The sequence below is a fragment of the Sceloporus occidentalis genome, unplaced genomic scaffold (genome assembly GCF_023333645.1).
Source record: "Sceloporus occidentalis isolate IW3139 unplaced genomic scaffold, rSceOcc1.0.p SCAF_5, whole genome shotgun sequence".
Classification (NCBI taxonomy): domain Eukaryota; kingdom Metazoa; phylum Chordata; class Lepidosauria; order Squamata; family Phrynosomatidae; genus Sceloporus; species Sceloporus occidentalis.
The window spans coordinates 186031592-186103409 of NW_028316985.1; the positions used below are offsets into that span (position 1 = coordinate 186031592).

At 43.5% G+C, this 71818-nt stretch overlaps 2 protein-coding genes and 1 long non-coding RNA gene across 3 annotated transcripts; all 3 read left to right on the forward strand.

Moving 5' to 3' along the window:
- Positions 1–351: 351 nt before the first annotated feature.
- LOC149313297 (uncharacterized) lies at positions 352–2933 on the forward strand. The gene is made up of 3 exons (XR_016281459.1): positions 352–428; positions 1638–1787; positions 2883–2933. It is a non-coding gene; the product is annotated as an uncharacterized LOC149313297 (long non-coding RNA).
- A 4087-nt stretch (positions 2934–7020) lies between these two features.
- On the forward strand, positions 7021–28356 carry LOC149313298 (oxidized low-density lipoprotein receptor 1-like). Its single transcript, XM_089527268.1, has 5 exons — positions 7021–7113; positions 10628–10714; positions 16964–17115; positions 24652–24761; positions 27987–28356. Exons 1-5 carry the CDS (start codon positions 7056–7058, stop codon positions 28147–28149), a joined length of 570 nt encoding a protein of 189 aa, XP_089383394.1. The 5' UTR covers positions 7021–7055; the 3' UTR covers positions 28150–28356.
- A 6544-nt stretch (positions 28357–34900) lies between these two features.
- Positions 34901–56799, forward strand: LOC149313299 (CD209 antigen-like protein 2). Its single transcript, XM_089527153.1, has 9 exons — positions 34901–35008; positions 39063–39101; positions 39826–39840; positions 40887–40982; positions 43580–43678; positions 44290–44376; positions 48640–48788; positions 52920–53035; positions 56580–56799. The coding sequence occupies exons 1-9, from the start codon at positions 34942–34944 to the stop codon at positions 56737–56739; spliced, it is 828 nt and encodes a 275-aa protein (XP_089383279.1). The 5' UTR covers positions 34901–34941; the 3' UTR covers positions 56740–56799.
- Positions 56800–71818: the final 15019 nt, after the last annotated feature.

Below are 71818 nucleotides of genomic sequence, written 5' to 3' on the forward strand. Positions count from 1 at the left end.
CAAAGGGAATGCTGTAGATATAGCATCTCTTGATTTCAGTTAGGCCCTGGAAAGAGCTGCTGCGAACACGAGCCCCATTGGCTTTAATGGGGCTCAAGCATGTGCGGAATGTCCCTTACGTGGGGGGGGGGGGTGCGGAACGGATCCCCCGCATAAGGGAAAGGGCCACTGTAATTTATTATCAAATACTGTAGTACCTGCCTTACATTTAGAGTTTAATGTGCCAGCTTTGGACTTACACATCACTCATCCTAATACCTGGTAGCTAGGTGATGAATCCTGATTGGCTGCCTGCTGTGGCCAATCACAGAGGAGCATGAGGCCAAATCACAAAGAAGCATAATGGGAAGGGTTCCACAATATTCTGCATCATAGCAAAAGCAGTTGGAAGCTGCTGGAGGAAGGAACAACTCTACTAGGAAACCCAGGTAAGTTGTAGATAAGTTGGTTGACTTGCGATGATTTCCAAAGCTGGGCAGCCCTGAATGGGGAATGTTATCCAGATGTAGCTGCCTTATGCCCAGTCATGGTGTCAGTTAGGTAGCCAACTCCTCTGGCTGGCCACAGGTCCTCAAGAGGCTGGGAGAGAAAGGGCTCCATGAGGCTTAGTGTTGGGGGTCCTTCAGATAGGAGAAGACAGGGAGTGAACCTGGCCAAATGCTTCAGGTGGCCAACACTGGGAAGAGGCAGCAAGATGTGGAGCAGTAGAGTGGAGCTGTGTGCTTTGGATCTTGCTTTGTGCCCTTTGGATTAACCTTCTGCCTTTAGAGGATGCTGTTCCATCACCAAAGTTGGTCCAAGACCCAACTCTTCATAGACTGGGAGGAGGCACCACTTGGTTCTTCACCACAGCCTATGAAATATCTTCAGTCAGCCGTTGTCCTTCTGCTCCAGCTTCATCCTGCCCGCAACACATCCCCATAGAGTGAAACTACATTATGACATGTTTCTAGGGGGATTGGGTATGCAGGAGAAAGTTGCACCACCAAGAAGGCTGGAATCTCTCCCTAAACTTTGCTTGCTCTTGAACTCACCACCCAGGCTAACCGGCTGAACACCTCGGGTGCATCTACACTGTAGAAACAATGCTGTTTAGCACCACTTTAAGTGCTCAAGCGCCATCCTATGGAATCCTGTGATTTATAGTTTTACAATGCCTCCTTTAGTTCTTCTTTAGTTCTGAGCAACCTCTCATCTATGAAGGACCTCTCATCTTTTAAGGAAAGGTGCTCTTCAATTTGGCACAATGCAAAGCAAACGGACTTAAAGCTTTCAAGGCTTTGATCTGACAAAATTTTGTTTTTCTGGCCCTAAATTTTTGTTTGACAAAGAAAAGGACAAAGTCTAAGAGATCAAAAGACTATCAGACTTAATATGCTAAAAAGCAAATAATTCTAAATGGAAAAACCTGAACCAAAAGAAGTAAAGGCTTTTTTAAAAATAAAATTAATGAATATTTATTATACAGTGTATGCACACACTTTCATTATTTGCTACTAATAACACATTTCATGGCCTTAAAATGGAAAAATATGAATGGAAAATAATACCCAGATTATCACACCTCCACTTCCCTTATCAAATATTTGCTGTAGGAAATGCTTTAATTCCATTTAACAATCTTCTCTGTTCTTTAGCTTCATGAACAGAGTACAATATGAAACAATACTAAAAGTAAGGAGATAAAATGGCGCCGAAGAAACCTCCACCAGCACCAGGCAAAGAAGGCAAACCTCCACCAGCACCAGGCAAAGAAGGCAAACCTCCACCAGGACCAGGCAAGGAAGGTAAGTGACTTGTGCTATGACTTTCTCTTTTCAGGAATGCAAGCACATAATGGCACTTTGCCTGCTCTTTAGATTGGAACATTTCTGACTGCTATCAGACATAATTTGGCAATGCGCAAGAAAGGTCTTTCCATGTCCTGTTTGTAGGACAGACAGCACAGGTCACAGAAAGAAGGTCCTTTCCCCCCTCATTCTAATGAAAAACCTTACCAAAAGACAAGGGACCAGACACATAGACCGCCTCCTCCCAGTCTATGTGTTGTGCAAATTGCAGTGGATTTTTGCGCCTTCGTATCAGGGGTTAATTGTCTTCACTTTCCTGTGCAAATTCACCTCAGTTCATCCTTCCTCTGTCAAAAATGTGCAGCAGATGGATGGCCATGTGTGTGATAATGCACATTTCTGGAGATTTCTGTGGATACTCCATTAAACTGCAAAGCCTTTTTCTGTGGAGGTGAAGGAGTGATCTGCCACCTCTCCCTCACAAAAAATCCAAATCATGGGAGGCCAGGTTGGGCCCCTCTTTTTCCCCCTTTTTGAAGATGGGGACAACGTTTGCCCTCCTCCATTCTGCTGGGATTTCTCCTCTTCTCCAAGAGTTCTCAAAGATTATTGCCAATGGCTCCAATATTACATTTGCCAGTTCTTTTAGTACCCTTGGATGTAGTTCATCTGGTCCCGGGGACTTAAATTCATTTAGATTAACAAGGTATTCCTGTACTATCTCTTTACTTATTCTGTGCTGAAATTCCCCTATTCTGTCCTCTGCTCCATTATCCTCAGGTTGAGCTCCCTTTTCCTTTTCTGAGAAGACGGAGGCAAAGAAGGTCTTGAGTAATTCTGCCTTTTCTCTGTTAGCATTTTGCCATCTTCTCCACGCAGTGGCCCTACCGTTTCCTTCTTCTTCCTTTTGCTGCGGACATATCCAAAAAAGCACTTTTTGTTGTTCTTAACCTCTCTAGTAAGCCTGAGTTCATTCTGGGCTTTGGCTTTTCTGACTTGACCCCTACATGTGTTCATGTATGTATTAATGTTTACTGTTTTTTTAAAATTTACTTTAGTACTGATGGGAAACATATTCTATTGTTTTATCAGATCCAAAGAAGCCGCCCGAAGACGAAAAGGACAAAACACGATGTACGGAAGCAGTATGCACACACGCAAGTGGCCCATTGAAGTTATTGTAAAGGGAAGTTGACAAAGGGACTGAAAAGGAACATGATCAATGGAGGAGATGGGAGTGAGGGAGAAGCCGCAATACTTTTAGCTGAGGAGATTCAGTTTTGTAGCTTTGCAAGTCCTTTGCAAAGCCCAGCAGAGGAGCCAAGTCCTAGGGCTAAAACCTTCAAACCGCTGGTGTCTCTGATATCAAGTGGTGTGTTATTGTTATTTGAGCGTCACTGATCTCAAACTGGGATGACTTCAGTTTTTGCTGTGCCTTCAAGTCATTTCTGACTTTTGGCTCCACTGTCATGGAGTTTTCTTGGCAATATTTGTTCAGGTGGGGTTTGCTATTGCCTTCCTCTGAGGCTGAGAGAGGACAACTTGCCCAAAGTAATCCCATTGGGTTTCCAGGCCTCAGTAGGGATTTGAACCCTCGTCTCCTGGAGTCCAAGTCCATTACTCAAAGCACTAAACCACAGTGTAGAATAGACCCACGACTCTGCAGTGTAGATACAGGACTCTTGAAGAGGATGCAAAGGGAAGTAACATTTCCTGCCCACTTGCAGGGGTGAGATGATAAAATAAAAGGTTTTACAGCACTACTAGTAAGGTCAGCAAGCTCACTGGAAACACATTCATTCATTTTTTTTCATTATGAAAAATATATGAATGTACTATGTAGAAAAATAGAAGTGCTGGACCAGGCTGAGAGGTCTCAGTCAGCATTCTGAGCAAATAGCCAATCACAAACTTATAGGCATAGCCATTCTTTCATAGAATCGTAGAATCATAGAGTTGGAGGAAACCTGAAGGGCCATGCAGTCCAGCCCCATTCCAACATGCAGGAACACACAACCCAAGCACTCCCAACAAATGGCCCTCCAGCCTCTGTTTAATCTCTCTCCCTGTAGCTTTCATCGGTTGTTCCATGTCCTAGTCTCTGAAGCAGCAGATATGACATCCCTTCAAATATTTAAACAGGGCTATCATGTCCCCTCTTAACTTTCTCTGCTCCAGGCTGAACACCCCCAGCTCCCAAATGCCCTTTACAGACCGGCCTGAAAGGCTGGCATGGGGGCAGAGTCAGGGCATAGCATCCTCACAACACAGGCCTGACTCTGCCCCCCAGGGTGCCCTGATGCCATGCGCCACTCCACATGGTGTGTAGCATCATGGCGCAACTCCAGCGCTGTGTCCAGATGATGAAGCACCAAAGTAGTGCCATATAGCCACAACATCGTGGCTATGGTGCCGTTTCGAGGGTGGAAAATGGAGCCGCTTTTTTCGGCTCCTTTTGAACTGGGGGCATGGTGTGAAGTTGCCGGCCCCGATCTGACCAGGAAAGGGGTGGCATCCCGCTGCCCCTTAGCAGTTGTCTGTCAAGCCCCTAAATCTCTCCTCATAGGGGTTTGTGGTTTCCACACCTTTCACCATTTTGGTTGCCCTCCTCTGAACACGCCCCAGCTTCTCAACCTCCTTCTTAAATTGAGGTGCCTAGAACTGGATGCAGTATTCCAGATGAGGCCTGAACAAAACAGAATAGAGTGGTACTATTACTTCCCTTGGCACTATACATCTCTTGATGCTGCCTAGAATTGCATTGCCTTTTAAAGCTGCTGCATCACACTGTTGACTCATATTCAACTTGCTGTGTACTTCTGTTGTTCAAACAACAACAAACTTCCCATCCAACAAGTGATGGTGGGAGAACCAGCATGATGTAGTGGCTTGGACATGCTCCAGCTTGCCCACATGAGAATCAGCATGACGTAGTGGCTTGGACATGCTCCAGCTTGTCCACATGAGAACCAGCATGACGTAGTGGCTTGGACATGCTCCAGCTTGCCCACATGAGAACCAGCATGATGTAGTGTTTTAAAGGTAGGACTGCGACTCTGGAGATCAGGGGTCGATTCCCCACTCAGCCATGGAAACTCGCTGGGTGACTCAGGCAAGCCACATGCTCTTGGCCTTAGAAATCCCTGTGATAGGTTTGCCTTAGGGTCACCATAAGTCAGAAAGGATTTGAAGGTACACAACAACAACCACCAATTGGTGGTGGAGGCAAGAGAGTTTTCCAGGATCCACAAGACCAGGTTAGGGATTGCATGTAACTCAAGATCTGTATAGAGTTCTTCTTACAGTACTGTATAGACATGATTTTTTCCTATGATAATCATGAGATTTTATTTCCTGATCATTCATACAATTTTCTTTCTTTTTGTCCCAAAGTCCAAAAACTGGTTGACAGAGTAAAAGCATTCCTTAATAGCCCCAACGCATTATATATGGCTGTCATGTTTGATGTTATCATTTTTGCCATTGCAATCACGTTCATTGTTTTTGGTAAGTTTCTTTTTTTATTAGTTTCCATATATATATATATATATATATATGTATATATATATATATATATATATATATATATATATAATCTTATGTATATATCTTTTAAAACAAGCTTTTAAAAAAGGAATAACAACAAAAATGGTTTCCACAGCCTTGCTAAAAGTAAACAAAGATGAAAACAGTCTTGATGGTCCAAAACAAATATAATATAATCCCGATTGACACCACTTTAATTGCCCTGGTAGAGTGCTAGGGAATTCTGGGAATTGTCTTTTATTGCAGCACCAGAGCTCTCTGACAGAGAAGGCTCAATGTCTCACAAAACTACAGTTCCCAGAATTCCTGAGCATTGAGCCACGGCAGTTAAAGCAGCCTCAAACAGGATTATTTCTGCTGTGTATTTTGGACCAATGTCCCTAGATAGGAAGAATCATCGCCAGTCAAGGTGTAGCCACACTGTAGAATTAAAGCAGTTTGACCCCACTTTAACAGCCATGACTCTATCCTGTGGATTCCTGGGATTTGCAGTTTGGTTAGGTATTCAGCCAGGTCTCTCTGAGAGTTCTGGTGCCTCACCAACTATAAATTCCAGGATCCCACAGGACAGAGTCATAGCAGTTAAGGTGGGGACAAACTGCTTTAATTCTGCAATGAGGCTGCATCCCAAATTGCTGTTACAGAACTTTTCAGCAATGAAAACTCCAGAATTACCTTGGCTGACTTGAGTTCAGTGTGAAAAATATTGTTGTTGTTGTTGCTGCTGCTGCTGCTGCTGCTGTTGTTTAAAAGAGAAGGAATGATTCCAGCCCCACTCTCCCCTTCTGCATCCCATTGATTTCAAGGGCAAGATCGAAGCTGTGATTAAATTTCTCCCACTGACATCCATGTAGTGTTGCACTGAAATATCTGATCAGATGTACATAGGATGGCATGGGGCAAGGAGAGGGGGCTGGGCACGATCCCTACCTTCTGCATGCTGTTCTACTCATGTGTAGAGTGGCATGTAGCAGGGAGGGAGCGTGCCCGGCTCCCCTCCCCACATCGCATGCCCTTCTACTTATGTGTAAAGCAGTATGCAATAGACAGGGAGCGTACCCAACACACACCCTCCACTGCATGCCATTCTACTCACATGTAGAGCAGCGAGTGGCAAGGAGAGAGCATGCATTGCACCCCTGCTGTGCAGCGTTCTACTCACATGTAGAGCAGCACATGTCAGGGGGTGATGGGCACATTCCCATGCTGCCATATACCACGCCAAGGTTGGTGGGCGACAGGTGTCACCTCTCTTCTGGGCTTGTCACTCAGTACGGTCTGCACCCCCCACACCACACTACAGATACCACTCCTCTTTCCATCCTCTATAGATCAAATAATTTGTTATTCTTCCTAAATGCTGTTCATGGATTTACTTCTTCTAATTTTATAATCAACCAGGTATCAGTACAGTGGGCCCTCCACATTCATTGAGGCTGGGGTCTGGGGTGCAGCCAGGTTGCTCTCGCCCGGCTGCCAGCGTGTGTGATGACATCCAATTGTGGCTTTTAAATCCCGAATCTCTTTTGGGTCTTTTTGTCCATGTGACAATCTCCTAAAACACCCTCCTGCCTGAGCAGGCTTGACACATTCATATCACTCTTAATGGCTCTTAATGGCTGTTCTGAACTTTTCAATCTGCTTGCATAAGATAACAAATCTTACCTTTTGCAATTAGCTATGAATGAATGGCAGAAAACAGCCACTTTACGTCGTGCGATGAGGATTCTTAAAGCTTACATGATCTCAAGAGATAAAAGCTACGAGACTAGAGAAGGTGAGTAATAAGGTACCATCTTTTCAGCCATCCCTGCCTCTTGCTCCAGCTAGGGTCTGTCCTGCCAGGCTGAATGTATTTCCAGACTCATAGCTCAGCTTAGAAAAACACTCCTGGAAATAGCTGCGATAAAGTGGAGCAGAGTGGAGAAAGGATTAAACCTTCATCTGTCGTTCATTCAGTCCCCTGTAAACAGTCCCTGTTACTTTTCTTGGGCTGCATTTGCTAACAGACTGAAGGGGCAGAAAAGTGCAGAAAATAATAAGAGTTTTTATAAAACCTTCCAAATGAGGACAGTCTGAAAAACAGAGTAGCCATGTGTCCCCTTCTGAGGACAGTCTTCTGTTTGAAAAGCCATCATAGGTGTGTTCTCTGTTTGAATGTGTTTTCTATTTGAAGAGTTTTCCAAATCCAGTTTAAAGATGAAAAGCCATGAGAAAGAGAGAGCACTGCTGAAGGTGTTCATAAACATATTTTAGTGCATGGATAGCAGACAGAAGAAGTGCACAGGTCCCCTGGTTATTCTTCTCCGCTAGGCATGGAAAGACTGTTTGTAATTAATCATTCTCAGGTTGCACTTTCTTTTCTGACAGTCAGAAAATGCTATCAGAAAACATAATAGCCAGTGAGAATTTTGCACAATTTGCTCCTGGTTTTCAAACTTTTGGAACCATTGCAGAAGAATTATTCTGCAGAGCAAAAGATTCCTCCCCACACACACACAAAACTGTTTTCAGTGCAGAAAATGGATATCTGCACCAAAATCACTGCTTCTTGCACAAGATGCTTGTACAGAATCCAGATTTGCATGTGTGTGTGCAAAAACAACAAACAAACACACACACAATCGAGCATGTTTTTCGCCACAACATAATTCCTCTGCAACACTTTGGGATCACTGAATTGCGGGACAGTGCTGCAAAGGGATACTTATTTTCTACTACTTTGAGGAGAATGCTACCATGATTATTTTGGCTCTCATGCAAGGACAAATAGTTGAGGAGGCCTATCCCCCATTATTGTGTGACGCCTGCTTTTAAAATGGAAATTATAGTAATTACTTTTGCCTCTGCCGCTACATTATATATAACTATGTATTAACTAGCACAGGATGTTTATTCCAAGCCCGTGTCCTCTTTGCTTAGCTTTGTATGTGAGATATACCTTCACTTTTAGTGCTAGGTTTTATCCATGGCAGAATTCCTGCCATTGCACCCCACCCCGCCCCTTCTTCTCTTTTGTTAGGGTCACACTGTCTCAGCCTCAGAGGCAGGGCAGGGCCAACTCTCTCTCTGCACCTCTCTCATGGTGATGCTAAGGTAAACCTATCATTCATCATCATCATCATTGGAAAGGAGAGTGCAGAATATCCATGAATGAGAGAGAGTGATGTATCCAAGAAGATGACCCTTGGGAATCCCTTCCAATGCTACCCCCTTCGTCTCTCCTGTGAGAATTTGAATGGCAGAGCATGATGAGAAAGGGGAGAAGGTCTGAAAGTATCCACCACCACCTACACACAAAATGCTCCCTCCTTTTGTTCTGTTTTGTTTTTCAAAGCAAAGCTGTGGGCAAAAATGGGGGGGGGGGGGCATCACCCTAACAAAGGCAATAGCCTCTGGTAAAACCCAGTATGAATGGTAGCTTTGCTTACGCAAAATACGCAAATTCTGGCCATTGAATTGTCAGCGGAAAGGTCCTGTCCCTTCACTTCATTTGGAAATGATTAAAAATCAAAATTCTTACTCATTCATTGGGAAGTGCTCAGAATTTCTTCTCTTCAAAATGCTTTTGAAATCTTTAAATAACAGATATTTCTACTGTTTTTCGAATTTTGATGAATATTCTTTACATCACTAGTTCTAACTCATGTTGTCAGCCCCGACTGACCTCCTCCCATCCCACACCATACAGAATCCTCAGTCATATTTCTTGTACTAATGCTACTCACAAACAGCGATTCCTGCACTTCACAGAACGTAATGGCAATAATTGTGACATAAACGACTTGTTGCTGTTTGCCTTCAAGTCGTTTCCAACTTATGACAACCCTAAGCTGAACTCGTCATGGTGTTTTCTTGGCAAGTTTCTTCAGAGGGGCTTTGCCAATTGCCATTGCTTTCCTCTGAGGCTGAGAGATTGTGACATGCCCAAGGTCACCTAGTAGGTTTCCATGGCTGAGCCAGGATTTGAACCCTGTCTTCCAGATTCCTAGTCCAATGCTCAAACCACGACATACACCGCACTGGCACACTGACATCAACAACTAGCAAAAAGAACATTATACTTTAAATTAGAATATCGCATGCACAGCCTCAATGTATTTACATGTACAGTGGGCCCTTGGTATCCACTAGAGTTTGGTTCCTGGGCTCTTCATGGATAGCAAAATCCAAGTCCCAACATATACAGTGGCATAGTAAAATGGTGTTCCTTATATAAAGTGGCAAAATCAAGGTTTGCTTTGGGGGAATTATATTATTTTTGGACTATTTTCAAGCCAGGGATGCTTAAATCTGTGCATAAAGAATCCAAGGGACGCATAGTTTCATGTGGTTAAAGTAAAAAATTGATAAGGTGTTAAATTGAATTTTAAAAACCCCTGGGGCCTTCCTCTCCTCCTACTGAGCTTCAGCCCACTCACACCATTTCTTCCACTGAGCACCAGCATTTTCAAGGGACAAAGGTGAATGCCACAGCCTGTTTCTGCCCAAAGGTTTGGGGAGCAGTGCTGTTGCCCCTCCTTAGTGTGACACCTGGTATGGTCCATACCTCCCACACCCTCCTAGTGATGCCTCTGCTCCAAGATCTCTTAAACACTATTAAAGTTAAGGAGCCCTAGGCCAGATGCAATCTGGCAACCTTACAGAATCAGGTGGAGAGTGGAGAAGGGCAAAATGCAAGGCAAGGGCTGGATCATGTTTCCCTGCCCTGCTGAACATGAGGAAGGCGGACGGCACGACCCTTGGACTGAATCAGGCAGAATAGGAAATATGGGGTTTATGGGGCTGTGACAGAACTAGGCTACTCATTTGAAAACATTTGGTAAAAATTGTGTATCAGGGCTGAGCTGGTGTGCGGAGGAGAAGGTATGAGTTGCCAATCATCCATTGTGTAACAGATGATTTGTTTGAACTCTAAAGATGAACACAAGCATTCAGTCGATTCAGAAAAGCTTGATACAACCCTTTATTTTTCCCAGCCTCACCAATAGAATAGCATAACCCATCATCCCGCATGTTCACACATAGGTACAAACACAGCGATAAACATGGCAAAAATTAAGAGCATAGCAGGAGCATGTCTGGATTATGATCCTGTTGCTTCATCTTTGTCTCTTCTTCTTTCCTGAGTGTGCAGGGACAGGGAGACATTTGGGCATAAATGGAGGTTTGTACAGGCGCTGTATTCGGGACCCCACTTCTAAAATAATAGAGATGGTTGGGATATGTTTATTGTTAATGCAATGAGCAGCTCTACATCCCATTAACTTAAATTATGGCAAATCTTTTAGATGTTGAAACCATTTTGGAAGCTGACATGCTTGCAAAAGAACTGGCAATGTGGGCCGCAAAGCTCAATGAACTCGAAGCTGAACTGGGTAAGTTAGGGAGACTGGGATGCCCAGGAATGTAAATGGAGAGGGAGTCTTTGCCGTAACACAACACTCGCTGAAAGTCCCCACAAATCTTCCTCTTTCCTTCCTGATACCAATAGCAAGTATATTTCTATGCACTTAAGGACTCCCTAAGTGGTTTACAATGTGTAAGCTAATGGCTCCCAACAAGTTGGGTACTCATGTTAGAGACCTACGGGAGGATGCAATGCTGAGTCGACCCTGGAGCCCTGGGATCGAACTCACAACCTTGAGGCTGTGAATGGCTGCAATATAGGCATTTAACCACCTTACCACCAAGGCTCCGTGATAGACCAGGAACAGACAGCTGTGAGACTTCAAAACATTTTTAGGTAATAGGTGTATCTCTGAACGGACACACAGTCCTAACATTTGGTCACTATGTGGAGAGAAGTGAACACAGACAATTTTATCAAAGAATTGTATGATTCCCACCCATTTCAATGCTTTCTGCAAGTAACTGAAAATCAAAAACAAATATAATCATAGAATCAAAGAATCGTGGAGTTGGAAAAAACCACAAGGGGCATCCAGTCCAAGCCCAGTCTTCTGCCATGCAGGAACTCTCAATCAAAGCACCCCCAACAGATGGCCATCCAGCCTCTGTTTAAAGGCCTCCAATCAGGGAGACGCCACCACTCTCTAAGGAAGTGTGCTCCTCTGTTGAACAACCCTTACTGTCAGGACGTTCCTTCTAATGTTTAGGTGGAATCTCTTTCTCTGTAGTTTGTATCCATTATTCCAGGTCCTATTCTCTGGAGCAGCACAAAACAAGCTTGCTCCATCCTCAATATGACATACCTCTGGCTGAATGAGACTATGTGTGAAAGAGATCTGGGAGTCCAAGTACACCACAAACTGAACATGAGTCAAGAGTGCGATGTGGCAGCTATCAAGGACAATGCGATTTTAGGCTGCATCAATAGAAGTATAGTGTCTAGATCAAGGGAAGTCATAGTGCCACTCTATTTTGCTCTGGTCAGGCCCCACCTGGAATATTGTGTCCAGTTCTGGGCAAAACAATTCAAAAAGGATGTGGAGAAACTGGAGCCATGTGTCCAAAGGAGGGTGACTAAAATGGTGAAGGGCCTGGAAACCATGTCCTATGAAGAACGACTTAGGGAGCTGGAGATGTTTAGTCAGAAGAAGAGAAGGTTAAGAGGTGATGGAGCAACCAGCCCTGTGCGTGGCTCTTACTCCCAGGGCGTCCCCTTCACACTTTCCCCTCTAGGATCTCCTAGGTCTCCATTCCCACTCCCTGCCGAGCTGAATGAGACCCCTTGAGGTCCTGTAGCCTCGCTGCCACCACCCAGTGAATCTCAATGAACTACGTTTTCCCTAAGCACACACTGGGACTTGCTAGGGATCTCTCTCGTTTAAGCAATCAGTAATCAGCAACCGAGCTAAAAGGCACGTGTCCAGGAGCAGAGAGAGCCAGCAGATACTTTTAAAGAAAGATATTGATTTTAAAGAAGTAGAACAGAATAGGAGGCTATCATTCATGCAAGGCCTCCTTGCCTTGCAGGTCAGAAAACACAGTTACAAAGATGTTCATTTCAGGCAAGCTATTAGATAAACATAACAAAAACCTAGACGCACTAACTAACACAGTTCCTAGCTACTCACACAGGGATGGGATTTGCAGTCCTTGTTGAGTTCTCGGATGCAAGGAGCTGGCCCTCATGGCCTAGCTCTACTTGCATCACTTTTGCCTGCCTCCGTTCAAGCACACAGCTGGTTTCCCCAAACAGACACAAAGATGGAGAACAAAGGAAGCATGGTCCTACAGGGTATTTAAAGTCCTCTCCTGGAACCTTCTTGAAAAGGTCGCTCTGGCACTGCTGATTGCCCAGGTGAGCCTTACATCAGCTATGATGTAGCTGCTCATTAGCATGTGATGTCAGCTCTCATTAGCATGTACCTCCCCCCCCCCCAGATTAACCCTTTGTGGTTCAGGGGAAGTCCCCAAATGACTGGAGGGCCCAATCATTACAATAGCCTTCTTTAAATATTTGAAGGGGTGTCACACTGAGGAGGGAGCAAGCTTGTTTTCTGCTGCTCCAAAGACCAGGACACAGAGCAATGGATGCAAGCTCCAGGAAAAGAAATCCCACCTCAACATTAGGAGGAACTTCCTGAGAGTAAGTGGAACACACTCCTTCCTCGGACATTTTGGTGGAGTCTCCCTCCTTGGAGGTCTTCAAACGGAGGCTGGATGGCCATCTGTCAATGGGGATGCTTTGATTTAGATTTCCTGCATGGCAGAGGGTTAATAATAATAATAATAATAATAATAATAATAATAATAATTTATTTCTATTTTGCTTTTTTCTTGCAAAATCAAAATCATTTTAATTGTAGCAATCCTGCCCAGAAGTGATAAGTTAAGTTTGTTTCATCTAATTAACTTATTCTGAATTTCTTTCCATGTACTCTGATAATTATTAGTAAAGGAGTCAGGATTTTTGTTGGAAAGCCAAATAACCAAATATTTTACCTTTTTTTTTTCATTTTACAACCTGTATTTAATTCCAGGTTATTATCGTCCTTCTTACACAGGTTTTGTTTTTTTTTTTGGGGGGGGGGGTAAGGAATCATGTTTTATCTTTGTTTTGTTTTCAAATTTGATCCTGTCCTGTGGGGTATTAGCTGCTACTTTTAATATGGTGTCGTCGACAAATTTGATAACTATGCCCCCAATACTGTCCTCCAAGTGATTAAAAAAGATGTTGAATAGCAGACTGGGCCCAGCACAGAGCCCCACTGGACACCCCACTGGTCACTTCTCTCCAGGATGAAAAGGAGCCACTGTTGGGCACCTTTGGGTTCGGCCGTTCAAGTAACAGTTATCTTGTCTAGCCCATATTTTAGAAGCTTGTTTGCAAGTATTTTCACAGTGTTCAGTCAGTGCTGTTATAACCCCCAAATGCAAGTGTTTTCACAATCCTCAGTCAGTGGTGCTATAAACCAGTTTTTCTAAGCTTTGGTAAGCGTTTGGGTGCTTTTTCTTCTTTTTAATTCAGATGTTTTCTGGTGATGGGCAGAATAATAAAAATTGCTAGAATACTGACGTGTGTAAACAGATTTGCCTGCTAAATTTCCCGGACTTTGAGAAGCTCCCAGTTGCCAGAGGGCCAGAGGGAGGAGGTGCCAGCCTGCAAGATATGTTCCTCCATAACATCTGAACTAAGAACAAAAACAGCAAAATGAAAGCCTATGACAAACATCTTCATTTTTTTCCTCCTGTGGGGTTTTTAACAACTTGTCTGATGAAGAAGCTAGTGGTGCTTCAAAAGCTTGCAACATGTATATTGTGTATTTTGGTTGGCCTAATAAAGGTATAATGGGTTTTTGATGTTAACTGGATGTTTTGGATTAGGTAAGCTGGAGCCCAACAACTTCGAAAGGGCCGCAGTCCAACAATCTCTGTGCCCAATGTTTATGCTGGTTAGGGCTGAAGGGGGAGTTGCTGTCAGAGTTTCCCTCCATTGCATTATGCAAAAGTTTTGTACTGTGGGATATTTCATACATCATCCATCTTTGTCACTTCATTTCACTTCCATTGATAAAGCTGTGCCATCCTGTGTCCCTGACCAACGCAGTTCAGTCCCATTGCAAGTCAGCACTGAAGGGCAAAATATTCAGTGCCGCTTTCTTGTTTGTACATCGCTTAGCCAGTTAACAAAGAAGCCACTAAAATTTAAATGTCAAAACATATACTTCTGTATACATCTAGTATAGCATAAAATAATTGACATTTAATATGGTAAATGCAAAGTTTCTAATAGAAATAAAGATCAATATTACAGGATGATACAAAGGTTTCATCCTCCCCCCCCCCCCCAGGCAGCATACCATTATCTTTATTTAGCTGCTGCTGTTAACTGTCTTTGAATTGGCCCAGCTCATGGCAATGCTGTGGATGAGACATCTCCAAGAGCCCCTGTCTTCCACTGCTCTGCTTGGTACCCTTGACCTCCCTAAATGAGTCCAGCCATCTGGTGTGCAGCCTTCCTCTCTTTCTAAAGCCTTCCACCTTTCCGAGCTTTAATATCTTTTCAAGTGAGTCATGCCTTTTCATGATGTGGCCAAAGTACAACAGCCTGTTTCGCCATGTTGGCTTCCAGAGGGAGCCCTGGTTTGGTCTGTTCAAGGACCCATTTGCGGAGTGAAATTAGATAGGGCAGAGAATCCATGTTACCAAATATACTAGACATTCCTTTATAATTTTATATATGCATGCAAAAAGGAGAAACAAGGAAGGGAACCAATGAATGAGGCTAAGTATATTCATTATTGGAAGAAACATGCAAGAAGATTGGCTGTAGTCTTGAAGTGTTACTCTGTAAACTAGAATAAATTGTACTATAATTATTAGCATGTTGAACTGAGACAGTGCCTACAGACAGATGCAACTTTATTGCTAACTGAAATATGCCAACAAATACGGAATACAAAGTGATAGCCATCAGACTGGAAACTCTTGAGATACCCACCAATCCACAAGAAAGGAGATACAAGAGACTGCAGCAACTATAGGACAATAGTATTAATCTCACATGCAAGCAAAATAATGCTCAAAATTCTGCAGCATAGACTCCAAACGTACATGGAGAGAGAAATCCCAGAGGTGCAAGCAGGATTCAGAAAAAGAATAGCAATAGCCATAGCAGCTTCATAGTTTTTGTGGGTTTTTTGGGCTATGTGGCCATGTTCTGGAAGAGTTTATTCCTGACATTTAACAGCTTCATTTATATACCGCTTCATACCAGTTAAGCAGTCTCTAAGTGGTTTACAATGGCAAGCTAATTGCTCCCAACAAGCTGGGGACTCATTTTAGCATTCCCAGAATGATGCAAGACTGAGTCAAGCTTGAGCCCTGGCTGGTATTGAACTCACAACCTTATGGTTTGTAAGTGATTGGCTGCAGTACAAGCATTTAACCACTGCGCCACCAGGAAAGGGGCACTAGGGACCACATTGCAAACATGTGATGGCTAACGGAGCGCACCAAAGAATTCCAAAAAAGAATCACCATGTGTTTCATGGACTACAGCAAAGCATTTGATTGCATAGATCATGAAAAGCTATGGAATGCAGTCAAAGACATGGGGTTGTCACTACATTTGATAGTCCTGATGAGGAATCTGTGCCAAGGACAAAAGACCACCGTCAGAACAGAATTCAGGGAAACAGAGTAGTTCCCGATAGGCAAAGGGGTCTGGCAATGCTGCATCCTATCACCTCACTTGTTTAACTTATATGCTGAAAACATCACAAGAAAAGGAGAATTGGAATCAGAAAAAGGAGTGAAGATAGGAGGAAGCAACATAAACAGCGGAAGATATGCGAACAACACCATAATATTAGCAGAAGGCATTCAGGAATTGGAACAGTTTATAAGGAAGGTCAAAGATGAAAGTGCAAAGGCAGGTCTGATGCTGAACATCAAGGAAAACAAAAATAATAACCACAGAAGAAATATACAAATTCAATCTAGACAAGAAGGAAATGGAAATAGTTAAAGAATTCCCATATTTAGAAGAGAACATTGACCAGAATGGAGATTGCAGTCAAGAAATAAGGAGAAGGCTAGGAATGGGAAGAACAGCTATGAAAGAAATGGAAAAAGATACTGAAGAACAACTGAGCACTAAAGTCAGAATCTTCCAGGCCATTGCATTCCCCATCATCCCCAGGTACTGATGTGAGAGTTGGACATGTAGGAAGCAGGCAGAAAGAAGACCAACTCCTTTGAAATGTGCTGCTGAGGAAGAGTCCTTAGGATGATCCCATGGACAGCCAAGAAGACAGCAAATGGGTTCTTGAACAGATCGGACCAGGGCTCTCCTTGGAAGCAAAGAGGATCAAGTCGAAACTGTCATACCTTGGCCACATAATGAAAAGAAACGGATCACTAGAAAAAAACAACAATAATGCTAGGAAAGGTAGAAAGAAGAAGAAAGAGAGGAAGACCGCAGTCCAGATGGATAGACTTGATAATGGGCGAGGGCTTATTGCCAGATCTGAGCAGGACTGCAGGGGAGGAGAGGGATTCGCGGAGATGTCTGACCCACAGGGTTGCCATGAGTTGGAACCAGCTTGAGGGCAGCTAACAACAAAGGTATTTTCATTATATATAAAATCTGTAGAGATATAGTAGCAAGCATCTTCTAATCCTAATCTCTCTCCCAATCCCATTTTTGGTTGAAGATAACCTTCGCTACAGATTGAACCATGACTGGTTTGCCTATAATAGTGCCCTCTATGTAATGGAAGATTATGGAGAAACTTGGGAAAAAGTGAAAGGCATGTGTCAGAAGGAAAAAGCTGAACTGGTAAAGATTGAAGATGAAGCCGAACAGGTAAGTAAAACCGCCTTCACAGGGTAATAATCTTATAACTATCCTGTCCCTCCAGTATTTACAAAAGTCTGTCGTAGCCATCATAAGCATTTACACTTGGTTATCTTATTGCTTCCTCTTCCTTTCCTCCTGTTGGAAGATTTTTGCATTCTCTTTCCCCTCCTTGGTTAGATAGGGATTTCCTGCATGCAAATCCCCCCCCCCCCCCAATTTCAAATTAAACATGTGATTTAGGTCACTCTCCTTTTGGGACTAACAGACATTCTTTCTCAAAGTTCAACTGAACTGCCTCTTTTCCATTTTCCTCCTGTCTTGATTTTCTTTGTAAAGATGGTGAGATAAAGATTTCTGTTCACTAGTTAGATTGGGATATAGCCTTTATGTTTATATAGTTTAAAGCCATTAGTAAACTTTTCTTTGAACCACAAGCAACTTGTGTTGTTTTTGGAGTCAGTCTAGTTCTTAGGGAAGCATAGTTAAACAAAGAGTCCGGAGGTCGCGCCAAAGCCACACTCCATTCCTAAGCACTGGAGTGCAGCTTTGGTGCAGCTTCTGGATTCTTAGGATGCATGCATCATTTAAACAGCATACCTCCAAAGAGACCCGAAGCAGCTTTATTTGGGCAGTCTGTAACAGGCCAAAGGCACATTTCTGCTACTCTGCTCATTCAAAGCAAGGCTTGGCTTTGACATTTTTTACATTTAATATTTTTGTTTCCTTATCAAAGGCTGAAGCTTTAGGAAAGGCATATTATCCTACGCCTCCATGGACAGAAAGAAGTCACACAGAGAGCTTGACCAGGACTCCATTCTAATGCTGGGCTGTTAAACAACTAATTCCAATTTAGGGAGGATTTTCGTTCTCTATTCCTGCACTTCAGAGCAAATAGCAACAGCAAGGATGGCTTTCTGTTCTCCTCTCTGTTACCTTTGTGAGGAGAAATAACCTAGGCTGCATCCACAATGCAGAGATAATCCAGTTCAGCACCACTTTAACTACCATGGCTCCATGCTGTGAAATTCCTTGGAACTGACATTTTGTGAGACCTTTAGCTTTCTCTGTCAGAGAGTTCTCATGCCACAACAAACTACAGTTCCCAGAATTCCATAGCATTGGGCCATGGCAGTCAAGAAGCAGGCAGAAATAGTTTGGCTGGTTGGATGGCTATGGATGCTTACTGGCCAACAGCCATCTTTTCTTGCACAAGAATCGTGTGTCATGTAGACACACACACACACACACCTTTGGGCAGACTAAGGCTGTATCTGCACTGCAGAAATAATGCACTTTGACCAAACTTTAACTGCAATGCCTCAATGCTGTGGAATGCTGGGAGTTGTAGTTTTGTGGGACATTTAGCTTTCTGTGTCAGATAACTCTGGTGCCACAACAAACTAGAAAGCCACATGGTGAAATGGCCCTTGTTGTCTATTGCAACTTTATGATTCTATGATCCTCTGGCAATTCAGAAGACTTTTCCAGGTTTTTTTTAATATCCCAGTCTTTTGTTAACGTTTTCTCTCAAGCTGTTTTTCCATATCTCTTTGTTTCTAGTTAAATCGGCTTCAGTCCCAGAACTAGCTTGCAAGCTTGAACTGCTAATATTACACTGTATAACACACACACACACACACACACAACATTACAGTTTTTTACTTTAAACTTAAATTCATAATCCTCAGGCTTCAGGGGCTTAAATTTTGCAAAATGCATAGAAAATTACTACTCAGCCTAATCATAGAATCATAGAATCATAGAATGAGTTGGAAGACACCTAAGGGCCATCCAGTCCAAACCCATTCTGCCATGCAGGAACTCTCAATCAAAGGATCTCTAACAGATGGCCATCCAGCCTCTGCTTAAAGACCTCTAAGGAAGGAGACTCCACAACACTCCAAGGGAGAAGTGTGTTTCACTGTCGAAGAGCCCTTACTGTCAGGAAGTTCCTCCTTGAGCTGGAATCTCTTTTCCTGCAGTTTGCATCCATTGCTCCGGGTCCTATTCTCTGGAGCAGCAGAAAACAAGCTTGTTCCATCCTCAGTATGACACCCCTTCAAATATTTAAACAGGGCTATCATATCACCTCTTAACCTTCTTTTCTCCAGGCTAAACATCCCCAGCTCCGTAAGTCTCTCCTCATAGGGCATGGTTTTCAGACCCTTCACCATATTATTATTATTATTATTATTATTATTATTATTATTATTTATTATTATTATTATCATCATAGCAACTATTGAGAGTTCCAGATGCAAAATATTCTACAACAGCACAGAGGGCCTTTTCCATCTCGGCCCCACAGCTCTGGAACTCGCTTCCCGGCGAGCTCCGCTCAGCCACCTCCCTTGACCTATTCAGGAAGGGGCTGAAAACCTTCCTTTTTCAGCAGGCTATCCCCTAATGTCCCCGAAGTAACTTCTGCTCTCCCTTCACTGTTTTCGCATCTTGAGCTAGCTTGGATGTTGTTATTTGTAGTTTTTAATGTTTTTATTGCGGTATTGTATTGTGTAATTGTATACTCTGCATTTTGTAACCCGCCTTGATCTATGGAAAGGCGGGCTATAAATAAAGATTTTATTTATTTATTATTATTTATTTAGTCGCCCTCCTTTGGACACGCTCCAGTTTCTCAATGTCCTGTTTAAATTGTGGTGCCCAGAACTGGACAGAGTATTCCAGGTGGGGCCTGACCAAAGCAGGATACAGTGGCACTATTACTTCCCTTGATCGAGACAGTATATTCTTATTGATGCAACCTAAAATCGCATTGTCCTTGTTAGTTGCCGCATCACACTGTTCACTCATGTTCAACTTGTGATCTACTTGGACTCCTAGATCCCTTTCACATGTAGTTTCATTCAGCCAAGTGTCCCCCATAATCCTATATCTGTGCATTTCATTTTTCCGCTGTAAGTGCAGCACCTTACATTTCTCCCTGTTGAAATTCATTTTGTTAGCTTTGGCTCAGCTTTTTAATATATTCAGGTCATTTTGAATTTTGATCCTGTCCTCTGGAGTATTAGCTATTCATCCTAATTTGGGGTCATCTGCAAATTTGATAAGTATGCCCCCAATTCTGTCATCGAAGTCATTGGGACCCACTGGTCACTTCTCTCTAGGATGAAAAGGAGCCATTGCTGAGCATTCTTTGAGTTCGGCTGGTCAACCAATGACAAATCCATGTAACAGTTACCTTGTCTAGTCTAGGAGCTATTCCTCCTAATTTGGTGTCATCTGCAAATTTGATAAGTATGCTCCCAATTCTGTCATCCAGGTCGTTGATAAAGATGTTGAATAACACTGGGCCCAGGACAGAGCCCCACTGGACACCCCACTGGTCACTTCTCTCCGGGATGAAAAAGAGCCATTGTTGAGCATCCTTTGGCTTTGGCCGGTCAACCAGTTACAAATCCATGTAACAGTTACCTTGTCTAGCCCACATTTTACAAGCTTGTTTGCAAGAATGTCATGGGAAACCTTGTCAAAGGCCTTACTGAAATCAAGATATACTATATCCACAGCATTCCCTTCATCTACCAAGCTGGTAATTTTATCAAAGAAAGAGATTAGATTTGTCTGGCATGACTTGTTTCTCTGAAACCCATGTTGACTTTTTGTGATTATGGCATTGCCTTCTAGATGTTCACAAACTCTGTTTAATGATCTGCTCCACAATCTTTCCTGGGATTGACGTCAGACTAACTGGAGGATAGTTGTTTGGATCCTCTTTCTTCCCCTTTTTGAAGATGGGGACAATGTTTGCCCTCCTCCAGTCTGCTGGGACTTCTCCTGTTCTCCAGGAGCTAACAAAGACGATTATGGCCAATGGCTCCGATATTACATTTGCCAGCTCTTTTAATAACCTTGGATGTAGTTCGTCTGGTCCTGGAGACTTAAATTCATTTAGATTAACAAGGTATTCCTCTATTATCTCTTTACTTCTTCTGTGCTGAAATTCCCCTGTTCTGTCCTCTGCTCCATTATTCTCAGGTTGAGCAGCCTTTGCCTTTTCTGAGAAGACTGAGGCAAAGAAGGTGTTGAGTAATTCTGCCTTTTCTCTGTCTTCTGTTAGCATTTTGCCATCTTCTCCACACAGTGGCCCTACCGTTTCTTTCTTCTTCCTTTTGCTGCGGACATATCCAAAAAAGCCCTTTTTGTTGTTCTTAACCTCTCTAGCAAGCCTGAGTTCATTCTGCGCTTTAGCTTTTCTGACTTTACCCCTACAAATGCCTGCTATTTCTTTGAATTCCTTTTTCATGATTTCCCCCTTTTTCCATTTCTTATACATGTCCCTTTTTAATCTTAGCACCGTTGAAAGTTCTTTAGTCATCCATCCTGGTTTCTTGAGACACCTCCCGTTTTTCTTTCTCACTGGAACTGTTTGAAATTGTGCCTTCAGTATCTCCCTTTTGAGAAACTCCCATCCATCCTGAACTCCTTTATCTTTTAGTATTTTTGACCATGGAATCGCCCTCAGTACTTCTCTAAGTTTACTGAAATCCGCTCTCCTAAAGTCTAGAATGCGTGTCTGACTATGCCTGGCTTCCCCTTTCCATTGTATAACAAACTCCAGGAGAACGTGGTCACTTCCACCTAAGGATCCCACCACTTGCACCCCATTAACCAAGTCATCCTTGTTGGTTAGGATCAGATCCAAAATAGCTGACCCCCTTGTTGCCTCTTCCACCTTTTGGACCATGAAATTGTCTTCCAGGCAAGTGAGGAATTTGCTGAGTTTGAATTCCAGCAAATATTAGTATAGTTGAAGTCACCCATGACTACTACATCTCTCCTTTCTGAATGTGTAGTCATCTGTTCTAGAAAGATATCATCCAATTCCTCAGTCTGACTTGGGGGTCTGTAGTAGACTCCCACCGTAACACCCTTGTTGTTTCCCTCCCCTTTGATTCTTATCCAGATGCTCTCCACCTGGCTTCCAGGATTGATGTCCTGGATCTCTTCACTGGTGTAAATATCTCTGACATATAATGCTATTCCTCCTCCTTTCTTGTTTGGCCTATTTCTCTTAAAAAGTTTATACCCCTCTATTTCCACATTCCAGTCATGAGACTCATCCCACCAGGTTTCAGGGAGGCCTATTAGATCATATTTGCTTTGTTGTACTAGGAGTTCAAGTTCATCTTGCTTATTTCCCATGCTCTGTGCATTAGTGTAGAGACATTGCAGACCATGGGTCCCTTTTACTTGCTGCCTGTGCAAGTTCTTTTGCCTCCCACTGTTGGGTCCTTGCACTGTTTGCCTTGTTCCCTCTGTGTCAGTTTGACTATTTTCTCCAGCCCTTTGCCTTCCAGAATACTGTCTTCCTCCCCACTATAACTCAGTTTAAAGCCCTCCTGATCTAAACGTTTCTGCCAACTGGCATGAGATGCAAACCATCCCTTGCCAGAAGTCCCTCCTCATGGAACCTCAGACCATGATCCAAAAATCCAAATCGTTCTAGGCGGCACCATCTGTGGAGCCAATTATTCAACTCTGCTATTTTCTTCTCCCTTCCTGGACCGTGTCCTTCGACTGGGAGAAGAGATGAGATGACAACCTGTATATCCATCTCTTTCAACTTCCTACCCAAAGCCTCATAATCCCTTCTGATATGTCAGGGATGATGGGAGTTGTAGCTCTTCACCTCTGGCTCTAACTCACCACCTTGTTATGCAGCGGAGCTGACCAGCTTTGGTCAGTGGTTAATGCTTTTCTTTCAAAGCAGCAGAGTTTCAGAGAATAGGCTGAAGACCCTGACAAACTCTCCAAGCCTTCTCACTCTTCTTCCTCAGATGTCTCCAAACTTCTCCAGGATTCTGCTGGCTCTTGTATCTTCACTCAAGACACCAGACAACTCAGTAGTCTTATATAAAATATCTACTTTATTCTACTATATACAAATACTAATGCCCTCACAAATCACAATCTCTACAATCTCCCATACTCCACTCTACTCCACAACTACCCAACTACCCACAAAATACATTGGCAAACATAGCAATTATTATAGTCATTGTTAAACACCACCCACTAGTCAGCTTCCACCCAGTGGGCGTGTACACTCATTTTGATTGGATCACATAGTTCAACCCATACTCAAGAATTTCATCATCTCACCTTGTACACTTAATGAATCTCAGGTGTTTCCAATTGTACATTCTATAATTCTGTCCTTGGCATTCAAAACTTCTAAATTACATTAGCTTTTTCATCTGTGTGGCTTCTTAATTGCTCTTGCTTAGTCATTGTGACTTTCACATACATGTTTTATTTCTTCTACTGTATGTCCCATGTTGCATTTTCCTTAAAATGATATTCTGAAGGCTGTGCCTTGCAGTATCATTGGTTCCCACATGAACCAAAAGAAAGGGGTAACGGTCAGTAGGCTTGACCAGTCTTGTCAGCCTCTCCGTCACATCACGGATCCTTGTCCCAGGGAGACAGCACACCTCCTGAGCCATCTTGTCAGGCCCACAAACCACTGGTTCAGTGCCTCTCAGCAAGGAGTCCCCCACGACCACCACACGCCTCCTCCAAGGCTTAGGAGCAGCTGTTCCCTTTGGTGGTACTCTCAGGGTCCCCTGCTCTGTCCCTGCTGCTCTTCCTCATCATCCTTGATAATAGAGAGAGAGTCAAATTGATTCTGTAGCTGTAAGCTCACAGAACATTCCCTGGTTTCCCTACTTCTGTGTGTGACCTTCCTCCAACCATCTACATCTGTTGTATGTGAAGAGACCTCCACCCCCCGGGAAATTCCTTTGTGTGTTTCCTGTCCAGGACCATCTGGTCCGTTCTGGTCAGGAAAACCTCTTCCTCCCTATGATGCTGAAGTGTAGCGACCTGGGCCTCCAGCTGCTGTACTTTCTCTTCTAAGAGGGCTACCAACTTGCACTTGGGGCAGGTAAAGTTCCCCATATCCCTAGGCAAGAAGACAAACATCCCACAGGTGTTCCAGGTGACTGCAGCAGGGCCTTCAGGGTCCATATTGGGAAGTCTTAAGGAGGCTCTGAAACAAAACTGTGGGTTTCCCCTGCTAAACACCAGTGTATAGAACCCCTGATGGCTTGGCCTTTGTCCCCAAACTCTATTAACGAGCTCAATCAACTGGAACTCTAATTATGTAGAGAACTCCTGGCTACTAGCTCTTTCCAGAGGCAAGTCTCTGAACCACTTTCTCTGAGCAAGTCCCCATAAGCCCCTTAAAGGAGTAGTGAAAAGTAAAGTGTAAAATTGAAGGAGATGTCCTCCACCAACACTGTACCCAGGCGACCTTCTCCTCTGTACTCCAAACCCTCCATGACTATAAAAATAAAACCCCTCCTTGACTATAAAAATAAAAATGAATGTGAAAAGAAAAGAAAAACGTGCCCGCCGTTAGGCGCATGCCTCTACCAGCAGTTCTGTAGAATGAGGCTTCTAGCTCCTCCTCCTCCCAGTGACCAAAAGAAAATGGAGAAGAGACACTGTCTGGAAAAATGTTGATCTTGGATAATCTCTGTCATTCCCAGGAAAAATTTCTGATTCTGCTTTTAACAGATTTTTCTATACAAACAAATCAAAGGAAGACATACCGCTTACTGGCTTGGCCTCCGAGCAGAAGATGACAAATGGATATGGGATATTGATGGCACCGAACCGCCAACCAAGTGAGTTATTACATGTTAATTTATGGCTTGTAGTGCAGGAACCTTCTCAAGAAATGTTCTTATTGTTCTTCAGTGAGGGTTTTCTAGCAGTGGTGTCACTAGAGTTGGCATCATCCAGAGTGGTAACTTATGGTGTCACCTACCCCCCAAATGACCTCCCCCCATACCATACCATACCATACCATACCATACCATACCATACCATACCATAAGGGCTGTGCAGACCACCCTGAAGGGGAGGCCTGCAGCCGCCTCCATGTTCTTCAGACCAGGGCTGCAGCAACCACACACCGTGGCTCCAATCTGACCTTTGCAGGGTACAAAAAGGAGCCGCAAAAAGCAGCTCCTTTTTTGCGCCCTGCAAAGGGTGCAATAGTCAAGGTGCCTTGCATCATGTGGATGCAACACCAGAGGACTGCCATGACACCGCACACTGTGTGCCGTCACACCATGCACTGTGTCATATGGACGCCACACTCCAACTCTGCCCCCAACCTGGCTTTTCCTCCCGGTCTGCACAGCCTCTTACTCATGTTTTTTGTACTAATGTTACTCATAAATCATAATTAGTGTATATCACTGAGTATAATGGCAAGAGTTGTGATTTAAAGAACTAGCAACATTCAAAACGTTAATCCTCCAAATTACAGTTTCATACACACAGCCTGAATGTGGTTAAAGTGAAAATGTGGTAAAATGTGATGTTTTTAAAGATAAATTTAAAAGAATAGAAAACCTGAACCCACTGCTTTGTCCTCCCACTGAGCCTCACCCCACTCATACCATCTCTTCAGTGTTTCAAAGGGACACAGGTGAACGCCACAGCCTTTTTCTGCCCAGAGGGGAGCAATGGTGTCATCCCCCCTTCAGGGTGTCACCTGGTGTGGTTCACAGCCCCCCACATCCCTTAGTGATGCCACTGCTTTCTAGGATATAGCACAAAACTTGGCCTTCATTTTGAAATAAATATGGATGCTTTTGAGAGAGTAATTCTTCACAAAGAGTATGGCGTAGTGTGAAGTCGAAGGCTTTCATGGCCAGCATCTATGGTTTTTTCATGTGTTTTGGGGGCTATGTGGTCATGTTCTAGAAGAGTTTATTCCTGACATTTAGGAATCATCTGTGGCTGGCATCTTCAGAGAATGCTGGAATGGTATTAAGTGGTGTGTGTATATGTATACACACACACACACACACACACACACACACACACTGTGTGACCTTGGTTGAGAGGAAGTGATTTACATGTCAATCTGTGTTGGTTGAATAGCAAGGAGTTTACTGTAAACCATGTAGCTGCAGACAAGTCTACATAGAGAACACCAAATACAGTGTTCAAACACAAATTAAGGAACACGAGAGACACTGCAGACTGGGTCAGCCAGAAAAATCAGCAGTAGCAGATCATGTTATAAACCATCCTGGGCACAAAATACTGTTTGAAAACACTGAAATTCTGGACCATGCCAACAACTTTCAGGTCCGAATGCCCAGAGAAGCCACTGAAATCCACAAATACTTGGACAACTTCAACAGGAAAGAAGGAACCCTTAAAGTAAACAAAATTTGGCTACTAGTCCTGAAAAACACCAAAATCAGGACCCAGCAAATGCAAATGGAAACCACCCAGGATCAAGGGGTTTCCCAGCAGAGAATGGCTCATGAAGTAAATAGAAACCCTGAGGCCTTGCCATTCAACAACGGAACAATACACAGATTAACATGTAACTCACTTCCTCTCAACCAACAGTATATATACCCCACTCTCTTCCATGCCAGCATTCTCTGAAGATGCCAGACTCAGCTGCTGGCAACATGTCAGGAATAAACTCTTCCAGAACATGGCCTCATAGCTGGAAAACCCCACAAAAATCCAAGTATGGTGTAGTTGTCTGCGTGTTCAACTGGGACTCTGGGAGAAGAGGCCCTTGTTTGCAATTCAGAGATGCCCAATCTCCTTCCATTTCTGTGGCAGGTCACTGTCCGCATGGGTGACCCCCGGAGCCTCCCAGTGGCTTCGCAGTGGCTGCTCCAAGCCATGGGACTCCCTCCACCGGAGCCCTGGCTGGCGCTCTCTCTGCTCTCCTTTCACCAGCAGGGACTGGCCTTTTAATTTCACCAGGCGTTGGGGGCTTCCTTAGTTGGGAGGGAGTTACTGTATTTTTGAGGTTGACTTTTAAAAATGATTTTATGCTTTTTGAAATTAATGGCATGTTAATATGATAGCTTGTTTAATTGTGCTTTAACTTTTTTATCCTCGGGGTATTTTTTTTTTTTTTTAGCTGTTTCTTGTCTTAGTCTTGTTGTAAATAGCTTTAATATAATCATAGAATCATAGAGTTAGAAGAGGTTGTAGTGCTCCAAACTGGAGACAGAATTATTCCAGGTGAGGCCTGACCAAAGCAGAATAGAGTGGCACTATGATGATATAATAAATAATAAAACTTTTATTTGTATCCCGCGTTTCTGCTGCAGGGCAAACTATTACTTCCCTTGATCTAGGCACTATACCTCTATTGATGCAGACTAAGATCGCATTGGCTTTTTTAGCTGCTGCATCACACTGTTGACTCATGTTCAGCTTGTGGTATACTAGGACTCCTAGATCCTTTCCACACATAGTCTTGTTAAGCCAGGTGTCCCCCAACCTATATCTATGCATTTGATGTTTTCTGCCTAAGTGCAGTACCTTGTATTTTTCCATGTTGAAATTCATTTTGGTGATTTTGGCCCAGCTTTCTAATCTATTCAGGTCATTTTGATTTTTGATCCTCTCCTCTGGGGCATTAGCTACTCCTCCTAATTTGGTATCATCTGCAAATTTGATGAATATGCCCCCAATTCTGTCATCCAAGTCATTGATAAAGAGGTTGAATCGCCCTGTCCCCAGGACAGAACCCCACTGGACCCCCACCGGTCACTTCTCTCCAGGATTTAAAGGAGCCAATGTTGAGTACCCTTTGGATTCAGAGGGTCAACCAAGCCAAACGAAGCTTTTACCACAGCAACACAATTCATTTAATTTTATTTATATTCTGCTTTTCTCCCAGATGGGACCCAAAGCAGTCCAACCTAGGGACTGAATAGAGACTCCCAGTACAAACTACACATCAAAATTATGAATAGATAAGAATCCCGAGGTATATTGATTGTTTCCTTGATTGAAGAACATGTAGAAGAAAGTAGGCACCTGGTCTGACCTTTTGGTGGTCCTCTTCTTTTCAGATATTGGCTAGATGGTCATCCACCACTTGATGTACCAAAACCAAGCTGTGCGCTGATGTTCCCAAGGTGCACAGAAGGCAAGAAATGTTGGATGGCTGCTACATGCCGTAGAAAAGGAAGAGTGCTTTGTAAGATGAAGCCTCAGGAAAAGTGGATGAAATGAGTGTAAGACATAAGACAAATGGAACTCTGTTCCATGATTGTTGTGAAGGAAACGGGGACACCATCCAGCTTATTAAATACAGAAGCCACAGTCAATTCACCAGGTTATCCAACTCATACATGAAACAGCATAACCTCGCTGACACCGTTATTCCAAAATTCCTTGGCAGTCCTACTTCTCCAAGAATGGATTTGGCAAACTGACTTAGATGGCTATAACAATAAAGTTTGGGAGAGTTCACTTGTAGTCATTGCAATTTGATTTTCTTGGGATGCACATGGGAGGAAAAATTCAAGGTTTTTGTTAACTCACTGAAATATGCAGATTATACTTTTCTGATGAGATGGAGCATGCAAGATCCCAGAGACAGTAGTTCAGGGTATTTTGAGTATACACCAAAACGCAAGTACTAGGAGGAGAGAGAAAATCTGAATCTGCTGCTTTGTGTTTTGTAGGGCAGGGAAGGATGTCCATAGCTTTTCTATGTTGTCAGCAATTCTCTGTATTCTTTGTTGCAGCAGTATTTGTAATACTTGCTGGAATGCTCAGGAGACACACATTTGCCACGCAGTGAAGTCTCTGCAGCTATCTTTCCTCAAAACCCACCTTTTAAGCAACTCTGCCCTGCAACATGGCTATTCCCATGCGGCTGAGGAGCAGAGGAATCAGTGGAGATGCCTCTAGCCATTTCTCAGGAAGTGTTGGTGCTATTCTTTTGTTGTTGTGGGTTTTCAAGTCATTTCTGATTTAGGGTAACCCCTAAGGTGAACCTATCATGGGGCAACAGAATGGCCTTGGTTCAGTTAATTTCTAGCCAATAATAAAGCAGCCGAAAGAGCCAGCATGATTTGGTGCTTTGAGTATTGGACTAAGACCTTAGAAAAACATGGAAACCCATGGGGCGGCTTTTGGCAAGTTGTACTTTCTCAGACAAAGAGGAAGGCAAAGGCAACCCCTCCTGTGAACAAATCTTGCCAAAACGAGTTTTGATAGGTTCACCTTACAGTCGCCCTAAGTCAGAATCAACTTGAAGACACACAACAATAACAAAAACCAGCCCAGCTGGCCTCATTTGCTCAGCAATTGCCATTTAAAGTGGAGCAAGCTGTTTCCTGACTCTTTGCTCCCAGCATTTAACTTTTGATTCTCCGCATGATTGCGTAGCTCTGCATCCCATTCCTCATCTGCAGGCACTGCCTGGGATGGACTGGGCTTGGCTTCTGCCAGTGCCATGACAGGACCACCAGCCTCCTCTGGTCCATTTGGTGCTTACTGTCTTGCCACACTTCCTCCCTTTCCTTGTCCAGAGAGGCCTCCATCAAGTAGGATACAACACCTAATACCCCAGTCTTGGGAGAATACGTTGTAGATAGCTCATCAAGATGCCAAGAGCTGTTTCTATTTGTAAACTCTGAATGGAGAACCCCAGGACTTTGGTTTTGGGTGGTTTGAATACAGCTTGAGCTCCCCTGATCCTGAAATTCAAAATACTCCAAAACCCCTCTGATTTCTGATCATTCAGTGTACACAAACTTTGTTTCATGCACAAAATTATTTAAACTATTATATGAAATTACTTTCAGACCAGTGGCATACCTAGTATATTTGATACCCAATGTGGATCATTTCAGGTACCTCCCTGCTCCTCTCTTCAACAGCCTTCTCCAAGTCTGGCAGAGCTACTGGCTGGGCAACAAAGGGAGGCGATTCTCAGTCAGCAAATCTGCCAGAGACAGAAGGTACACCTATCCACCCACAGCCGCTGGTGGGGATAGGCTGCCCTTGCCACCCCACAGCCTTTCCAGGTCTGGTGGACTTGCTGCCCAGACAGCCGGAGGGGGGGGGGGGACTTGCTTTTCTACCTGGCTAGCAGATCTACAAAACCTGGAGGACAGCCCCGTCGCACCAGAGGACAGCCCCTCTCATGTGTCACCAATGGCCATCCACACTCATCGCACACTTTTAGTGGTGCCCCTGCTTCAGACCTCCAAAACATCTCACTATGTACACATATGCAAATATAGGTATTCCAATATTTTAAAAAGATAAATCTGAAATACAGAACACTGCTGGTTCCAGGCATTTCAGATAAGGGATACCCAACCTGTATAGTCATGCCAAGGGTGCTGTGATGGGGCCTGCTTCAGGCTTCATGGCCACTGTGTTGGCAACCATGAGGTTGTCTCGATACAGTGTTGGCCCAAGCCACATCTTGGACCTTATTTTTTGCAGACAGTGGATGCTCTTGCTGGGCAGAGTGCACAACAATCCCTCTGCCAGTCTCTGCCAGAGATTTGTGGACTCCAAAGGGGTTCTGAATGCTCTGAGGGATTTCCTGGTGGTGACAGGGAGGGTGATTTGGTTGAAGCCTTGTTCTCAGCATGGAATGGTGACATGGAAAGGACCATGGATATAATCACTCCTAAGTACCCAGTCCAGGGCTGTGGAGTCTGTACTTTGCCTGGGTTTCCAGAAGATAGAGGTGTGGGCAATGGAACAGCCCAAACAAAGCTTGAGTAAAGGTGGTGTAGATCATGAAGCACGTATAATCAATTCAGCAAGGGCCCTTGGTTGTGTCTATTATGCAGCAGTAAGGTTGGCAAACAAAAATTAATAAAAATGAAATCCTGCCATGCTTCTGCTATCCTGTCCTTAACATGCCACACAGCAGGATTGTTCCCATTGGATCAGGATCAGGCTCTGCCTGCATTGGACAGAAGACGTAAGGATAGTATGCAGCATCCTGGCCCCACAGGAGGACCATTACCTGCTCCTCCATTTTTCATTGTGTTTTCTGTGCTTCACACAAATAGGTTTACACCTGCACAGAAAATCCCTATGGAACACTTCAGAGCTGAGGAGCTGAGCAAGACTATGTGCCTATCACACATGTCCCAGCCCCCAAGCTACCTTCCCTCAATTTCTTTTCATCCACCGGCAGAGCCACTTCTTCTCTCCTCCTTTCGGTCTCCCCTCCATTCATCTCAGAATCATAGAATCGTAGAGTTGGAAGAGACCCCAAGGGCCATCCAGTCCAACCCCAATCTGCCATTCAGGAATCCTCAATCAAAGCACTCCCCAAAAGATGGCCATTCAGCCATGGTTTAAAAACCTCCAAAGAAGGAGACTCCGACAGCCTCCAAGGCATCGTCTTCCACTGTCAAACAGCTCTTTCTGTCAGGAAGTTCCTCTTAATGTTTAGGTAGAATCTATTTTACTGTATTTTGACTTCGTTGCACCATGTCCTAGTCATCAGAAAACAAAGTTGCTCCATCCTCAATAGGTCACCCCTTCAAATACTTAAACAGGGCTATCATATCACCCCTTAAATCCCTCCTCATAAAACATGGTTTCCAGACCCTTCACCATTTCATTCACCCTCCTCTGAACTCACTCCAGCCTCTCAATATCCTTTTTGAATTGTGGTGCCCAGAACTGGACACAGGATTCAAGGGGAGACCTGACTAAAGCTGACTGTTTATCTTGTTTTAACTGTATGCTGCTGCCATAGGGCTTCTCAGCAGAGGGCAAGGTAGAAATATCTTTGTGTATAGATAATAAATAAAATAAAGTGTGGAACACTTGGCTTTTCCCAGTGAAACAGAACAATTTGATAACATTGAGAGTCTTGTTGGGGCTTGAAGGTTTATGCCCCTTCATTTAAGTCTGGACACAAGCCTTCCATCTCCTGCACAAGGAACTGGACCATGCTATCGCCTCCTGCTGCTTCAGGTATGTATTACAGGTGGAGAGTCATCTCTTGCCCTTTATTTTTGAAGTTCTCCAACTGTCATGGCTTTGTCAGCTGTGTTCCTAACTATGGTGGTGATTGTTTTAAGTCCTTTGGCACTAAGGCTGTAGCTAGTGAACTGAGGTCCACTTCATTGGTGGCCTTCATTTATTTAAGCACATTTTCTTCAAGGCTTCCTTGATTGCCTCTTGCTCCACAGACACCATGTTGGATATTGTAGATGTGTCTGAGAATAGAGGAATATATGCTCATGGGAAAAGATATCTGCCACATTCTCATCCCGGAGGTCTCCAGACAGAGTAAATGTTGTACGTGTTGCTATAAAGGTAACATAAATGTGTACTGGTTTCTGTTGCTGTACCTCTCATTCCACAAAACACAAACAGTGCCTCTGCTGTCTCAGAGCATTCGGTGGCAATTCCTAGCACCAGTAGCAACACTTTATTCCCACCCAGCAAAGTTTTTTTTAAAATCATCTGAATATATAACAGCAAAAACAAAACCCAAAGAACCTGTATGGTTCAATACTAGGATACATGCTGAGTTCCTTGGTTAATCCTGGATGGGAAGTGAGCAGAAACTTTCCAGACAATACAGAAAGACTTTTAGGACACTGTTCCTTAAAAGAAGAAAGTGTGCCCATATCTTGAGCCAGTAATGACCAATGACATTGAAGAGGTCTGAAAGATGGTTGCCCAAATAGCTTGCAGTGCCATGAGATCTATATGAATATTGGCCAGTTGCCTATAGCATCACACAGCTTCTTTCCTCCTCCCCACTCCATCTTTCATGGGGACTTGAAAGATGCCAAAGCAGCATCAAGAGGCAACAATTGGTAATTAGTACAATTGGTCATAAAAGGAAGACCTCTTACTGCTTTGAGCTAATTTGGAAGACTCCACAGTGACAAAAAGAAGGGTGTTTTTTCATGCCCAGCCAGAGATACGATGGCCAACTAGTCTATTGTGCCATGATTGCAAAGCTTTTGCCAACTTTTCATTATGAAGAGGGAAAGAACAACAGGGCTAGGCAACTATATTCTGTAGTGGCCAGCCGCTGTCCCACAATATGCTGCTCTTTTCAAATAATTAATAAACTCAATGGTCCTCATCTTGATGAACTGATCCTGAAGGTGGGGAACAGGCAGAGGAAATATTGGTGTTGGTTACCCTATCTGTTGATGTAGCTCTCAGCTTGTCATCACCATTGTTGCAAAATTATCCGAGGCGATTCCCAGGATAAGCAGCAACATTTTATTCCTACCCAGGGGGATGCCAATGACTGAATATGTCTGAAGCCAGGGGAAGAGGAGGACCAGAATAGTCAATAGAGAAATGTGTGGTATATAGACATTACAGAAAATCTTAGCAAAAGTGAGGTATTTTGATGAGAGGAGGCCCACTGCATGAGGCCATGGGAGCAAGCATTCTCAGCTGTGGTACCACAATTGTGACAAACCCTCTAACCACTATGCCATGCTGGCTCTCTGGAACTTACAATGCAAAGTGCTATGTGCATGAAAAAAACAAACTGGGTATGTTATGAAAAATTTGGACAAAAATGTGTATGAATTTCCATGCGGGAAGCGAAAACAAAACCCTCTAGCCTAATACAAATGATGGTGTTGGACTGGGTGAGAAAGCTGGCAGTGTCAAGGACATGCAACAGAGACTTTCCCCATCACTATTTCCTTTTATGAGATAGGGACCAAGCTCCCATTCCCAAGCCTGATTGGACACACCAGGCAGGCTGTCACAGAATAGCAGGTTCGGGGTTCTGGAATGCTTTACATCACAAGCCAAGGCAGTTGCAGCTGTTGAAGGAAAGAACTGAAGAGTGCTGAGGAAGGTGAGGAAGACAGGAGCCAAACTGATGGAAGTGTCCTGGAATCCAGACAGGGGTAGCCCTGGAGTGGGGCACATTGTTCATATGAAGATGATTTAGACTGCATCCACACTGCAGAATTATCTGGTTTGGCACCACTTTAACTGCCATGGCTCAATGCTATGGAATTCTGGAATGGTCGTTTGTTGGGGCACCTGGCCATTGCTCTGATACCCCAAGGAACTAGTATTCCCAGAATTTCATAACACTAAACCATGGCAGTTAAAGTGGTGTGAAACTGAATTATTTCTGCAATATGGATGCAGCCTTAGACAACTCAGTGATGGGAACCTGCAGCCAGTAAGAGCTCTCTAAGGTTTTCCCCATCAAAAGAAATGCCTGCTCTCCTAGACTTCCCAGCTGAGATGGTCCTATTCATAGAAGGGACAGGAGTGGGGAGCTCAAGAGTTTCTGTATGGACAGCTACTCTTCTTTAACTCAGCTACAATAGAGACAAGTTGGTAGCCTGAGCTTTCATAGGCTTGACCCTCCTTCGTCAGATGCATGGAGTGAAGGAGAGAAGTTAGTGGCATGAGATTTCGTAGACTTGAGCCTCCTTCCTGAGACTCTTAAGGTTGCTTTTATTCCATACACAAATACACACAACGGTTCTGAAAAGCCACTAGCGCTGAAAGCAACAATTTGGAGAGAAATCTGCTAAGTACCTATAGCTTTCTTGAGTCTTTTCGCTCTGTAGGTGATCTCCGCAAGCACATGATAAATTCTGCACCATGTACCTTGCCTTGGTTCAACCAGAATAAAAATTATTAGACTTGTCTTAATATCATGTCATGCCTAATTTGAGTTACTTCATTTTATTTCATGTAATTTTTTGGAAAATCTCAGTGTAAATAATGCTTACTTCTGTAGTTTTCATTGTTTATTATAGTTCTGGTGGTAATGTATTTATTTATTTATTTATTTATTTACAAGTATTGGTGGAGGGAGAGTTTGCAAGAGCTCCGTTCTTGATCCAATATGGAATCAGCATTAAACAGTCTATTCTGCATCACTGCAGATAAAGAACTATCAAAGATTTAGACTTTAAAAAAACAACTCTCTATTTTTAAAGTTATTTTTCACATGCTACTGTTCTATATGATATCGCAGATTCACTACAGAATGAGATGAAACACCTCTCCACATAAGAAGATCAAATGGCACCCAAAGCAGCTCCAAAAGCACCAGCAGCAGGAGCAGCAGGAGCAGCAGGAGCAGCAGGAGGTAAGCTTTTCCCTGTTTCTATAGTTGTCTTTACAGGAATCAAGGAACATACAAGGCTGTGTCTGTGCTGCAGAATTAATGCAGTTTGGCACCACTTTAACTGCCATGGCTCAACACTATGTAATCCTGGGATTTGTAGTTGGTGGTGGTGGCACCAGAGCTCTTAGAGAGAAAAGGCTAAATATCACACAAAACTGCAAACCCTAGAATTCCATAGCACACCATAGTGGTGTCAAAGTGCATTATTTCTGCAGTGCAGATTAGACCTTGGTGCATGCATCTGAGGAAGTAAATGATATCTACAAGAGATTATGCTGCAATGTCTTTTGCACAATCCCATAGGTACTACAAGATCCCTTTGCATGCGGAATTTCCCCAGTAGATGTCACTCTGTAGCTGTGGGCTGGTGTAACAAATAGACTTCAGTACATTTTCAGTACTCTTTGGCACTGAGCTTAACCAAAGTGATGAGTATAAATTGAAGAAATGGTTTTCACTGGACCCAACAGTTGCATGACGCACACCTCGACTCCGCCTCAATGCCAACGTGATGCTGTGCGTCCCACCACACAGTGGGCGGCGTCACGGCTCTCCTCTGGCACTGCATCCAGATGATACAGCACCAAAGGAGTGCTGAAAAGCCACAGTGCTGGTGGCTATGGTGCCCTTCCCATGGCGCAAAAAGGAGCGGCTCCTTTTTGTGCTGCAGAAAGGCCAGACCGGGGCCACAGCATGTAGTTGCCATCTCCCAATTCCAGCAGTGAAAGGTGGAGTAGGTTCAGCCCCTTAGTTAACTCAGCAGGAAGTAAAAAGAACAGGAAGGGACAGAATCTTGCCTTCCCTGTAGGCTCAGGTAAAAGCAAACTGCTGCAAAGCCTTCTGGTATGTGTGTTCTTCCTTGGCAATCACTGTTGCCATCTTGAGCACCCTGTGATGTTTCTAGGGATGATATCACACGATGATTTTTGCAACTCCAATCTGAAACCATGCAAATTCATGTTATTACAGGATAGATTATTACACACGATTGCTGTCTCTGGGGAATCATTCCAAGCCTGATCCTAAGTCAGTCCAAAGTCACTCCTGATGTAGGTGAATTTGGTGAACTAGCAAATTCACAAATCTTTTTCCAAGGTTAATTTGAATCCATTTCGAATTGGTCTTGGTTTGGAATGCACCTTTGCTTCAGTCCTAGTACACCCCTCTAAACCTCCAAGGTGCCACATTTCCCATGATGCAGCGCTTCAATTTTGAGCCATTTGCTTCCAGTATTCTTGTCTCCGTTTGCCCCATCTGTCCTTATGCTTCCTCCTCCTCTTCTTTCTCCCTCCTCTATCACCCTGATCTTGCCTCCGTTTGCACCCTCCGTTCTTCTACTTCTTCCTCCTCCTCTTCCTCCTCTGTCACCCAATCTTGCCTCCGTTTGCACCCTCCATTCTTCTGCTTCCTCCTCCTCCCTCTTCTGTCACCCCGATCTTGCCTCCGTTTGTACCCTCCGTTCTTCTGCTTCCTCCTCCTCCCTCTTCTGTCACCCCGATCTTGCCTCCGTTTGCACCCTCCGTTCTTCTGCTTCCTCCTCCCCCCTCTTCTGTCACCCCGATCTTGCCTCCGTTTGCACCCTCCGTTCTTCTGCTTCCTCCTCCCCCATCTTCTGTCACCCCGATCTTGGCTCCGTTTGCACCTTCCGTTCTTCTGCTTCCTCCTCCCCCCTCTTCTGTCACCCCGATCTTGGCTCCGTTTGCACCCTCCGTTCTTCTGCTTCCTCCTCCCCCCTCTTCTGTCACCCCGATCTTGCCTCCGTTTGCACCCTCCGTTCTTCTGCTTCCTCCTCCCCCCTCTTCTGTCACCCCGATCTTGGCTCCGTTTGCACCCTCCGTTCTTCTGCTTCCTCCTCCTCCCTCTTCTGTCACCCCTATCTTGCCTCCGTTTGCACCCTCCGTTCTTCTGCTTCCTCCTCCCCCCTCTTCTGTCACCCCGATCTTGCCTCCGTTTGCACCCTCCGTTCTTCTGCTTCCTCCTCCCCCCTCTTCTGTCACCCCGATCTTGCCTCCGTTTGCACCCTCCGTTCTTCTGCTTCCTCCTCCTCCCTCTTCTGTCACCCCTATCTTGCCTCCGTTTGCACCCTCCGTTCTTCTGCTTCCTCCTCCCCCCTCTTCTGTCACCCCGATCTTGCCTCCGTTTGCACCCTCCGTTCTTCTGCTTCCTCCTCCCCCCTCTTCTGTCACCCCGATCTTGCCTCCGTTTGCACCCTCCGTTCTTCTGCCTCCTCCTGCTCCCTCTTCTGTCACCCCGATCTTGCCTCCGTTTGCACCCTCCGTTCTTCTGCTTCCTCCTCCTCCCTCTTCTGTCACCCCGATCTTGCCTCCGTTTGCACCCTCCGTTCTTCTGCTTCCTCCTCCCCCCTCTTCTGTCACCCCGATCTTGCCTCCGTTTGCACCCTCCGTTCTTCTGCTTCCTCCTCCCCCCTCTTCTGTCACCCCGATCTTGCCTCCGTTTGCACCCTCCGTTCTTCTGCTTCCTCCTCCTATATATGTGTATATGTGTGTGTTTATATGTATATGTGTGTATGTACATATATACACACATGTATATGTATATATATGTGTGTGTGTGTATTTATATACATGTATGTCTATCTATGTGCATACATATATATTTACATACATATTATGCATGTATATATATAATACATATACATACATATATATATCTATATATAGGGGTCTGTATACATATATACATATGTGTTTGTGTTTGTGTGTGTGTGTGTGTGTGTGAATATACATATATTTAGACACTACACATGTGCACACACACATACTCACCTACACATACTCGAGACCACACATGGAGGGAGTTATGGGCAAGAAGAAACGCAAAGCAATCATTCACGTGAGGCTAGCAGAAACAGGAAGTGGACTCCTTCTTCACCCTGGAAGCATAAAAGTACTCAATGCATTCAGAGCCCCAATGAGCATGTGCAAGTGTGCCAATTTGAATTCATGAATCTGCATGGCATGATAACTTATGTTGCACTTGCTCTACTTTGCCTCAGGCATGACCACAATTTCACTCTTCATGTGAGATAATTAATCACGTTAATTGGCTTGGATTTGAATTGAACCTACATCCCCTTCCCTTCGGAATGGCTTTGGATTGGAGTTCCTATTTTCACGCGTGATAAACTCCTAGGCCCACATGTTCTGGTTTTCATCTGTCAAATGCTGGTGGCTATGTTAAGCAAGAGAGCCAGCATGGCATAGTGGTTTGAGCATTGGACGATGACCTTTGAGACCAGAATTCGAATTCCTGCTGAGCCATGGACACCCACTGGGTGACCTTGAGAAAGACACTTTCTTCCAGCCTTGATGGAAGGCAAAAGCAAAGGCAACTCCCCTCTGAACAAATCTTGCCAAGAAAACCCCATCATACTGTAGGTTCTCCTTAGGATGCCAAGAAATGACTTGAAGGCACTTAACAACAACTGAGGAGGAATATTCATTCTCCCTTCCCAAAGTATGGAGTTTAGTATATTTTTAAACTATGTTTCTTTTACGTGTTGTAATCTACATTGAACTGAGAGAAAAAGTGGATGCCATCATCATCATCATCATCATCATCATCATCATCATCATCATCATCATCATCATCTGCTATTACTGAGACCAAGTCCAGCCTGTCTAGACAGGGCCAGAACTGGGGTACTAGTTTGTTGTGTTATGTTTGTTTTAATGTATCCTCCAAATCCACAAATCTTTTACCCACAGATTCAAGCATCCACAAATTGAAAATATCTCCAAAAATATAAATTTCACTAAGCAGACCTTGATTCTGCCTTTCTATATAAGGAACACCATTTTACTATGCCACTGTATATGATGGGAATTATCCACGGGGGTTCTTGGAACCAAACCTCAGCAGATACCAAGGGACCACTGTATACTTTATCCTTCTGCCACATGGGATTCATTTAAATAAAGCCCTAATTTTATTTCAATGTTGGGATTTGCTTTAGAATCTATTAGAATGAAGCCATGTTTGTTTCTCTTTCTAGCGAAAGGACCTGGAGCAGCTCCCCCTCCTGGAGGTAAAGGTATGTATCCTGGACACACCTGAAAGGTTCATTGCACACCTGAGAGGTTCCTTGCGCACAGACATTTCTGATGTAGTGATTCTTAAAGTCTTGATTAATACGGCTTTTGTTATATCATAGGTATGTGGGCCAGCCAAATCTCAACTGGGCACCTTCTAAATCTAATACTTTTGATCTTCCAGTTTTATCCATCCTTGGATCCAAATTAGAGAGGATGCTTGATGGTATAGCTTTAAACTGAGTAATGGGCAACCGCCCCTTATTGTTGCAACTTGCAATATCTTCCATTTTTTTCTGGGTCTACCTCCTTTCCACACAGATTTTCTTAATTCCTTATCCCAGTCCAGCAATACACTGTTTTTTGATATGACTGACAAGTTCACAAACAAATACATTAACTTGGGTAGCTCATTCATTTTGATGACGGCAGTATGGTTGAAAAGGGATATCTTTTTATTGCTCTAGCATTGAAGATCTAATTGAATATCCCTCCAAGCTTGTTTATAATTATTGTCATATAAATCATCATTTCTGTTAGTTGGCCATATTCCAAGGGATCCCACCTTTTTAGCTCTGTTGCAGCCAGATATTTCTTCCGATTTTTCCTCTTCCTTTTTTTTTGATATATTTTTGGTTAAAATCTGGATTTTACTGTATTTCAACATTGGGCTTTGCTTTAGAATCTATTAGAATGAACCTATGTTTGTTTCTCTCTCCCCAACAGATGCGCCTGCTGAAGGTATGTATCCTGGACACACCTGAGAGGTTCATTGCGCAAACAAGGAATGGCCAGGAATGGGGGAGAGAAGGGAGGTTGGGGACAAGTGGAGCATGGAAACTGAACACAAAGCTTTAGGATTCAGGAAATCTCTTCACCCGTAACAAGGAATAAAAGTATAGAATCTGAATCTGCCGTCTGCCACTGTCGGTGATACTGACTGCCTAGCGTCCCGTTAATGGCATACGCAGGTGTAAGTCCAACTTACACTTACTTATGTCTTTCTCCCTCCAGGTCTTATTGAGGTTGGTATTTTCTTTCTCCTGCTGCAACAACTTAAGCCACCCTTCAGGACACACAGTTTAACTACTTCAAAGGAAGTAATAGCTGAGAAGCTGGAGCATGTCTAGAGGAGGGTGGCCAAAATAATGAAAGGCCTGGAAACCATGCCTTTTGAGGAGCAGCTTAGGAAGCTAGGGCTGTTTAGTCTGGAGAAGAGAAGGTTAAGAAATGATATGATAGCCCTGTTTAAATATTTGAAGGGGTGTCATATGGAGGAGGGAGCAAGCTTGTTTACTGCTACTCCAGAGAATAGGATCTAGAGCAATGGATGCAAGCTAGGGAAAAGGGATTCCATCTCAACATTAGGAGGAACGTCCTGACTGTAAGAGCTGCTTGACAGTGGAAGACTTTGCCTTGGAGGGTGGTGGAGTCTCCTTCTTTTAAGCAGAGGCTGGATGGCCATCTCTTATATCGGGGGTGCTTTGACTCTGTGTCCCTGCATGGCAGAACGTGGATGAACTGGGTGGTCCTTGTGGTCTCTTCCAGCTCTTGGATTCCAGGATTCTAGGATCCTAGCATTTGAGGCTGATGGCAAAACAGCGGGTGGGTCCTGAGAAAGAGAGAGAGAAGGAGAGAGAGAGAAAGAGAGAGAAGTATTAGGTGGGTGGTTGTTGTCCTCTGAACTCAGAGATGGAGGTGGCTATGTGTGTTATTCATGTTGTGACTGTGGGGTGCCAGTTGCTGCTACTGAGACACAATTTCTTTTCCTCTTCTCCTTCCCACAGAGAAGAAACCATTCCTTGAAACACGAAAGGGTGAAATTTTTGTGAGAGTCTTTGCTGTTATCTCTTTCATTCTTGCACTTGTGATGCTCATTTTGTGTAAGTTAAACTCTTCATTCATCTGTTGGGTGTGGGGAGGAAGAGGAGAGAGTGTTGTCCCTTTTGAACGGTCTCAGGTTTACGCAAATGCAAAGGACTGGCCCTTTCTGAAATGTTTTGGAAAAACTGAGCATTTACCTGAATCTCTGCTAAGTCCTTTTCCATCCCACTGATCTTAATGAGTCAGATGACAGAAGATTGAGGACTCTCCCACTGAAGTCAAAGGCACTTCCATGTTCCCTTGAATATTCAGGCGCCCTTAGCTAGTTTCATGTCCAACTAGAGATGGCAAGGGATGCCATTGTTCATTTCCCAACTCCTCCAAAATTTCCTTAGACTTGCAAAATCTGGTTGGAATGAATAAGATTAAGGTTAAAATTTCTGTGTAGTTTTTGCCTGCTATTCCCACATTTTGAAATTATTTGGAAAATATTTTTTCCGCAGAAATAATGGTCTTGTTCAAAAAGCATGGCTTTGTTTCTCCAGGCCTCCTTCACTGTCCTTCCAACACTGCTGAAAACCCTCCAGCTAGACAGAGGATATGAAGGAAAGGAGCACGGATAAGGCTTTAAAAGCTTTTTAAAACAGAGCTTCACAGTCAGGGGCTTTGTTAACTGAGGCATGCCTGCACTATGGAATAAATCTAGCATAGGCCCACTGAATCAATGACACTTTCACAATTGTGAACTTAATGGCACATCTCACACATTGGCAGGTGATTCTTTATTATTTCTGACGTATGGCAACCCTAAGTGGAGTTTTCTTGGCAAGATATGTTCAGAGGAGGTTTGCCATTGCCTTCCCCTGAGGCTGAGAGAGCGTGACTTGCCCAAGGTCACCAAGTGGGTTTTATGGCCGAGGTGGGAATCGAAGCACAGTGGTCCCTCCAGATTTCCTGAGGTTAGAGGTGAAGGCCTCCCCGTGAATGTGGCAAAGCACACAATTCTTTTGGCCTAAGAAAGCACCTCTCTAGGAATATCCAGGTCTTCCAGTGCAACTCTGTGGCCAACATCTCCCAGACAATTCCCAGACATTGACCATAGAATTGTGCCGGAGGAGCTACAAATGCCTAGAGAAGTGTTTTCTCTAGGAACTTCTAGGTTCTCCAGCACAACTCTATGGTCAACCTCTGGCAGAGTTGCACTGGAGGACCTAGAAACTCCCAGAGAGCACATATCAATCAAATCTGCCAGAGTCAAAGCCACAAATGTGGAGAGCCAACTGTAGTTGGAACATTTAAAAAAATGGATTTAGCCCTCTCTTCGCTGCTGTTTAAAAGTTGTAATAATTGGAGAAAGGAGGACCTTCATTTTGTAAAATAGATTTCTGGCTATTGTTTTGTACTGAACATCGCTGTGTCACATGCCTTAAAAATCATAATGATGACGTCTTGGGTAAGGTGGTATCTGAATGGGAGCTGCCCCCAACATCTTCCCATTACTTGGGAACTTCATTGCAATGCCAGGTGGCTCTTCTCACATATGTCCCACTGTGCCACCTGGCATTGGTGATGTTGCCATTCATCACTCTCTCTGACCTCTGAGTGAGACACCCATCATCAACCACATGGCTGGGCGCCTTGTTCTGACCTCAGAGCGAGCAAGGCATGCCAGTGCCAGTGGCACCAGGCTGCGGCACAAAAGGACGCATTGTAAACAGCTGCCTGTCATCATCACAACGGAGAGCTCCAGATCTTCCAAGGAGATCCAGAGCAAATGGTCAGTGTTTACACACACACACACACACACACACACACACACACACACATTGTATACATGCATATATATAAGAGTGTTCTATCCTGAGTTCCAGAGCTAGTGTGGTGTAGTGGTTTGAGCATAAGACTCTGGAGACCAGGGTTCAATTCCCCACTCAGCCTTGGAAACCTTGGGCAGCCCCAGAAACCTGTGATAGGTTCACCTTAGGGTCTCCATAAACTGGAAACAACCTGAAGGCAAACAACAGCAATACCGTAAAGATTGCACCAGAACTGGGGATTTGGTCCTGCATCATCAGGACTCCACACCGTGGGAACCATAGGGTGAAGGTGGGGGGATAATGTGTGTCTTGGCTTATGGAGATATGGCCTTAGCTGAGCTCCAAATGTTAGACATGAGGAGCCTTGCACCAAAGCCAACAACAGCATTTCCAGTATGAAGGTACGGCCAGGCCCCCTGAGCACTACCACTACCTCCACACACAGAATCACAGAATCATAGAGTTGGAAAAGGCCCCAAGGGCCATCCAGCCCAACTCCCTGCCATGCAGGAACTCACAATCAAAACACTTCTGACAGATGGCCATCCAGCCTCTGTTTAAAGAAGGAGAGCCCCACCAATCTCTGAGGGAGCATCTTCCATGGTTGAACAGCTCTTGCTGTCAGGAAGTCCCTCCTAATGTTTAGGTGGAATCTCTTTGCCTGTAGTTTGCATCCATTGCTCAGAGTCTCTAGAGCATCAGAAAAAAAGCTTGCTCCATCCTCAGTGTGACATCCCTTCAAACAACACCTTCATCCAGCTGAACACATGCTCTTTTCTTCTTCTTCTTCTTCTTCTTCTTCTTCTTCTTCTTCTTCTTCTTCTTCTTCTTCTTCTTAGATATAATATTGGCAAGGAGAGATGCACTCATTACGGAGTCATTGAGAATAATGCGGGAGTTCGCTGTTGAGTACGATCCACGATATGAAGAGAGAGATGGTAACTGTCAGATTTAGTCTGATGGCTTAGGACCTCTTCTCTTCTCCCATGATGAGATCCGTCATCATATAACCACTTTAAACAGCTTTAAAAAGGTTGTTAAGACAGCTCTCTTTTGGCAGGCCTTTCCTGAATAGATGCCCACCCAGCAGAAGAAAACCTAACTTGTTGAACCCGTCTTTTGCTGCAGTCACTGTTTGTTTGTATAGTGTTTGCTTTTAAGTTATGATTTATGCTGTAAATTGTTTAACTGCATTTCAAGGGGGGAGGGATTGGGGGACAGGTAATATATATTTTAATGTTGTAAGCCGCCCCGGTTGCATTGCGCAGAGGGGCAGGATAAAAATATTGATGGGAGAAAGGCAGATGGGCAGTTGATCGCAAAAGTTAAGACCTGTTAAAGATCATAAAAAATATTTAAAGCATCATTTCATGCAAAAGATTTTTAAAATCTCTTTGTATTGTTTAATGGTATGCCACCCTGAGATCTCACAATAGAGGGTGAGATAGAAGTATTTAAATAGATAACTCCTGTGAATCAACCTTTAAAGAGTCAACTGATCTGAGCTGTAATTATTATTGTTATTGTTATTATTATTATTATTATATAGATTTTGCAGTAATCGCCCTTGCGCATAATTTATCAAGTGAGCTGTCCAATCTGGCTAAGGAAAACGAAGAAATACAAGAAGAACTTGGTAAGTTCCTTAAAAATTTGGACTTGCTATTGCTATTGCTAAATTTGCAGTGCTAAAAGCATGAGCCTCTTTGTCAATTCCTACGCTAATATCTTAGCATATTATCAATACCTACGTCAATATCTTAAAAAGCAAAGAAGTAGGAAAATATTGGTACGTTTTCTTTCCCACTTTCGTATTGTTTTCTATTCTTAATGTATACAAATCTTCAATTAATTAAATCCACTTCCAGATATAGTACAGGTTTCTTTCTTTCTTTCTTTCTTTCTTTCTTTCTTTCTTTCTTTCTTGTTTTAATACTTATGTCCTTCAACCTCTATTCCCATTTTTGCTGAAAATATTCTATACGATTGCTCCAATCTTCAACATACTTGTTAGATTTCTCATTTTTCAGACTTCTACTCAATTTGCCCATTTCAAGAATATCCATGGCTTAAGTGCCCATTCTTCTACTGAAGGAATATCCTCTTTCTTCCAATTTTTGGCATTGATTACTCTTGCCACTGAAAGAAAATGTTACCAAACTTTTCCTCCAAATTCTCATTCCATGTAACAAAAACATCCCTGGTTTAAATTCCAAGCTCACTTTAATTATTTTCTTCCTTTCATAATGAATTTGTTTCCAATTTTTTTCTGCTTTCTCACAAGTCCACCACGTGCGGAAAAGAGATCCCTTTTCCTTTTTACACTTCCAACATTTACAATCGTAATTGCTTTACATGTTACACAATTTATCAGGTGTCAAATACCTTCTAAAATAAATGTTATAGTAGCTCTCCCTTAATCCCTGACAAGAGGTATAACTTAGTTTTTTCTTCCATGCTAGTTCTCACTGATCTAAATCAAGAGTTTGGGACCATTTTATCATATTTTCTTTAATGATCTCCTTTTCCACAAACATTTTCAGAATACATTTGTATATTCTAGATAATGGAGCTTCCTTATTAGACATTATTTCTTGCTCAAGATCCATATCACTCTTCCTTATTCCTTCTTGTTTCATATCCATTGTATATCTTTCTCTCAGTTGTCTATACAAAAAGCAGCTTGTTCTTTCAACTCCTACCAAAGATTTTATTCTGATTTCATTATTAGTCTCTCTGGCTTTTCTTTGCGAACAAAGATTCAGGAGGGACTCATGATCCCGCGCTTTGTACAAGCGCACTGATGACTAAAAAGGCCAATCCGAGATAAACAGGTCTGGTTACAGAAAGCACAGCAGAAAGTCTCCTTGGGTGATGCAACTTTCTTTCTTTTTTAAATTAATCTTTATTCATTTTTGAAATGCATAAAACACATCTAGAACACAGTCCACATAAGGTATATCATAAAAAAACAAACCAATTTGTTGTCTTGACTGCTTGTCTATGACCCAAATCTGTCTTCCTTAGTAGTCTTCTGGGTTTGAGTCGCAGTAATTTTAAGACGCCTTGAAACCTCGTTCGTCGATGGATGTCTAGTTCCCACTAACAAACTTATCAGTATTATAATGACATAATAACTTCTTCCTCCTTTTTCCCCAATAAAATTGCCATACAGCTCTTTTCTGTCACTACAGCGCGCCCGCGCCATACGCAGGCACGCCATACACGGTTTGAGCATACGTGCTCAAGCTGCGGGGTGCGTGTGGGGCGGAAGGGGCAGCGTATCCCATTCAATTGAATGGGCGTGTGCGCCCGTTGCGCCCCGCGCGCCGCCGCGCCACTGTGCACGAGCCCCATTGGAAACAATGGGGCTTGAGCATAGGCGGAAATCGCCTTATGCAGCAGGATCCGGAACAGATCCCCACGTAAGGCGAGGGCCCACTGCATTTACATGATTGAAAAACAAGAAAGAAGCTATACATTAATATAACTGATCACATCAGTTGCTATGAAAGGATCCCTCTCTAATTCTTAAGTAATCCAGTGAGTCAGTTAAATGTCCTCGGTTATCCTAGAAATTAAAGTCAAAAGTAGAAAAATTTATAGCACCACCATTTGCAACACATTTAAAGCAAAGTCATATCCCAGACTATTTGAGAGGGAACCTCAATTAAAAATAAATTTAAATCCCATTCTCTTTCCCATCTTATCACAACCTTCTTCCATGCCTCCTTCCTTTTACCTTTATCAGATTTTGTGATATACACGATATTCTATCTGATTCCCTATACCAGTGATGGCGAACCCACTGCAAGCGTGCCGGAAGTGGCACTTTGGGCCATTTCCTCGGGCACGGGGCCAGGGAGAAGGCGGAAGAGGCACGCGCGTGCCCGTTCCTCCCCCTCCCTGCCTTTTCCTGGCCTCCATCTGTCTCTCGGAGAAAGCTGGAAGCCAGAAAAGGGCACTCTGGAGAAGAAGCCAGAGGAGTGCGCCTCTGGTTCCTCCTCACAGCCTTTTCCCAGCCCCCGGCTGCCTCTTCAAGAGAGCTAGAGGCCGGGAAAAGGGCGGGGAGAGGAGGAGCAGCCGGCGCGCGCCAGTACCTCCTCCTCAGGGAGCTTTGCCTGCCTCCAGCTGTCTCTGGAGAGAAAGCTGGAAGCAGGGAAAGCTCCATGGGGAGGGAGGCAGGGGCCCTCCCCATCTCCCTCCTTCCCCACTTACCTTTCCCTGCCCTCCAAGTGCCCCAAACGGGGCACCTAGAAGGCAGGGAAAGGTCCGTGGGGAGGGAGGAAGGGGCCCTGCTATTCCTATTCTTCCCCTTTTTCCTTTCCTTGCCCCCAAAGGGCTTTAGAGAGCCCTTTGGGACGAAGAAAGGTCCGGGAAGAGGAGGACTGGGGCCCTGCCCATGGCTCCTCCCCTTCACGGGCCTTTGCTGACCTCCAGCTGTCTCTGAGAGACAGCTGGGGCCCGTGGGGAACAGGGGAAGAGCCCCGCCCAGAGGGTGGAAGCTCCGCCCACAGAGGGTGGAAGCCACACCCCCTGGGCCAGAACCATCCCGGGGCAGAAGCCCCGCCCCCTGGCACGCAAACCTAAAAAGGTTCGCCATCACTGCCCTATACTCATTCATTTTTAACATCCAATTTTCCCATGTTGGGATTTGATCAGATTCCCATAGTTTTGCTATTTCCGTCCTTGCTGCCGTCACCAAATATAATAGAATTCTCCAATTTTGAGCTCCCTCCTCCAGATTTAGTGCAGATGTTATGTTTAATAAATACAATTTGGGGTCCGTTGGGAATTTGATCTCAAGAACCTGTTGGATAGATTCGTGGATCATTCTCCAGGACTTCTGTATTTCCGCACAGGCCCAACACATATGGCAGAGCGTGCCTTTTTCATTTTCCCATCTCCAACAGTTCCCATCAGATACTTGATACATCTTTTTCAATCTCCAGGGGGTAATATACCATCTATTCATGATTTTTAAAAGATTCGCCTTCAAATTTTGGCCCACTGTGAATTCGTCCGTCCATTTCCAGGCTTTTTGCCACTCCTCAAAATTTATAGTGCTACCAATGTCTCTCGCCCATTTTACCATATAGTCTTTTACTACCGTTTGCTCTAACATCCTACTAAGTAATAGATTCTGTAATTTTGCAGTTTTTTCCTTATCAGGTTGCCAAAGGAGATCGTCAGGCTCATTATAGGTAGATTCTATTCCCCGTGTTTTATCGTCAACTCCATGTCTTTGGCTAATTTGCAAAAAACTGAACCAGGATCTATCGTAGCCCTCTTCTTGGAGTATTTCTCTTGATTTTAGACTAGTCTTCCCTTGACAATCAGCAGATTTTGTAACAAAAACATAATCTTTGGCAACACTGCCATTTTACTTGTAGCAATTCTGCCTAATAGAGATAGGTTTAATTGGTTCCGTCTTCTCATATTTTCTTGAATTTCCTTCCACATCACAACATAGCTATTTTCAAATAACTTCAAATTATCCTTTGCGACCCATATTTCCAAATATTTAAGCTTTTTTCCCTCTTTGAATCTGGATTTCCCCTTTAACGCGTCAGTCTCTAAACCAGTCAAATTTTTCGTTATCATCACTGTTTTATCTTTATTTACCTTCAGTCCTGAGAAACTGCCAAACTGATTTAACTCATACAACGACTCCTCTATACAATGTTCAGTGCAACTTTCAGTGATGTCAGTGGGTATCATGTGCATCAGCCTTAACCAAGTATGCTAGAATATAATGTAATCTCTGTTTGGAATGCATTTTGTCTTGTTGCTTATATGTATAATAATTTCTATTAAATCCCCACTCTTGTTTTCTTTGTTTGTTTGCTTGCTTTTTGCTTTTGTTCTCTTGGCTGTGCATTTCTGGTCTGATGCAAAGATAAAATTTTCAAAACACTAAGTCAGTGGGTCGCATACAACAAGAACCTCTACTACTTTTCCAAAGAAGTGAGGAGTTGGGAAGGTTCCGTGACCTCCTGTAATCAGAAAGATGCTAGTCTGGTTTCAGTCAAGTGGGGTGAAGAACAGGTTAGTAGAATAGTGGAATAAAGGGTTGGCCTGATTAACCACCCCCCCTTTATAGGCGGTTGTTCTGCAAGGCTATCTGCCTACAGCGGTCTGTAGCAGTTTTCATATAATGTATACCTAGACATCTTATTCCTTTCTACCAAGCATGTCTGTATAAATAAATTTTATAGCTGTCGTCAAGGAAGGAATGTAAATATTTGTGCTCTTCTTCATCATCTCAGGCAGGAACAAGTAATTCTTGCAGTTTTATGTGTCCACATAGTTCGGTCAACTCTGCTGGACAGAAATGCAAAGGTTTCTACACTCTTTTTCTTGATTTTCCATGATTTGTCTGCAAAGGGCTAATAGATTTTCTATGCAGAAATACCCTCCCCCCCCCCCTGCATAAAATATATTTGGGTGCAAATTATCTCCCTGAACTATCTCTATTTCTATGCAGGTAAATGCTTCCTGAACCTAGGCCCAGTACAGACTGGCGCTTTGAGCTGTTCTGGGGCTGAAAGTAGAGCTTAGGAGAGCAGAGCGTTCGTATGCTCCCAAGCCCTACTGCATGCTGCAGGTGCCATCTTGGCAAGCCACTGTTTACATGGGGCATGTAATGATGATGTCCACCATACACAGCATCACAGATGGCATATGAAGGGCATCATCATTGCATGCGAGCGTGCCAATGGCGCCTGTTGGGGTTTCTTTTTCTGCCATGTGCAAGCTGCGCCAAAGGGTTCCCATGGCCTGATTCCGGGGCAGAAAGGGCGGTGTCTCACTCCCCCTTTCTGCCTCTCTGTCGAGCCCCTCAGTCACATCATAATTTGCAAGATGACAAGGGATAACTTCACTTGGGATGTATCTACATTGTAGAAATAATGCAGTATCCATCCTACAGAATCCTGGGATTTGGGGTTTTATGAAGCACCAGCACACTTTGGCAGCGAAGGCAAACCACAAATCCCAGGGTCCCATAAGATGGAGCTACCCCACCTAAAGTGGTGTCAAACTGCTTGATTCCTACAGTTTAGATGCACTGGCATATCTAGTGTATTTGACACCTGGTATGGATCATTTTTAATACCCCCTCCTCTCTTCACCAGCCTTTTCTGGGTCTGACAGAGCTGCTGGCTAGGTAGGAATGGAAGGCAACTCTCTTTAGTGCCCAGCCAACAGGACCCCCCAGGCCTGGAAAGCAGCCCCTTCCCACTAGGGATTGCTGCTGCTGGTGGTAGGCTGCTCCTGCCACCCCACCACCTTTCTGGGTGAACAGAAGAGGGGATAGACTTGCCTTCACATCTGACCGGCAGAACCACCGGACCCAGCAGACAGCTCCTTTTCATCATGTTGACATGTCCAGAGGAGGGCAACCAAAATGGTGAAGGGCCTGGAAATTTGAGATTTAGGAAGATGAATACCTTTAACCTGGAGAAGAGAAGGTTAAGAGAAGGACCTATAAAGCCCTAAATGGCTTGGGCCCAGGATACCTGAAGGACCGCCTCTCCCCGTACATTCCGCCCCGCACCCTCAGAACATCTGGGCAGCAACTACTTAGGGTTCCCAGGGCGAGGCTTGTCTCCACTACCAGGAGGACATTTTCCATCGCCGCCCCGGCCCTTTGGAACACGCTGCCCACAGAGCTCCGCTCAGCTACCTCCCTGGCCCAATTTAGACGGGATCTTAAGACCTTCCTGTTCAGGACTGCGTTCCCTGAATAAGGTCCTATAGGCCTCCCCCGCCGCACTGGCAACGGGACTGGCTAACCTGGGCCCTTTTGTTTTTATGTTTTCTGTAATATTGTAATATGGTGTATGATTTTAATGTTTATTCTCTATTGTATTTTAACTGCTGTAAACCGCCCTGATCTGATGGAAGGGCGGTATATAAATAAAATTTTTATTTATTATATTTATTATTATTTATTTATATGATAGCCCTGTTTAAATAATTGAAGGGATGTCGTGCTGAGGGTGAAGCAAGCTTGTTTTCTGCTGCTCCAGAGAACAGGAGCCAGAACAATGGATGCAAGTTGCAGGAAAAGAGATTCCAGCTCATTAAAAGAGACAAGTATAGTAAGACTAACATGGGAACAGGAGAGCCTCAAAAAGAAAGGGGTTCCCCATCAGACATCTCCAGGTCCTCCATTTTCTGGCTCCCCCTCTCCCCACCACATGCAACCTCTCTCCCCTGGTTACATGTTGGCTGCAAAAATGCTCTGAATGCCGCATTTGGCCCATGGGACAGATAGGGCCCACCTGGCTCCAGGGGCTGGAGAGATTGCAAAGTGTGTGTCTCTCTGATGTTTATCACACGGAGGTATTTGCAGCTCAGATCCGGGGTGACTCCTGGTTCAGCTATGTGAATTCACGTTATAACGTGAATGTTTGATCACACCTGGTTGCCCTTCCGTTGCCCTTCCGAATCGAGGGGGAATCGGATCCAAGGCAAGTCACGCGATGCGGATTCAAGCAAAGCGGAGTGAGCGCACATTGTATTACCACAGCAGTGGGATTCAACGATTCAAATCGGCACCTTTGCGCATGCTCAGTGGGGGTCTGAACGCATCCTGACCTTATACGTTTCCGGGGTGAAAAGGGGCACAAGTTCTTGTTCCCTGTTTTGCGTAATTGCGTGAATATTTGCCTTGTGAATCTTTCTGTATCTTCTTCATCCCCTTTTTTATTTTCTCTTCCACTTCAGCAATTTCAACACACAGATAGATGATAGATAGATAGATAGATAGATAGATAGATAGATAGATAGACAGACAGACAGACAGACAGACAGATCTGTATATTCACATTCACGCACATACACACATGTATATATTCCCAAAAAATGAGTTGCCCTGAAAGTTGCCTTGAAAGTGAAAGGACCGCCAAAAGGAAATGGGAGAAAATTGCAATGTCTCATCATGGGAAATGCGCAACCAAGGGGTTCACGGTAGTGTCCCAGAGCGCAAGCAAAGTTGCATTCAGACCAATTTGGAGTGAAATCGAAGTGAGCTTGGAAGTGATATCTGTGAATTCACTTTTTCCCGAATTCATCAAAATGAGGAAGCACTTTGGATTCACTACAGAAGCGCCACAGAAGGAGCTCCTATAGAAAGTAATCTCGTCTGATAACACATTCATGTTATGACATGAATTTGTTTTTTTAAAAAAATTGTTTTATTTATATACCGCTATTCCAAAGATCATAGCGGTGAACAGCAAGTAAGCTAATTAGCAAGTAAGCTAATTTGCCCCCAACAGTCTGGGTACTCATTTTAGCTCCCTCCTCGGAAGGATGCAAGCTTGAGTCGAGCTTGGGCCCTTTTGCTGGTCTTGAACTCGCAACCTTGTGAATTTGCATCATTGGACCCACACTCATGTCGGATCTGAGCTGCAAAAAGCTGCAAAAACTTCTGTGTGATAAGGCTCTCTCTCTCTCTTTCTGTCTGTCTGTGTGCCTTCAGGTACCATACCTCCCATGATTTGGATGTTGTTGAACTGCAGCTCCCAGTATTTCTCAGCATTGGCTGAGGCTTCCAATCCAACAGTAGCTGGTGAGCTGTATGTTAGAATAAAGTCTGCAGCTTCAGTCTCTACCCAAAATGATATCCATGACTCCATCCATGTTTAAACAGGGTTATTATGCCCCTTCTTAACCTTCTGTTCTCCAAACTAAACATACCCAGCTCCCTAAGTCCTTCCTCATAGGGCTTCATGGTTTCCAGATCCTTCACCATTTTAGGCACCCTCCTTTGGACACATGGCTCCAGTTTCTCAACGTCCTTTTTGAATTGTGGTGCCCAGAACTGGACACAGGATTATTCCAGGTGGGGCCTGACCAAAGCAAAATGGTAACAAAATACTTTTTTTGGTCTTGAATCTATGCCTGTAGGATAACTTTCAGTACTTTCCGGGCTTTGACAGAGTTCAATAGCATTTACTCCCATTTGGCTGCAGATATGCCAACTGTAAACCATTAAGTTTTATACTAAGTACTGTGGTTTGGTAATAGATATACATATGGATGAGTATGTAGGTCCATAAACCCAATCAAGATGCATTTGCATATTGGATTTTACCAATATGTCTCTGCTGGGTTGGGTCAATGACAAGGAAGCTTCCTCTTGAAGATTTTCTGATTGTTCTTTTGCAGGCCTTTTTGGACGAACAAGCCAGGGACAAAAAACTTGAATTCTGGATTGGACTCAGGAAGAATGCATCTGTGCCCAAAGGCTTGCTTTGGCATGCAGGCTTTCTAGCTGGAACATTGTGAGTTTCTGAAGAAAATTTCCTTGATCTATGCACTGTAGAAATTTTCTGAGATATTTGTTTTTTCGTCTTACATGGAGCTGTTCATATTCTTTCCATATGTTTAATGGTAATATAGAAATTAATATAGGGATGCAGTGGCTTAGTGGTTAAGATGCTAGTTCTGATGATCGAAAGATCAGAAGGTTGGCAGCTTGAGGCCTGGGTGCTGCTTAATGGGGTGAGCTCCTGTCACGGGTCCCAGCTTCTGCCAACCTAGCAGCTCGAAAGCATTCAAATGCAAGTAGATACATAGGTACCACTTCTCAGTGGGAAGGTAACAGCGTCCGGTGCAGTCATGCTGGCCACATGGCCACCAGAGCAGTCCTCGGACAACGCTGGCTCTTCGGCTTAGAAACTGAGATGAGCACCAGCCCCTGCAGACTAGACATTCATGTCAAGGGACTACCTTTACCCTTTTAATATAGAAATTCAGGACAGAATTTGTCTTCCAGGACAACCCCCCACCCCACCCCCAAGGTTATCTTTAAGAACTGAAAAAAAGTTGCCTGTGTTTCAGATTTCATAGATGGAGCGTATTCTTATTAGCAGGTCATACCTGAAGCAGTTGATAATGAAATACAGCGAACTTTTAGTGACTGGCAAATTTGATAGGAGTTTTGTCCTTGCCAAACAGGCTACAGAGAACAGGAAGGTCTACTTTGAATCTACTTCATCCCTGCCTTAAACTGCATTTTAAAAAGACTTACTTTTTGCTCTGGATTTTCCAGGAAGATGTGGAGCACTCCAAGGTGATATGTGAGGACTGTTTGCAAAGCGTCCTGCTGTGCTGCTCTGCACTGCCACTGCTGTTGCTAGTCACTCCCTCTGAGGTCACAAGGCACCCAGCCATGGCATGGACTCTGGGCGACATGTTGTCTGTCTCAGAGGGAGTGACTGGCACCAGTGGTGGTGGGTCTCATGGTGGGACTTGTGTATCGACAGCCACCCAACATAACTGCAGAGTGTAGAAGTAAGACAGATCATAGAATAGAATCCTAGAGTTGGAAGAGACTACCAGGTCCATCCAGTCCAACCCCATTCTGCCATGCAGAAACTCACAATCAAAGCATCCCCAACAGATGGCCATCCAGCCTCTGTTTAAGAAGGAGACTCAACCACACTCTGAAGCAGCAGTGCCTTCCACTGTCAAACAGCAATTATGATCAGCAAATTCTTCCAGCAGCAGAAAACAAGCTTCCTCCTTCCTAAATATGATATCCCTGCAAATACGTAAACAGGGCTACCATATCACCTCTTAACCTTCTCTTCTCCAGGCTAAACCCCCCCCCCAGCTCCCTAAGTCTCTCCTCATAGGGCATGATTACCAGAACCTTATGGTTTCCAGACCTTTCACCATTTTAGTGGCCCTCCTTTGGATGCGCCCCAGTTTCTCAACGTCCTTTTTAATTGTGGTGCCCAGAAGTGGACACAGCATTCCAGGTGAGGACTAACCAATGCAGAATAGAGTGGCACTATTAATTCCCTTTATCTAGAGAATATACTTTTCTTGATGCATCATAGAATCACATTGACCTTTTTAGCTGCTGCATCACACTGTTGACTCATGTTCAACTTGAGCTTTACTAGGACTCCTAGATCCCTTTCACATGTAGCCTTGTTATACCAGGTGTCCCTTATCCTATATCTATGCATTTCATTTTTTTTCTGCCTAAGTGCAGTCATAGAATCATAGAATCATGGAGTTGAAAGAAACCCTAAGGGCCATCCAGTCCAACTCCATTCTGCCCTGCAGGAACTCTCAGTCAAAACATCCCCAAAAGATGCTGGTGAAACATCAGGAAGAAACTCTTCTACAACATGGCCACATAGCCCGAAAAACCCACAAAAAAACTATCCAGCCTCTGTTTAAAGACCTCCAAAGAAGGAGACTACCACACTCCAAGTCAGCATTTTGCACTTTCAAAGAGCTCTTACTGTCAGGAAGTTTCTCCTAATATTGAGGTGGAACCTTTCTTCCTGTAGCTTGCATCCATTGCTCCAGGTCCTATTCTCTGGAGCGGCAGGAAACAAGCTTGCTCCATCCTTAACATGAAACCTCTTGAAATATAAGTTGGAAACAACACCATAAGTTGGGAACAACTTGAAAGCACACAACAACAACAAAACATGGCAACTTTACTCTCAAGGGTGGAAGCCCCCCAAGAAAGGTGGAAGTGGCTGTCTAAGGGAAGGTGCTACCAAAGGCTCAGGGTAAGGAGGAGGTCGTGAAACATCATTTGCATGGCAATATCTATGGAATCCTAGAATTTTGTATTTGTAATTCTTTGCCAGAGAGCTCTACTGGCTCACCAAACTACAAATCTCAGGATTCCATAAGATGTTGCCACAACTGTTAAAATGGTGCCCAGGTCTGGTGTGAGAGGCACCCAAAAAGTCCATGTCTATTTGTAGTCAATGAGACAGGGGGAGACAAAGAAACTCTTGGCACTTGGTAAGGAGTGAAGAGATTTAGGACAAGGAAAACAGTAGAATGGAGGAAGGCTAGTGCCAAAGAAAATGGGGAGAGGTAGATGGAGAAAGGAAAATAGCACTAGAGTAAAAGAGAATCCAGAGAGAAACCCGATGTAGGTGTGAAGGTTAAAGAGGGTATGGCAACGTGTGACAAGAGACACCAGTTGTGTCTACACTGCAGAAATAATCCAATTTGACACCACTTTAACTGCCATGGCTCAGTGCTATGGAATTTATGGGATTTGTAGTTTTGTGAGACATTTAGCCTTCTCTGTCAGAAACCTTTGGTGCCACTACAAACTACGGCTCCCAGAATTCCATAGCATTGAGCCATGAGAGTTAAAGTGGTGTCAAACTGGATTATTTTTGCAGTTTGGAATCAACCCAAGTTTCCCCCAGGTGCATGCTGGCCCTTCTCTTCCACAACTCCACATGCAATATTGTGCAGCAAATGCTGAACTGGATTTGATCTGTGTTTACATGGAGAGTTCTGTGCACATTCAAGTAACGGGAAACTCTGCATAGAGTTGCAATCACATGCAAGCAAAGATGAGGAAAATTCTTGCTCCCCAATTTGCGTCTAATACAAAAAGATCAGAACTGAAGAGGTGATCACATTGCTCGGTGGCAACATGTGGAGCCCATGTCCATGCTCACAAGCCACAACCTGTTTGGGGGATTATTGTTGTTCTTGTTGTGTGCCTTCAAGTTGTATCTGACTTATGGAGACCCTAAGGTGAACCTATCATGAGGGGAGTGGGGTTTGCAAGCTTCTTCATGTGAGGTTTGCCATTACCTTACTCTGAGTCTGAGAGAATGTGACTTGCCCAGGGTCACCCAATGGGTTTCATGGCTAAGTGAGGATTTGAATCCTAGTCTCCAGAGTTTTAGTCCAACACTCAAACCACTACCCCAACCTGGCGATATGTCTAAATAAACCTAACGAGAGAAAACCGGGTATTTATTCAATTGTAAAAGGTAAAAAAAAAAGTTCTATTTAAGTTGTTTACTTCTGTCTCATTTTTAACAGGTATTGGAATCATAATCAGCCAGCTGGTCGCGGTGACTGCGTTTACGTATCAAAAACGTGCAACATAAAACACTGTTGGAATGATGATGTATGTGGAACCAGAAGACCATACATTTGCAAAAAGGAACCTATAAAAGCCTGGTACTATGCCTTAAGATGAAGAGAAACAGATACTGCCGTCTCTGTTCACAGACAGCCTGGTGACACTTAATTGCAAACAATGAAGAATAAAATCTGTACATGTCAACCAGTGCAAGCACAGACTACCAACATTTGTGTCCAGTCTTTTGTTTGTTTGTTTGTTTGTTTGCTTGTTTAACCAAATAATCTTTTACAATAATAATAATAATAATAATATAGTTTATTTGTAACCCGCTTTTCCAAAATTTTGATCAAAGCGGCGAACAATTATTTATAAAAACATTCCAATAAAATCAATTAAAAACAGCATTAAAAGCAACATAGTAATACTAACAACAAAAGGGCCAGATGGAAGGGGAAATCGATATATACAGTCCGGGGTCATCAGCCCTGGTGGCGCAGTGGTTAAATGCCTGTACTGCAGCCATTCACTCGAAACCACACGGTTGCGAGTTCAAGACCAGCAAAAGGGCCCAAGCTTGACTCAGGCTTGCATCCTTCCAAGGTCGCTAAAATGAGTACCCAGACTGTTGGGGGCAAATTAGCTTACTTGCTAGTTAGCTTACTTGCTGTTCACCACTATGATCTTTGGAATAGCGGTATATAAATAAAACAAATTATTATTATTAATTAATTATCAATGAAAAGGGGCAAGAGAAGATTTTTCACGCTGGGAAGGCTTGGGAAAAGAAATACGTCTTCAGATTCTTTTTGAAAAGAGCTAAGGATGTGGTGGAGCGAAGATCATCTGGGAGACTATTCCAAGATCTTGGGGCCATGATAGAGAATGCCCTCTGTAAGGTCCTCACAGCGTGTCGCTGGGACCTCCAACAATTTCATCCCTGTTGATCTGAGTGTTCGGGGCGGATTATATGGGGAGAGGCGGTCCTCCAAGTACTCTGGGCCCAAACCATTTAGGGCTTTACAGGTCATTACCAACACCTTGTATTGAGCCCGGAAGCAAATAGGCAGCCAATGAAGATCTTTCAAGATGGGTGTTATATGGTCAGACCTGGAACAACCAGCGACCAATCTCGCTGCCATATTCTGCACTAACTGTAGCTTCCGGGTTTGGTACAAGGATTGTCCCATGTAGAGTGCATTACAGAAATCCAATCAAGAGGTTACCAGAGCATGTACTACAGTTTCAAGATCCTTCCAGTCCAGGTAGGGACGCAGCTGGTGTATCAGCCAAAGCTGATAACAAGTGCTCCTGACCGTTGCATCCACCTGAGATGTCAGCTGGAGTGACGAGTCTAGGAGCACTCCCAAGCTGCGAACTAAGTCCTTCAAGGGGAGCGTGACCCCGTTCAGGACCGGATGGCAAATCTCACCACCCAGACCCGGGGAACCTGTTGCCAGTACTTCCGTTTTCTCTGGATTCACACTGAATTTGTTTTCCCTCATCCAGCCCATTACCGACTCCAAGCAGGCATTTAGAGGAGAGATGCCATCCCTAGTTACTGCATCAGTCAGGGACACAGAGAAACATATTTGGGTGTCATCAGCGTACTGATAACACCGTGCCCCGTGTCTCTGGATGATCTCTCCCAGCGGTTTCATGTAAATGTTAAATAGCATGGGGGACAGAATCGCTCCTTGAGGGACGCCAGATGTAAGTGCCCTCTTATCGGAGCAAACGTCCCCCAGCTGCACCATCCGGAATCTACCCGAGAGGTAGGAACAGAACCACTGGAGCGCAGTGCTCCCGATACCTAACTCCCCCAGGCGTTCCAGAAGGATACCATGGTAAATGGTATCGAAAGCCGCTGAGATGTCCAAAAGCACTAACAGGGACAGGCTTCCCCTGTCCATGCCCAGACGGAGATCATCAACTAAGGCGACCATGGCAGTCTCAACTCCATAGCCCGCCTGGAAGCCGGTTTGAAATGGGTCCAGAAAATCCGTCTCATCCAAGATCGATTGAAGCTGGGAGGCGACCGCTCTCTCGATCACCTTCCCCAAAAATGGCAGCAGCGATATAGGCCGGTAGTTATTATAAGCCAGGGTGTCTAGAGAGGGTTTTTTTAGCAGGGGTTTAACCACTGCTAGTTTTAATTTAGATGGAAATTGTCCCTCCCTTAAAGATGTATTGATTATGCGGTGCAGCATAGTTAGCACCGCATCCCCCCTGGGCCGCCAGCCATGAGGGACAGGGATCGAGAGAGCATGTCGTCTTCCTAACACTTTGAAGGATCTTGTCCACTTCCTCGATATTAACAAACTCAAATTGATCCAGTATAACAGGGGCCACGGAAGCTCTGGACACCTCTCTAATAGATTCTGAAGAAATACTGGCATCGAGATCAGCCCTTATCCGAGAGATTTTGTCCGCAAAGAAGTTATTAAATTTGTCACAGCAGGCTTTAGATGGTTCTAAAATAGGGTTCAGGGAGGGGGGCTGTTGTGTCAGCTCCCTCACTACCCTGAACAGCTCTGCTGGACTCGACTCCACGGACGCAGTGTGTGCAGCATAGAACGAATTCTTTGCTGCACTTATTGCCACTCCATAGGCCTTCAAATGAGAGTCTAGGAGTGCCTTGTCGGCTAAGTGCTGGTGTCCTCGCCAGTCGCGCTTTAGTCGCGCAGAACCCGCTTCCTTTCCCTGATACAACTTGAAGGCACACAACAAGGCCTTAAAAGGACCATTACAATGCCAAATAGCCCAAAGGCGGTCATCATGATGGTCCTTTCTTGATGGATGAGAAGCAACAGGGTTTCCAGAAAGCAGGACTTGAACCATAGTGAAAAGGAGCATCTGAGAGTTGAAGTCCAAAACAAATAGAGGCCCAAGGTTGGGAATCACTAGCCTAATCCATCCTGGCATCTACCTTCAATAAATTAAGAAATAGGTTGGAGGAATGCGGAGGCTCCTGGAGTCAGGGGATTGTGAGCAATAGTGGAACCAGCTGAACAAAAGGATCTTGTAGCTCCTTTGAAACTAACTGAGTGAAAGAAGTTGTAGCATAAGGTTTTATGGACTTGGTCTACTTCCTTAGATGCATCTGAGGATAACTCTGGAAACAGTTATTACCCTAATTGCTGAGGTCCAGAAAGGACACCCACAAATTACTATGTTTCTGGGGAATTTTGGTACTTAGCTCAAATAGCTGTAGTTTAGCTGGGGCCCATCAGCCCAACTATACCAAGTGGGAATCACACAGAACATCAGAAGCAGGTTTCCAAATGAGATTTGTAATTTATTAAGGGGGTAAAACAACACACATACGCACACAATGATCCATGCACACATACAAGAGCTAATGAAACCATGCCCTATGAGGAATGCCTTAGGGAGCTGGGTATGTTTAGCCTGGAGAAAAGAAGGTTAAGAGGTGATATGATAGCCCTGTTTAAATATTTGAAGGGATATCATGTTGAGGAGGGAGCAAGCTTGTTTTCTGCTGCTCCAGAGAACAGAACCCAGAACAATGGATGCAAGCTACAGGAAAAGAGATTCCACCTCAGCATAAGAGGAACTTCCTGACAGTAAGGGCTGTTCGACAGTGGAACAAACTCCCTCGGAGTGTAGTGGAGTCTCCCTCCTTGGAGGTCTTCAAACGGAGGCTGGATGGCCATCTGTCGGTGTTCCTGCCGGTATGGCTGCCCTGGCCCCAAACCTCCGCAGAAAGGGGCGGGTGCAGGCTGCCCCAAGGGGACAGTCTGTACCACACCTATATAACCCAAATTATGTCTTGGGGACAGAAACCAAAGCTTGAAAGGATTAAAAAGCTTTAGAATGTTTCCCAAGCGGGAAAAGAATGGTCCAAAACCGGACTGAAGGCAATGAATGAAAGGTGCAAACAGACAAAAGGGGTTTACTCACTGGCTCTCAAATCCTTTGTCAGACTATGTGCTTCTAGTCCCATTACTTGGCCATGATCCCTTCACCCTCCCCAGGTATCAACAGATAATGCTAGCAATTCCACTGATTTCATCAAGGTGGGCTCCCTCCAACTTCTCCTTTGCTAGCTCCTACATTCAGGAATCCAAACCTGCCATGGTCCCCCACTCCAACGTTATTAATTTAATATCAAATAGAGAGGAGTGAATGGAGGGGCCTAAATCTTGGGGTAACACGGTTACGAAACTATGTTACAATTTCTTTTGACACACTTAGGCCCTCTACACCAGGGGTAGGCAACCTTTTTGAGCCGGGAGCCGGGTTGCTGTTCCTCAGGCGACTGGGGGGGCCAAAGCCGGGGGTGGAGCTTCCACCCTCCGTGGGCGGGGTCGTGTGCCGGGGTGGAGCTTCCATCCTCCGGGGGTGGAGCTTCCACCCTCCGGGGGTGGGGCCGCATGCCAGGGGCGGAGCTTCCACCCTCCAGAGGCGGGGCCGCGTGCCGGGGGCAGAGCTTCCACCCTCCAGAGGCCAGGCCTCTCCATCTTTGCCGGCCCCTGACGGGGCCCCAGGCCCTGTCAGAGGCCGGCAAAAAAGCCGGTGGGGGCTGCCAGCGCTGGAGGCCTCCCCCTCTTTGCCGGCCCCTGACGGGGCCCCAGGCCCTGTCAGAGGCCAGCAAAAAAGCCGGTGGGGGCTGCCAGCGCTGGAGGCCTCCCTCTCTTTGCCGGTCTTTTTTCCGTCGCTTGGAGGGCCCCATCGAAGGCAACCGGCCTCCCAGAGGCCCCCTGCCGCCGCCGGACCCCTCCTGGAGGACCCCAGCGACGGCATCAGGCCTCCCAGAGGCCCCCTGCCACCGCCGGAGCCCTCCTGGAGGACTTCAGTAACGGCACCGGGCCTCCCAGAGGCCCCCTGCCGCCACCGGAGCCCTCTTGAAGGGCGCCAGCGACGGCAACGGGCCTCTCAGAGGCCCGCTGCTGCTGCCGGAGCCCTATTCAAGGGCTCCAGCGGGCGCAGCAGGCCTCCTGGAGGCCAAAGTCTCACGCAACCTTTTCTGTGGTCGCGTGAGACTTCGCCTTTGGGCGCCACCATTTTTTCGCCCAAAATGGCAGGAAAGGTCGGCGAAAAGCCTGTGGGCGCCGCCATTTTTTCACCCAAAATGGCGGCGCCCAGAGCGGAGAAAAGCCGCAACCGGCGGCGATGGCAACAGCAGCCAGGGGCCGGTGGGAAGGCCTCCGCGGGCCGCATTTGGCCTGCGGGCCAGAGGTTGCCGACCCCTGCTCTACACACTAGCCATTAAGGCTGACATGGGGCTGGAGTCAGGACATAGCATCCTCATGATGCACACCCAATTCTGCCCCCCAGGATAACCTGATGCCATGCGCCACTCCACATGGTGCACAGTGTCATGGCACTTCTCCAGGGCTGCATCCATACAATGCAGCACTGAAGAAACACTGTATAGCCATGGCTATGGCGCCCTTTTGTGGGCACAAAAAGGAGTCACTTTTTGCAGCACCTTTTTGTGTCATTGAAAGGCCAGATCGGGACTGTGGCGTGAGATTGCTGTGGCCCTGATCCGGCTAGAAAGGGCGGCATCTCACTGCTCCTTAGGGGCTGTATATACAGACCCTTGGTCTCAAAGGTGCTACAAGATGCCTTTGCTTATTGATATTCCAGACTAACCTGGCAATGAACAAAGTCAGTCTATGTGCCATTTTATATACCCTTGATGCCCCCTCAAAGGGGCCCAAAATTGTACAGGAAGATGGAATATTACTTTACATTCATGCAGTTATGTGATGACTGTGCAACAATCTTCAACAAGCTGCCATGAGAGACAACTTCCAGGCAAATTTGCAAACAAAACTTGAAGACCATCCTGTAGACTCTTCTCCTACAGCACTTTGGCAACATATCAAAAACAGTATCCTGTTTTTTTTTTTTGTTTTTTTTTTATAAAAATTTTATTTTATTGAAAATTAAAACACACAACAACAATGACAAGTATATCTCAGTACAAACCTACTAATCCTTATATCACATTGTACATCTAAAAGAGATTGGGTAGAGCATAGATCTGGAAAGAGTTGCGTAGCCCAAAGTGGAGGGCTTATCTACACAGATATATATACGTATTTATACATATGCAAATTTGCTTGTTCGAGTGGTGGATCTTTCTCTGTTCCCTTGAGGTTTAGGTATTATATCTTATCCTCTTTCTTTAGTGTTTTATTTCCCCTTTACCTCTTGCCTTCTCTTGTTTCCCCTCTTGTACCTTCTATTATGATTAATCTCCTTCCTGCTATTACCTTCTGCTTTCCCATCTTCTCCTCTTCCTCTCCCCATATCTCTTCTTTTTTTCTTTTTCTCCCATCTAGTTGCCTTCTTCCCTCTTCCTCTCACCATTCTTACTACATACACGCACCTTCCGACACCTACTTTACCTTCATTCATTCTTCTCTTCCTTCATTTACTCTTCCACCATCTCTCGTCCCATTCTTACCAGACTTCTCTCTCTGATTCTGTTAGGTATAGTTGTTTTCTTTCCCACCCTTTTAAGATTATATCACATTTGTGATATCATTGTTATTTTCCTTTCCAAGGTCCATCTACAGCGATAGTATTTCTAAGTTTTCTTTTCCCGCTTATTTTTGATCTTACTGCTATCTATTTATTGATCCTATACGTATTTCATTTTAAACCCCTCTATTGTCTTTAGTTATTATAAGTCCTCAAGATTTTTCGTTTCATCTTTACTCTCCAACTTATATAATCTAATAAGAGTGATATGCGTACTATGCTATTTTATTTATTTCTATTATTTACAGTATCTAATTGTTGCTATCTTCCCCCATTCCTTATTCAAGCATTCTAAAACTTTCACCCATTCTTCATTTACTTTCTCCACAGATTGGTCTCTAAGCAATAGTGTCATTTTGTCCATCTCTATTGCATCGTAAACTTTCATTAGCCAGTCTTTTTTACTTGGTATCTTTTTTCCCTTTCCATTTTTGCGTTAGAGCTAATCTCGCCATTGATATTAGATAGTACAAAACCTTCCCATGTTTTCCATCTACCTCCTCTTCCCACATATTTAATAAAAAGGTTTCAGGAAGGAATTTGATTTTTGTTGGCAAAATCAGGTTTATCGTTTCATGTACCTTTTTCCAGAAGTTTTTAACTGATTTACATGACCAGAGACAGTGATATAGAGTTCCAGGTTCCTTTTGGCATTTCCAACATAGATTATTTGTCGATTTGTACATCTTAGATATCTTTTCTGGCGTTAGGTACCAGCGGTAAAAAGTTTTATAATAGCTTTCTCTCAAGTTATATGAAGCCGAATATTTTAATCTCTTTTTCCACACCGCTTCCCACCTGTCGAGATTTAGAGGGTAGCCAATGTTTTTTGCCCATTGTATCATGTTTTCTTTTATTACTTCCTCTTCTTGATGCCAGCTAAGCAATAATTTATAGAATTCAGATATCCATTTTGGGTTTTCTTTATCTATGATTTTCCCAAATTCACATGATTCCACCGCGATACTTGCTATTTTAGAGTCCACTTTAAATCTTTCTCTTATTTGCCAATATCTAAACCAGTCAATGTCTGTCCCTTCCTCCCAAAGTTCTTTTTGTGATTTAAATTCTATGTTTCCCTTTTTATCTTTTTTTAATAGTTTTGAATATGTTAACCACTCCGTTTTTTGCCTAGTTTCCGCTCTTTGAATAGCTTCTTGGGGAGAGAACCAATTAGGGAATTTAGCCATAATTCTGTGCTTGTATTTATTCCATGTTTTGAGTAATGACCTTCTAATGTGGTGTAGATTAAAGTCTTTATTTGCTTTTGTTTTGTCGTATCCCAAGTATGCGTGCCATCCGAATATTAATTTGTCACCCTCGATCTCTAACAATTCGTCGTCTTTTAGCAAAATCCATTCCTTAATCCACATAAAACTGCATGCCTCGAAATATATTTTTAAATTTGGTAAACCTAGTCCACCTCTCTCTACTCGGTCTTGCAACGTTTTTAGTCTAATTCTAGGTCTTTTTTTTTGCCAGATAAAGTTACTTAAGTCTCTTTGCCAGATTTTGAAAAAATTGTCTTTGATTACTATTGGGAGTGTTTGAAATAGATATAAAATTTTCGGGAGGACCATCAATTTTATTGCTGCTATCTTCCCCATAAATGATAAATTATGTTTTCTCCATTTCACCAATTTTAATTTAATTTCTTTCCATGTTTTTTTGTAATTGATATCGAATAATTCATTTAAATTGCTAGAAATTGTTATTCCTAAGTATTTTGCTTTCTTTTCTATTTTGATCTTTAATATTTCAGAAAGTTCCCTTTCTTTTTTTCGAGACATATTTTTAGTTAATATCGTAGATTTATCTTTATTTAACTTGCAGCCTGTTATTTCTCCAAATTCTTCAACTTTTGTCATTAATTCTATTGCGCTTTTGCATGGGTCGTTTAGAAAAATTACTAAATCGTCAGCGAAAGCCCTTAGTTTGTATTCGTGTTTTTTTATCCTTAAACCTTGGATATGATTATTATTCTTAATCCTTTTGATCAGTCTTTCAATTGTAAGTATGAATAATAACGGAGAGAGGGGACAGCCCTGACGCGTACCCCTGTTTATTTTAATAAAATTGGATTTTTCGCCATTCACTATTATTTTTGCTTTTTGGTCTTTATATATTTCTTTGATCCATCCTATAAATTTAGGGCCTAATTCCAATTTCCCTAAAATTTCAAAGAGTGTCTCCCAACAGACTGTGTCGAATGCTTTTTCTAAGTCTAATAATAATAAGCCTAATTCTCTTTCGTTGTGTTTTTCATAAAATTCCAATATATTTAGTACTAATCTTGTGTTTTCTCTTATTTGTCTTTGAGGGAGGAATCCTTTCTGATCATCATCTATACTATCCTTTAAAAAAATTTTTAATCTAGTTGCCAATATTGATGAGAAGATTTTGTAATCGATATTTAATAGCGAAATTGGTCTATAGTTTTGAACTTCCTTAGGATCTTTTCCTTCCTTCGGGATTAATATTATATCAGCTTCTTTCCATGTTTCGGGGATTCCCTCTCTCAATATCGAATTTAGCATAGTTTGTAATGGGCCACATAATACGTCCTTAAATGTTTTGTAGTATTGTACCGTGTATCCATCAGGTCCTGGAGATTTCCCAGTTTTCAAATTGTCAATTGCTGTCATTACTTCCATGAAGCTAATTGGTTTGTTTAAATCCTCAAATTGGTTCTCATTTGGTTTTATATATTCATCTTCACTATCTGCTAAATATTTATGTATGTCTCTTACATCTATTTCTTGTTTTTGATATATCTTTGAAAAAAATTGAACAAATTCGTTTTTTATTTCTTCTTGTTTAGTTATCGTTTTGCCGTCTGTTTTTAATTCAACTATTGTTTTTTTATTTTGTTTTTTTCTTAACATTTCCGCCATTCCTTTACTAATTTTATTGGCATGTTCAAAATTCTTCTGTTTTAAGATTTTTAGTTTTCTGCTAATTTCTACTGTGTCTTTGTTCATATTTTGTTTTTTTAGCAAGTTGATCTCTTCCAATAAATTAGAGTCTCCCAGGTTTGATTCCAGTTCTTTTTCTTTTATTGCTATTAATTTGGATATCTCCTGTTCTTTTTCTTTTTCTTTTTTGTTCAAATAGGCTTCTTGACTAATTAAGAAACCCCTCACCACAGCTTTGCCAGCATCCCACACGTTTTTTAATTTTGTGTCTTGAGTTGTATTCTCTTTAAAATAATTAATTATTACCTCTTTTGTTTTTTTAATAACTTCTTTATTTTGGATTGTAGAGTCACTCAGTCTCCAATTCATTATTCTGGTCTTTTGGGTGAGCGTAACTATTACAGGATTGTGATCTGATATTAGTCTTGGTTGTGTTTCTACTGATTTAATCATGTTGCACAGAGAGGTTGGTACCCAGATCATATCGATACGAGACAGAGATTGATGCCTATGTGAAAAGAATGTAAATCCCTTTCCCTTATTTCCACCTGATCTCCAAGCGTCTTTTAGGTAGTAGCTATTTGTTAGGTCGAAGAAGGATTGGGGAAGTATACCTTGGTTGTTTTTGATTTGTTTTATAGATTTTTTATCTAAGGAAGGTTCTACCACTCCGTTGAAGTCGCCCATAATTATTATTTTATCGAATTTCAGTTTCTCTATTTCGTTATGTAGTTTATAATAGAAGAGTCCTTTTTTATCTTGGGGGCAATATATACCTAGTATTAAGTACTTTTCATCATTCACCTTAGCTTCCACACCTATGTAGTGTCCTGTAGGATCATTTAAAACTTCTTTTGATTGTATGTGATTTTTAATATAAATTGCCACTCCTTTCTTTTTACTCTTAGCTGCCGAGATGTAATCCTTCCCTAGATCTTTGAATCTTATAAGCCTTTTTTCAGTACATTTGATATGGGTTTCTTGTATACATGTAATATCACAATTTATTTTCCCTAGGTGGTGGGTTACTTTTTTCCTCTTGCATGGCGAGTTTAATCCTTTTACGTTCCAGGTTATTAATTTCATGTAATAAGTGTATAGATTATCTATTATAAACACCAAATTTCAGTGAGTTTTCAATCTAGGTTTATTAATTAAAATAATAAAAAATAAAAAAGTTGAGGAGTTTGTTTGTCTTTCTTCGCTGTTCTTTATCTGCTGAAACTTTATTCCACTTCTCTCAGTTCTTCTCTGCTCTCCCTCTCTTCCGGAGTGTTTCTCTTTCCTTCCTCCACCTCTTGCCCCTTCTCCTCTCTCTCGCCGTTCCCTGTTTCTGATAATAGTCCTAGGAGGTCTTCATTTTCTTCCCTCTCGTTTCTATCTTTCTTCTCCCCTGGAGATGTTCTTTTCATCATTTCTTTTTTAAATTCTTTCCAAAAATTTCCAGCTTTTTCTAGCGAGTTTAATTTATATCTTTTTTGGTTCCATGTTAGGGATAATCCTTCCAGTTCTTCCCACCTAAATGGAATTTTGTATCTTTTTAGTTGTTCTGTCAAAAATTGATAATCCTTCCGTCTTCTTAATACTTCCGCCGGGATATCTTTAAACACCTGGATCTCCACCCCTCTTATCACAAATCTTGTTTTAAAGTTCTTTTGAAGGAATGCGTCTTTTGTCTGCTTTCTTAGCCAGTATAGCACCACGTCTCTTGGTAGTTTCCTGGTTCTTGCTGTGTTAGAATTTATCCTATACATCCTGTCAATTTCTCCGCACATTTGTTGTACCGGCATATCTAGGTATTTAGCTAAGTAGGGGGTCAAAAAATCATAGAGGTTTTCGTGAGCTTGTTCCGGGAGGCCTCTTAGTTTTATACATTTTTCCCTTTGCTTGATTTCTAGTCTCAGGATAGCATCTTGGTCTTCTTGTTGATATTTATTTAGATCTTCTATCTTCTCTTCCATTTTCTTTGCCTTTTGGTCTAGTCTCTCTATATTTCCTGTTATTTTTTCAATGTCTTTATTAAGTTTGTCTAAATCTTGTCTTATTCTGCCGGCCTCATACTTTAGTTCTTTCTTTGTTTCTTCTCTCGATTCTCTGATTTCACGTCTTGTTTCTTCTTTTGAATCCCAAATCTCGTTCTTAAGTTCCATATGTAGTCTTTTCATTTCTTCTAGTAGTCCTGGGTTTGAGTCAGCATTAGACAGTCTTCTTTGACTCGCCATGGCAGCTGCTTGTTGTTGTCTTTCTTTTTCTCTCCTGGTCATTGCCATTTTGATTTTTGTAGAGGATAATCCTTATCTTCTATCTGTAATTACTTCCCTTGAATTCTTTGGTCTCTGTAAGATTAAATTTCCTTTTATTGTCCCTTAAAGTTATATTTCTACCGTGAACTATAGTAATAAATATTATTATTTAATACTATCACTATGTAGATGGACCTTCCTCTGAATCCTTTATTCCCGAGTCACTATATCTAATCCTTTATTTTGGATATGGGAATCAAATGTCTGCAATTTAATAAATACTTATTTCCCCCGTTCTATCTCTAATATTGAATTAGAAAAGTTTAGCTCTGAAATCTGAAATGTTTACCTCAGTGGTTTGTGGCTGTTCTTAATCACTATCTGCCCTTCCTCTTTACTTTTATACCACAGGAGATAAGAATACTTTCCTCAGTCAGCCCCCCTCAAACCACACTTTCTCAATCGGCGTTAAGTAAGCGAATATGAAAAGAAACAAAGATGTATATTATGTAGTACTCAGAATGGTCAGATGGTTAGTAGTACTCCCTATAGAGGAAAATAGGTAAATCACACTTAATAATAATGTAGTTACATTCCTTTGTCTCTCGTTTAACAATAAATTGACACAATGTCTACAGTTTCTAGCTCTTCACAAGATAGTTGAGAGGGGAGGGGGGGAGAAAGGAGGAAAGCTAGCAAGTGAATAAGAAGGAAGGGAGGAAAGATGGAAAGGGAGAAAAAGAAAAAAAAAGGGGAGGGGGGGAAAAGACAAGAAAAAAAGACAAATCAGTTCTTTTATATATGCTCAGCCCCCCTTTCTCTGCTACAGCAGGTTCGTTGTCTGTTTTAATTAATAAACCAACAAGCAAGAAAGAAAGGGGAAAAAAAAAAAAGAGAGAGAGAGAGAAGAAGAGGAGATAAGTTATTCCACAGCCCCTAAATTGTGTATCTAATGTTATCTGAAATATATGTATATAGTTATCACAATAATTGAAGTGTTATCCAAGTAGTATTGTTGTAATAATGACTTAAGAAGAGAGGGGGAAGAGAAAGGAGGCAGGAGAAGGGAGAGAGGGGGAGAAATCAAGCTGATTTTCTTTGCTGCTGCCTTATATAGACCAGCAGATTAAACGTCCTGCAGGTTTGCTATTTTACCTGACTGGAGAGAGTTTGTCTTGATTTCAGTAAATATAATGTTGCCAATAAGCTATTCAACAAAAGCTAGTTACATTCACTATGTTACTATTGTAGGGACAAACCGTAAATTAAGTACATAGTTGCATTTTTGTAATCCCTCTTCTATCAAAATGTTGAGGAAGCTAGATACTGAGTAGATAGAAGGCGAGTAATTTCACCCTCTTATGTCTCACTCTCCACAGTTAGTTTCAGTGACTGCCGGCTCTTGCTGCGTTTCCTAACACGTGCGCCAGACCTTGCCTGGAGTAGAATTCCCAGCTTCGTTGTAACACAATCCAGATTAATCCTTCTAGTCAGTAATCCACAAGACGCTGCAAGATAGCTTCCTACGTCTCCAACAGTTTTATTTTTCTCTCCCCCAGTCCAAAAGCAGGGAACTCGAAGCGGTGTTTAATAATCCCAAGGGAGAATGCTGCTCCAGTCTCTCCGTGTCAAGATGGCGGACGGGATGCTTCCCATTAAATCAATCTTTTTCAGCTGAGTGTCCAGCAGGGCAGTGTTTTCCTCAAAGCGGGGAGAAAGTTTAGAACAATGAAAATAAAGTCCACTCTTAATTCTATCTTTATAAGTCTGCGGAAAAATCCTTAGGGTTCTCCCTCAAGAAAAACCAAGACTGGTTTGATGAAAACAACCAAGAGATCCAGGAGCTGTTGGCAAAGAAGAGAACTGCTCACCAGGCACACCTCGCCCAGCCATCCTGCCATGTAAGAAAAGCAGCATTTCGCCTCGCATGTAGTCAACTCCAACAAAAACTCTGAGACATTCAGAACAAGTGGTGGATCAACTCAGCAGAAAAGACACAACGTTGTGCAGATCTGGGTGATTCCAGAGGATTTTACGAAGCTCTTAAACCAGTGTTTGGCCCTACATATCAGATCCAAAGCTCCCTATACAGTACAGATGGTCAAACACTAATCACAGATAAAGCTTCCATTCTGAACCGATGGGCTGAACATTTCCAAAGCCTCTTTAGTGCCAACCGTGTAGTCCAAGACTCAGCTATTCAACATATGACACAACAACCGATGAAAAAGGAATTGGACATAGCTCCCACTTTGGAAGAAACTGTTAAGGCCATACAGCAGATGAAAAATGGCAAGGTTGCCGGGATTGATGGAATTCCACCTGAAGCCTGGAAACATGGAGGTCATGTACTCCATGCTAAACTCCACGAGCTCCTTGTGAGTTGCTGGGAAAAAGGCGAACTGCCATCAGATCTCCGAGACGCAGTCATCATCACCCTGTACAAGAAAAAAGGAGCAAAATCGGATTGCTCAAACTATCGAGGTATAACACTGCTCTCCATCGCTGGAAAAATCCTTGCAAGGATACTGCTGAACAGATTAGTCCCTGCTATTGCAGAAGAACTTCTTCCTGAAAGCCAATGTGGCTTTAGAGCTAATAGGAGCACTACAGACATGGTATTTGCCCTTAGACAACTGCAAGAGAAATGTAGAGAGCAGAACAAAGGACTCTATGTAACATTTGTCGACCTCACCAAAGCCTTCGACACTGGTGAGTAGAAAAGGTCTGTGGCAGATCCTGGAACGACTAGGATGCCCCCCCCAAAAAAATTCCTCCAAATGATCATCCTGCTACATGAAGGCCAACAAGGTCAAGTCAGATATGGCGATGCTCTCTCGGAGCCCTTTCTAATAACTAATGGTGTGAAACAAGGTTGTGTTCTCGCTCCAACTCTGTTTACAATCTTCTTCAGCATGATGCTCCAAAGGGCTATGGCAGATCTCAAAGAAGAAGACGATGGCATTTATATACGCTACTGTACTGATGGTAGCCTGTTTAACTTAAGCCGCCTGAGGGCCCACACTAAGACTCTAAACTATCTAGTCCGTGAGCTGCTTTTTGCTGACGATGCTGCCCTCGTTGCCCATACGGAAGCAGCTCTGCAGCGCCTAACGCTTTGCAACAGCTGCAGAACTCTTTGGACTGGAAGTCAGCCTGAAGAAAACGGAAGTTCTCTACCAGCCTCACCTCAGGAAGAACGCTACCATCCCCACATCACTGTAGGCACATCTGTGCTCAAGTCTGTCCAGCAGTTCACCTACCTGGGAAGCATCATCTCCTCAGATGCCAAGATTGATAAAGAGATCGATCACAGATTAGCAAAGGCATATAGTGCATTCGGAAGGCTTCACAAAAGAGTCTGGAGTAACAAACACTTGAGGCGAAGCACAAAAATCAGTGTGTATAGAGCCATTGTACTGTCTATTCTCCTCTATGGGTCTGAAACATGGGTCACCTATCGCCAACACCTACGACTCCTTGAACGCTTTAATCAGCGCTGTTTACACACAATTCTAA

Bases quoted from the DNA above. Each gene is read 5' to 3' on its own strand.
- LOC149313298 (XM_089527268.1), top strand. From the start codon at position 7,056: ATGAGGATTCTTAAAGCTTACATGATCTCAAGAGATAAAAGCTACGAG. The intron at 10,715-16,963 runs GTAAGTTAGGGA...TTTTGGTTGAAG, and splicing joins TGAACTCGAAGCTGAACTGG to ATAACCTTCGCTACAGATTG. The intron at 24,762-27,986 runs GTGAGTTATTAC...TCTTCTTTTCAG, and splicing joins GGCACCGAACCGCCAACCAA to ATATTGGCTAGATGGTCATC.
- LOC149313299 (XM_089527153.1), top strand. From the start codon at position 34,942: ATGGCACCCAAAGCAGCTCCAAAAGCACCAGCAGCAGGAGCAGCAGGA. The intron at 44,377-48,639 runs GTAAGTTCCTTA...TCTGATGCAAAG, and splicing joins AGAAATACAAGAAGAACTTG to ATAAAATTTTCAAAACACTA. The intron at 48,789-52,919 runs GTTAGTAGAATA...GTTCTTTTGCAG, and splicing joins TCAAGTGGGGTGAAGAACAG to GCCTTTTTGGACGAACAAGC.